Raw genomic sequence first — 70,487 nt, forward strand, 5'->3', positions numbered from 1 at the left:
CCACAATTTGCTAGTGCTTGTGTGGGTTCAATAATCTCATCAATATAATGTGTCTCCCACTTTTTGTAATTTTCTTATTCTTGTTTTGATATTGTTATTTATTTGGGTGAACATAGCACTCAATAATCTACTTACTGTACTCAAATGAATTATGACCATATGTCACACTCTCCAGCCCCCAAGAATTGGAGAAGATAAAATTATAATTATGTCGCTACTTTTAAAATGTCACTTCCACTAAAAAGAGTATAGCTACTATGTTTCCACTAATAATTGTAGCCAACAAAGGTGTAAATGTGACTTGTACCATATTTGAATTGATAAATTGAATTGTTTATTTTATGCTCTCTTAGCTTATGACTCATATCATCAGCTACTTAAACTAAGTTTAAAGTTCCAAAACATTTTTCTGCTTACTAAATTTGAGTTTGTGATATTGCATGCCTTCAACCAAAGCCTCTCTATAAATCGTTGTACTACTTCATTGTAGATTTTTGTGCACCAACACCAACAGTACTAGTTTTCTTTTTTTTTTTTCTTACTATTATTTATCTGTTCTAATGGCGATGTAATGCGATATATAGAAATTCTTTGACTAAGTTCACCAATAGAATAATTTGACTATTCAACTGATAATAATAGTTTCATAGATTTTCAAAAGTAACAAAAATATCATACTCCAAGTGTGTGACCAGAAATATTCAAATAATAGAGAACTTCTATTTCGTCCGTAGTACAAAAGAGATATTTTCAAGCACAGTTTGTTTTTTCCCCTAACCATTTAATATTTTAATTTGTTTACCTTTTTTTGGAAGGGGGCCTGGATGCAGTAGTTTTTGGTTTCTCTTGGGGTGTGCGAAGTTTTCAACTCTAATGGACTGGTCATCTTAGGCCCATTGGTTAGGAGGCCCATATTACATCCTGTCCAGTACCCAAACGAAGCCCAATGTAGATCCCAACAAAAAGACACCATGAGATATGAGGCCCATAAGTCACATCACTTATGGTCCAGTTTCCAAACAAACCCCAATCTGGGCCCCAACAAAAAGAAAGAAGAAATATCCAATAAAAAAAAGAAAATTACAAGAGAAGAATGTTATTGTCATATGCAGTTATGCACTACCTTTGTATACATCTTTCTTGTACACTTTTTAATTTTTATATTAAAAGTAATTAATGAAAATTGAGAGAAGATAATTTTGTTTTCATTTATACCATAAAATGAAAGAAATGTATACAAAAAAAGATGTACACAAAAAGTGGTGCAGACATTATTTTTCTATGGGAAAAACTTACTATTCCATAAGTATGGCACAAATACCTATCCCTAAGTTGCTGTTGATAACCAATTTTGACCACCAGTGATTTCATAACGTGTTTGGTTTCTTGTATTGAAATCTTAACATTATAGTTTGCAATGAAACGAAGTTAATAATAAGAACAAGAGAATAGTTTCTGCCAAAAATGCCGAAATCCAACCACCACCAATTAATGAGAGCCTACAGTTATGGACTAAGAGTCTATGTCACTTAAACCCTAGATATATCAACCTAATAAGACCTTAGGTTTATTAATTGGAGCCTTTACTTTAGTTGACATGAAAGTAGCCCTGCTGTATTTATTATAGTTTAATTTTGATTTATTTAAGATGTAAAAATTTTTATAGGATTAAATGACTTTTTAAGTAACAAATTTAAAAATTAGTTATTTTTATTAATATCACAATTATTTGTCTATATAAAAATATTTATATTGACAGTATAAAAAAATTAAAGGTGGAAATTCACGTACAATTGTATTTCAATTGTATTCAGGTGAAATGAACAATTAAAAACAGTTAGATCACAATTTAGTTAAATCTGTCAAATTGTCTAATAATTTTTAATTATCAACCTCACGTGAAAAAAAAATTTCACCGAAATTAAATTCTATTGAAGTATAAAAAAAAAATTAGAAAGCACAAAAATTATAACGGCAAGGACACTATGAAGTAGCCAATGAGCTATAACTCAAATGACATAATCTTTTCGTACTCACTTAGAGGTCGCGGTTTCGAGTCACACTCCTAACTTTGAAAAAAAAAAAAAAAGAAAGAGGACACTATGAACTATGAACATAGTTACATAGACTCATAGTCATGCATGTAGCATTATAGGACCATACCGTGCTTCCCTTACACGTAACTGTAATTATCTACTTTATGTATTATGTATGTAATGTGACTTATTACCATTACTAATTCTTTTCAACATGTTTCTATAACTTTCCGATAATCTCTCCTTAAATATATGACCCATGATTTCTACATTCCAACCATATATATGTATGGACTATGGAGTAATAGTTATGGCCTAATTTCCTTTCTATATATGCCACAACACAAAAACTTGAAGCCTCAGTAGCATCACACTTCAATGGCAATCATCAACATGTATGCAAAATGCACAAACTCCTATGTAATCTTCTCTCTTTCCTTTTGTTTTATTTTCTTCTTTCTTGCACACACTGTGATTTTGGTAATGCAGACTTTGATAATTGCTACCTACATTGTTCTGTATATATATAGACAAGTAGAACTAGTTTCTTCTTGTGTTTGTTGAAATAAACAAGTCACTAAATTGGAATCATAATGATGTTTGAGATAAACTCTTGTTTTGCACAGGTTGTTGGGTTTGTCTGCACAATTTTGTTGTTGAGATCAGTAGCAGAATGCAGAGAGGTCAATGGTGTATTGGAGAATCTTGAGTACCCTGCAATTAGTTGCAGAAAACACAGTGCAAGTTTGATTGATTTTGGTGGAGTTGGTGATGGCAAAACATCCAATACAAAGGCCTTTCAATATGCAATTGGGAACCTGAGCCATTATGGTTCTGATGGTGGAGCATTGCTTGTTGTGCCACCTGGGAAATGGTTAACAGGAAGCTTCAATCTCACTAGCCATTTCACTCTTTTTCTCCACCGTGACACTATCATCGTCGCGTCTCAGGTATTTAGCCCTGCGTAGTAAACACCCAATCCGATCCCTGGCCGAAAAGATTAAAAGAAGGCGAACAAAATAGTCAAAGATTTGAAACTAACAAGCCTAACCATTTATTTATTGAACAAATTTGTCTACAAGTTTTGTGTGGAATGACTAGTTTCAACCATGTTATGTTTATTGAAGACATTAGTTAGAAATTAGGATTAGTATGTAACAGTGTAACATTTGAATATATGGTTACCCTTTTGGTGTGGTAATTAGTATTAGTTATTGGTATAATTAGTTAAGGTGCAGGCAAAGCTCATTGACTAAACATTTGTACAATAAAGTAGAAATTTGGTTATCTGAATTTCTCTGTCCCTAACTTAGTAACATCTCACCTAGCTATGATTTCTTGGCATGTTAGTTTAACCTCTTTTTTTTTTTTTGTATCTTCTCCAAATATATAGACAATTTTATTGGTCATTGAGAAAAATATTGGCAGGATGAATCAGAATGGCCTGAACTTTCTGTGCTACCATCATATGGTAGAGGAAGAGATGCTCCTGATGGAAGATTTAGTAGTCTCATTTTTGGAACAAACCTCACTGATGTTGTAGTTACTGGTAAGTAACCAGTATCTACCAGAGTACTAGACCCATTATGGTTACTCCTGTTTAGATGTTGTTGAGATCATGTCTCATTGGAAGTAAGTTTTAATGTCACCAATTTTTGAATTTGTTCATAAGGTTATAATGGGACAATTGATGGACAAGGCTCTTATTGGTGGGATAAGTTTCATAAGGGTGAATTGAAATTTACTAGACCATATATGATTGAGATTATGTTCTCTGATCACATTCAGATATCAAATCTCACTTTGATCAACTCCCCATCTTGGTTTGTCCATCCAATTTACAGCAGGTTTGTGAATAATTTTAGAATGTTACTTTGATTCACTGTGTAAAACAGAGTGCATCCAATCACATAACGTCACGTAAATAAAAATAACTTTTTACATTGACTGCATGAATGATCATCTAAAATAATAGATGTAATTAGACGACTATGTAAAATATTTTACATTGTCAATACATCAAAATTAAACTCATAATTTTATCTTGAATAATTGAATCATTGTTATTTATTGGGTAATTTTGATGCACAATATGTTTTGTTGTTTCTTATCATACATGCACTATGTGTGTAGTGACATCATAATTCAAGGACTCACCATTGCTGCACCAACTGACTCTCCCAACACAGATGGAATAGACCCTGGTACTTTTTTTTTTTTTGAATTATTATATGTTTCTTTCCACAATCCTTAACTATGAGAGATTTCTCTATTTTAGATTTTCTACTTACATATTTGTTTTGAATAAGAAATAGTTGAGATGTTTGCTTCATATTATATATATGTGTTTTCAACTATTACTACACACTAACTATATTGGTTGAAAATTCAACCACCAATTATTCCTTCTCTTTCTCTTTAACAGATTCTTGTACCAATACAAGGATTGAAGACTGCAATATTGTCTCTGGTGATGATTGTATTGCAGTTAAGAGTGGTTGGGATGAGTATGGAATAAAATTTGGAATGCCAAGCCAACACATAGTAATTAGAAGGCTTACATGTGTATCCCCTGATAGTGCTATGATTGCATTAGGCAGTGAAATGTCTGGTGGAATCCAAGATGTTAGAGCCGAAAACCTCACTGCTATCGATACTGAATCGGCCGTTAGGATCAAAACTGCAGTTGGTAGAGGAGGATATGTTAAGGACATATTTGTTAAGGGAATGAACTTGAACAACATGAAATATGTGTTTTGGATAACAGGTTCTTATGGATCACACGCTGACAATGATTTTGATCCAAAAGCACTTCCTGATATTAGTGGCATAAACTATAGAGATGTCATAGCAGATTACTGCAATTATACAGCAAAACTTGAAGGGATTCCTAATGATCCTTTTACAGGAATCTGTATATCTAATGTGAGTACCACAAATAGTGACATGAAGAAATTGCAATGGAATTGCACTGATGTTGAAGGTGTTTCAAGCAATGTTAGTCCTGTCCCTTGTGAATTGCTATCACAGAAGGAAGAGAAGAAATTTGATTGTCCTTTTCCAGATGAAAAACTTCCCATTGAAAGTGTTATGTTGAAGACTTGTTCCTTTAAAAGTGTCTAATTCTTATAGTAATATGATTATGAATGTAGTTAAATTTTGAATCCAATATCCATTATAGTAAAAACAGTATTGTGATCTATGTATTTGGGAGATTTTAGTGAAATGAAGTTGTATTACTATTAAAATTTACAAATATATAGTGACTATTTTACAAAATTTATTTGCTATTCAGCTTTATGCTGTTTGACAACAAGGTTCAATGTCTTTAAGCATGTTTAAACTATGTTTTCCAACAAACATAATGCATAAGGAGCAAGAGATTTTATTTTTCTGCAATCTAGCCTCACACACCTTCAAATGATGATGATGTCCCTTCACTTTGAACTAAGATTAGAAAGAAAATATTATTCCCATCTTAGTCAAATCAAGATCTAAGCTCAAAATACATCTTTATCATGGACTTAAGCTGAAGTAAATTGAGAATTATTTGAAAACATTGAAAAAATACAGTGATTTTCATGCCATTTTCTACTAGTGGTTGCTGCTGCTTAGCCTTCTATTTCTCACTTGAATAAGTATCCTCAAATCTTGTGGCTTTATGGAGTGAAATTTTGCTCAAAAGAATCCATGGCAATGTGGTGTTCCTTCTGTCAAGGAGGAAGAGGGAGTCAAAAACAGGACAAAAGTTTGTAAATTTCTAAAATGGTAAAGACCGAAAAGTGGTTGTTCTTACATAGAAAATAAGTTGGTTGGACTCAAGCATTTGAACAACATCTTCCATTTTGAGTTTTGGATTCATGTCAAGATCTACACACCATAGAGCAAGCAAAATAATTCGCTTTAGAACTATGGAAGAAGGCTTTTTGGGCAATTTCGGATCAACCAAGTCCGAAATCTTGCCACTGGAAATCATTGACTTGAACCAGTCCACTATATAGGCCTGCAATTTTGATGTAGTCATGATAACAAATTAATTATCTCAACCATTCTAAGTAGTTATCAAAACCAATCGCTCATGAATCCAATATTGTTTACCTGTGGTTGACTGTGATGTGATGGAAATGGAATCCTTCCTGATATAGTCTCCATTATAAGTATTCCGAAATCATAAATGTCATTACTCTCAGTGAAGTTACTAGTGGACCACATTAATATAAGAAAAATGAATTTTAAAATAATTAGTAGTTAATGGGAAATTGAATACAATTTCAAATTAATTCATGAAGATTGAATAATCTCACCCCCAATGTTTACCTCATAGAGTGACTAGAGTTAGAACTTTGAAGCTTAAAAAGGCCAAAATCAGAGATCTTAGGATTCCATTGTTGGTCAAGTAATATATTCCTAGATTTTATGCTGCCATGGATAATCTTTGGTTCAACTTCCTCATGAAGGTATGCAATTCTGCAGAAGTAAATTTAAATTCTTCATATTATACACATTATTGTAAACATAAATTTCTTTAACAAAGTTGTTACATAACATGATTTCAGGGTCGGATTCGCACCCATGTGCAACAGCTTGTAGAATGTGCAATCTGATAGGCCATGTTAGAGGGCTCAGTGATCCTTGAAATTCATGAAGCCATTTATGCAGATTTCCATTATCTATATATTCAGATACTAACAGCCTGATACAAAAAACCTAGCCTGTTAATTAGTTAGTATATGAAATATGAATACTATATACTATAAGATAATATAAATAGACCTCTTCGGTTTAATCGTTTAAACCTGCAAGTTCTATTAGTAGAGTATCCTATCAATTTCACAAGCCTCTTGTGCTTGGCATTTGCAGTTAACTCCACTTGTGAAGCAAAAGAATCCTCAGGTTGGCAACTAAAACATGTAAACAAATCAAATAATAAAACAATCACACCATTATTAAGGAATGCAGAGAATAACATATAATCTTCACTAGCAAGGTTTATGTAATATACTCTCCCCCTTTCCAAAATAACATGAACTAAATGTATTGTGTCAAGTGACAGATATTTTGGAACAGATGGAGCAACAACTTTGTTTATACCTGTGACAAGGTAGCTTCTTCACAACCACCTTCATATTATTAGCTAACAGACCTCTATAAACTGTTCCATTGTCCCCACTTTCAATCACATTTCTTTCAGCAAATCCATTTGTAGCATCCTCTAACTCCTCTACCTGAAAGTGCTGACACATAACTCCTTTGAACTCTGGTGAGTCAGATTGGAGTAACTCAGCACCATCATGATCATCAAGATCATCTTCGCTTGATAAATACTCAAGAGTTCTTCTCAAGTTCTGAAAAGTTGCATGATGCTGATGAAAGCAACAATGATCTATATTTGTCAAGGGATGAAGATCTATGAAGAACACTACTGAGGCGCCTGCAGACATCTGATTTGGATAAAGAGAAACGTGCTTTGTAGGATTCCTCTCGACGAGGATGATAGTGTATGCAGCAGATGCATATGATTATACATACTGTAAGAATGAATGCTGCAATGGAAGATACAAGCAAAACCCATAATGGTATTCCAAAGAATATTGGTGTTGATAGCAATGATGAGAGATTCTGCAGTTTCATGATGAATGATAGAATAAGACAAAAGGTAAAGAAAGATAAAAGTGAGAGTTGCACTCAGCAACGTTTGAATTTCAGTTATATATATATGGAACAAAACCACATGGAAAATCGGAAATATTGATGCTAGTTAGTTACTGTCAAGTTGAGTTTGAATTGGAGACTGCTATAGTATGTGATTTATGAAGTGATCTAAGCTATTTGGTAATGTTTTTATTTTGAAAAAAAAAATAGTTAAATTCTTTCAAACATAGAAAGCCTTTTTTAATTGTATAACAAAAAAAAAATTAACCTCACTGTATGTCCGATATTATTCTTTTTTTAAGCTGTTATTCCGGCAGAAATTTAAACCAAAACAAAATTAATAATGGATATCATCATATCAATATATAAACTAGCAAAACATTAATCAAAATGTAATATAAGTTTAAGAAAATTGTTTTCAATATACAAGACTTTCTGCACTACAAATTATATATTAAACAACTAAAGTACGTTAACATATATGAATAACGTTAATTTTGTAACATAATAGATAGCATTTTCCACATGTTACTTACAACCTTATCCCAACCATATACAAAAGAATGGATATTATATTATATCCCCTCCCAAAGTATATTTGCAAATAAAGAAAAACCCCAACATCCAAAGAGGTAACATTATGTAAATTTGAATGGCTGACGCAAGCAAAGCTGCTCAATGATCCCTTCATCAATGGGTTTATTTATAGGAATAACCTTGATTTCATACAGCTTTGGCCACAATTTTCCAGTCACTGCAAGCAATACATGAGTTACATAAACTTGCTGAAAACGATAACGGAATCTAAAAGCCAAAAAAAGATATTGTTGGAACGAACAATAAATAAATAGAAATAGAAGGGCTTATATATAATCTTTGGAAGTTTGACCGCAATTCTTTTTGGAAAAATTATTGTAAAGGACCGTTAAGAAGATTTAATTATTAAAAAAGACCCTTAATACCAAAATTAGTAAGAAGGACCAAATCTTTTTATAATATTTAAGAAAAAGAATCAAATTTTTTATAAGGAAATAAATATATCCTTAATTATTTTTTATAATCTTTAATATATGCTGTTTGATTCTCAACGTTATATAAATATGTATGAATATTCACTTGAGATTAATTAATTAATTAATTAAAAAAATTACTCTAAAAGAACGTTAGAAAGATTTAATTATTAGAATATTAATTTTTAACTATTTATTTATTTATTTTTTATAATTTTTATATTAACAATTTCTTTTTCTAAAATTTTAATAATTTTTATTATTTATTTATTTTTTACTTTTATGATCTTTTGTCTTTTTTTCTCTTTAGCTAAAGATCACAAAAATAAAAAAATAAATAAGTAATTAATAAAAAATAATCAAATAATAAATGTCTACCTTTCAATTATTAGCAAGAGTATAAATGAATATTCAAATATCTTAATATTTTTTGAATTAATTTTGTCCGAAATTATTTCATGTATACGCTATTGTTGTGTAGTGCACCTATATATAAACATGTTTAATATGTGCAAGATTCACCTGAAACAAAAATTGGAGCACCATCCAATTTTTTTTCTCACCAGAGAGAATCCATTCCCTAAGATTATATTGTCTAAATGGCTCTTAGATGGCTTGTTCACTCAGCTTGCCATGTTTTGGGTACTACCTTATTGACAAAACTGCTGAAGAAGGATTGACCCAACAAGAGTATCCTACTACTTGTTCAAATTTCATATGAAATCATGGAGGAGTGGAAGATGGATTTGCTTCTTCAGCAGTATGGGTTAAGCTTCAAGGACACCTTTCATGACAAGAGAGCTTTTTATAAAAAGATTTAGTTCGTCTTCTTAAATATTATAAAAAGATTTGGTCCTTCTTACTAATTTTAGTATTAAAGGTCCTTTTTAATAATTAAATCTCTCTAACGGTCCTTCAGAATAATTTTCCCTTCTTTTTAAATGAACAAAAAATAAACCAAAACGTTGGAGCTTACCAAAAATTCTTTTCTGCTGACGATCCCATGCTATCCCATTCAAAACATCAATAGCCTAAAATGTAAATGCATAAGCAATGAGTCAAATCCAACAGTTACCTCTTGAAACAATTTGATCTAATAAAAACGGAACAGAGGATTATTAATTCAATCCCATTATTAAAATGTAGCTGCAACACAGGCATGCAAACATATGCATAGGATCCAAAAAAATCTTGTTTAGAGAGATCAAAAGGTTCAGGTTACTTACAGTATACCCGGCATCAATTAGTCCTTTCCTGTATATTGTAGACAAAATGTGAATGTAAGCAACAAATGACAAACATAATTGTTTGAGTTCTCCCCTATTTGGTCCTCATTCCTCAATAGATAATCAAGTTGGAACTTGAACGATCATTTTTAGCACATTGTTGCCATGTAATGATAAAATTGGTGTTTACTTTAATCATTATATCATTTATTTACTCATAAGCACTAAGTAGTTAGTCTGTATATAGACAAGAAAAAAGAAGTCATGCCTTAAATTTGGGAGGAGAATCCATCCAAGAACACGGCCATCATTCGGAGAGATTCTTACAATACAATCGGTCTGCATAGTAAAATATCAACCTCAAAGTCCAGCTTAACAAAGAATCTTGGGCCAAAAAAATGATGCATATAAGATCAATTTGCTTTAGCTTTAACTACAAAAATAGTTAAACATAAAATGACATACTGTAAAAACATTCGCCCAAACTTCACCATCTATATATTCCAATTCATTGAGATTATACACTTGCTGATCCTTATAGTAGATAGTATGCTTTGATAAAGCTACATAAAAGAGGGTGAGTTAAATTCAATGAAAGTACATGACAAGCAAAGGTAAACTAATTAAAGGTTGGGGAAGAGACCATGCATTTAAATGGAGAAAAGGAAAGGAATAAAATCTCATTAGAGGCAGACCTTTAAATGTTCGAGGGTCAAGTTGATACAATGTTGAACTGCCATCACTTCCAAAGAGGACCTTTCCATCAGTCGCCAGACCCCAACCATCTTTCATCTCATGATTGAATGTCCCTAACTACAATAATTGTAAAAGCAAGATTTCAGAAATCTAACTAGTTGGTTTAATAGTCATCTTGGGACATATGAAATAACAAAAGATTAAGAAAGAATAAGAACATGATCATGTAGCAAATGCAAACCAACCACAATCTGATCATGCTGTGATCTCCTTGCAGAGTCTTATTGAATCTAAAAAATGGAAGCTACTTAATTCATGACAAGAAACAAATGATTGTATGACTGAGAAGGTAAAGCACAAACTTCGCCTAAAGTTTTCTGGTCATATATGAAACCAACTTTCTGCAGCCAAGTTACTTGGAACAGCCTACAAAATATGTAACAGTAACTTATTAGAATCAGAATATCAAACCAACATGCAAGTGTTAAAGAAAACAACTAAAACTGCTTGGCATCAAATGTATAAGCTAATAACACATTAAGAGACCCTAGGTAAACATCCCCTACAACACTCCTTAACACATGGACATTCACCCTTTCCTTCTTTTACTACTGCCTAATCATCAACAGTAGATTTTTTTTTTAATTTATCTGCATATGCATAGTGCATCAAAATAAACCAAAAAAGAAAATGTCAATTTTCATCACATACCTTTTATCAAGTAGAGTTAAACCTTCTCCAAATAAAGAATCACCCATCCTCTGAAGCTCCTCCACCTTCATGCAATAAAAATATAGATGTTTACAAATTACAATAGCTTCCATATTGTGCAATATCCAATCAAGGGATGCACTAACAATATACATATCTATGCCCCAATTGAAATGTCTAATTACCAATTTCATACCTAAGCGGTGGTACATCTTTATCTTTGACATTCAGTTTAAGTTACTTTTTTCTCAAATTAGGTCCAGTAGTGTACTTGTCTAAAATTTCTCATAGTGTTCTAAAGTCTATAAAGAAAATTACTTCATATAAGAGAAATTATATCTATACCATTGCAACATACAAGTAGATGCATAAAAAAAGGGCATGTCTCTTGATTGGACCAATTTGCTTGTCACCAATTGTTATTCTTATGAATGAATAATAATTTGAAAACATATGGAACCGAGTATCTAAACAAGCATGCAAAATTGTTTAAGAACCAGGGTTCTATACCTTGCCTGTATGAAGAGCAACTCTTCGGACAGATGACTGAAACAACAAATAATTAAAACAATTAATAATTTTGTCCTATCACAATGCGTGAGTAAAAGGAAAACTAGGAAAGGGAAAGAAGCAACATACCCTGCCATATAAACCAGTAGATTCAAATAAGGTGTCATTTCCAGCATAAAGAAGGCCCTGAAAGCAGGAAAGCCATTTTTACCCGCAATTAGACCTTAAATAATAACTAAATTAACATATTGACATTCCATAAATTATATAATGCATGCTGAACAATTTTCCCAAATTCTTACAGAGTAACGTCTCCTTAATACAAAGCTTGTTGTTCACTATCATTAAGATGACTATGTGCTAATGAAGTTCTCAAGTTCATTGTTGAATTTATTCTTACTTTTTTTATCACACAAAAGTTTGATATGCCTTTTTTTTTTTATCTAATATGGACATAGAAGACAGACTAGAATCAAATTTTCAGGTTTTGGACAAGCCATTTAACAACCTTGAAGCACAAACACAGCATTATCCAAATTATTTGCAAACAAATAGATTAAATCATACCAATTCGCAAGTCGCAACCATATAATTCTAAACAGGGGAAAAGTGATCATACAAAATATTCGAAATCCATAACAAAAAAAAAATTGATTTGCCTGGGTGAAGGCTTCTGGGTCGTGAGGGAACTCGTTGACCACGTTGACCATCTCATAGGAAACATAATTTCCGAATGCGCGCCACTTGTTCGACGAAATGAACAAGAGAGCCGCGACGGAAACAAAGAGAACCCCCGAGAGAAGTACGGAGACAGTGGCGTAAGGACGACGAGCCTTATTGCGGCGTGGGGGAGAATTAGCAGCAGCCGCCATGGAAGAAGCTTGTGGCGCTGCGAGATGTTCACCGTGCCTCTTCTTCTTCAGCGATCTGGCTCCCATGGATGCGGTGGCTTTTCATTGAAGAGAGTAAGAGACAGAGAAGAGTGAAGTGAGGAAGGTTATTTGGCGGCGCACGATAGCACGGAAATCAGCAATGGTGCTAAAATGCGCCAGCTAATTTGTGTCTGAGTGTTTGGGGGTAGTTAGTACTTATTCGTTTTCCGTTTCCGAAATTTGGTATTAATAGCTCGTTGACTTTGTGACGGCTGAAAAGAAGGACGTGTCACGGAGTTGGATTAATCAGCTGCGGCCAACTCCACTATAAGCCTATGCCGTGTCACGGAGTTGGATTTATTAAACCACTTTTTTATTTTAATTCATGACAATAATAAAATCTTTTTACGGTTCATAATATTCATTCTAACAAAATATATAAATTTAATTATAATTTTAGTCTTTATCTTAATTTTTATTTTTATCTTATTATTTTTATTTTGCAAAGACATAAAAGATCTCAATATTCATCAATTAAAAATAATTAGATTTAATTTGAATAAATAATTTAAATATTTTTTAAAAAAATTAAAATATAAATTTTTTTATTAATAATAATTTATAAATAAATTATTTTATATTTAAATTTTTAGTTATAAATAAATGTTTAGTTTGTCTTTTTTTGTTTTGATATTCTTCTAATAATCAATACAACTATAGCTTACTTTAATAAATTTTTTACTTTTTTTAACAGCTTATGAAAATAATATTTTAAAGGATAATCTCTTAAAAACTCACAGCATCTATATTTAATAAAATCAAAATAAAAATAAATTTTAATAAATACAAGCATTACAATTATATTTATTTGATAAAATATCTTTTAAAAATAAAAAAATCATAATAAATATATTTATAATAAAAAAATATATTTTTTTTTAATTTTAAAATTTTATATAATATAAATATTAAAAAATTATTCTATAAATTCATGTAAGAATTGAAAGATTGAAAAAAAATAATTAATTTTTATGTCAAATTTACCTAAATACTATTATGTGTTATTAAATAATGGACTTTATAAAACATTATTATTATTTAATAATACTAATAAACATAAAACATTATTCTACTCTAGTAAGCCAACATTAAGATTAAACTTTAATTTTGAAAGAGAATTAGATCCTTATCCATTAGCTCAAATATAAAAAAGTAAGCATCTCTCTTTTTGTATTTAATTTCATTAGTATTTTTGCTTTTTAAAAAAAAAGAAGCACAAAAGAAATATAAATAGAAGAAGTTTAAACTAGTGTGTGTCTGTGTGATATGGGTGGAATTTGTGAAGGTTAAAGTGAGAAATTAAAAATACATAATGTGTGAAGTGCATGAAATTTGTGAAGATTAGGATAAAAAATTAGAAATATACCATAATTCTAAAAGTGACTGCGAATAAATAAACGAAATTTGGTGTTGATAATTAATAAAGATAATTTTAGATATTTATTATTATATAGGATTATATTAGACTTTTAAATTTTGTAAGTACAAACTAAATTTAAAAGATTTTTTTATAAACTTTCAAAAACACATCTAACTTTTAAATTTATTACAAACATAAAATAAGGTGTTTATACTTTTCTCTACAAATAATTTTACCAAACAAGTTATATACGGTTAATCTTTGAAGCCAATATTTATTATAGTAAAAAAAGTATTGTAATCTACATAAGTAGGAGATTTTAGTGAAATGAAACTATATGGAAGTTGTATTCCTATTATAATTTACAAATATATATAATGACTATTTTACAAAAATTTATTTGCTATTCAGCTCATCATGCTGTGTGACAAGAACTATGCTTTTCAACAAATGCATAAGGAGTAAGAGATATTTTTTTCCTGCAATCTAGCCTCACACACCTTCAAATGATGATTATGTCCCCTCACTTTGAACAGAGATTAGAAAGAAAATATTATTCCATCTTAGTCAAATCAAGACCTAAACTCAAAATATATCATTATCATGGACTTAAGATGAAGTAACTAGAGAATTATTTGAAAACATTGAAAATATACAGTGATTTTCCTGCCATTTTCTACTAGTGGTTGCTGCTGCTTAGCCTTCTATTTCTCATTTGAATAAGTATCCACTAATCTTGTTGGAGTATGGCTTTGTGGAGTGAAATTTTGCTCAAAAGAATCCATGGCAATGTAGTGTTCCTTCTGTCAAGCAATGGTGCTAAAATGCGTCAGTTAGTTTTTGTTTTTTTTGGTGACTTTTTTTTGTCAGTTAGTTTTTATTTGTCTTGACTCTTGAGTTATTATTAATTTTTTGACTAAATAGTTAAATTAGTTTTTCGAAAAATTACTTATTTTTCAAATTAGTCATGGAAAGATTTTTTTAATTAGATTCGTTCTTTAAAGATTTTAAATGAGTCATTTTAATTTTTTTGTCACTTTTATTATTAACGGTGTCAAAATTTATTGATGTGGCACATTAAGTGTCACTATAACACACATAATCATCTTAAGCCGTTAACATGATCATTTTAAAAGATTAGATCAAATCAATCCTAAATTGAGAAATTCAAATGTCTCAAGTTTTGTAAAATCACTTAATGTTTCACATCAACAAATTTTGATACGGTCAATAAAAAAATAAAACAAATAATATGAATAATTTAATATTTTTAAAAGACAAATTTAATTAAAAAAATTATTTTAAAAATTAATTTAAAAAACAAGTGAATTTTCATCTAAAATTTGACTATTTTCCTTAGTTTTTCATTTCTAAAATTTGAAGATATTACGGTAGCATGAAAGAAGGCACTAATTATTTTTGATATGCTAGTTGTGTAATACATATAAATGAAGTTTTAGGTGTGTAATGTCTAACTATGGGACTTATAATTGGTTTAAAAGAAATCGTTTGTGTCGATTTGTTTAAAATTGTTACCATCCATTTGAGTGAAGAGGAAGAATAATTAGAAAGCTTTGGATCAACAATCAATAGCTATAATTAACTTAAAAAATGAGAGTAACGATTTCATGGTTGTAGAAATTCTGGAAAAAAAAAATTTGTCTTAAAATCGTTAGTCTCATTTTCACAAATTTTTTGTCCTTTATTAAAATCGTAAGTCATGATTTCTTATGACATTGAAAACACCTATATCAATACATTACACTAAATTAGTGTAATATCAATGTATTACATTCTTCCGATTGTAATATTAAAAAAATTAGGCGAAAGAAAGACGTAACACAAAAATATTATTTAAATTAAAAAATTGTCGTGGCTAATTCTATTATAATTTTATTTTTAAATGTCATTCCATAGTAATGAATTGTTATTGATTAATGATTATTTAAATTATATTTTTAAAAAATTATAAAATAATTAATTATTAATTGCAGTTGTTAAAAGTTAATTGGTTAGGAGTTATTTACCTATATTCTTTTTAAGCAGTAAGACAATACCGGCCTGCCTTTATGGGCTTTGACCTCAATTGATGAGAAGTTTTTGGATTTAAGTTTTAATGATGATCTAACCCAAAAAAATATGAGGCTTTACATTTTACAAAATGAATGTTGGTGAGGCTTTTACAGAATGAATGTTGGTATGAATATGATTTTGCAGGATTAGTTTTGAATAAAATGAAATTGGTGTTAATGTACTTTGTATTTGTATATTTTTTTTGTTAGATATGATTATGAAAAAATGAATATGATTTGGATAATGTTATAATTAGTAAAAAAAGAATAATTTATATAAATTTTATATTAAATTTGTCACTTTACAATGAAATAAAATATATTTAAAAAAACATAAATATTATTTTATGAGTTAAAAATAAAAAATATATAGGTGTATAATTTTCAAAAGGCATATAATTAATATAAATATTGATTTTAAGTAAAATATATTAATTTTAAAATAATTTAGATTAAGATGAATAAATTTTAACAAATAAATTTAAATGTATACATACTATAAAAAATACAAGATAAATATGATATTTATGTGATATAAATTTAGTAAGTGTTCATACCCTGGCCCAATACAAAGGCCCAGGTCCAACTAAAAAGGCCTAACCTGAAGGGTTAAGCCTAGCTGGAGTACCGATCTTCATATAAGAAGTCGGTATCAACCACGACTTGGTCTGAAGAAGTCGGATGTGAGATTAGCTGGCAGAAAAACACTCATTCAAATGAGTAACCGCCCCTAAAATCTCTCTAACCGCTTCATAAAGCCATATCTTAACCTCCCCAAGATAATAGGGACGGTTAGCACCCTAAAGATACGGCACTACTCCAACGGTGGTTATTGGCTCACCACTATAAATAGACTGACACCCCTCAGGTATCCCCAAGTCCAATACTCTCTAGACCTGCTTACACTCTTGCTAACTTAGGCATCGGAGTGTCTTTGCAAGTACCACCCCCCATTCACTCGCGAGCACAAGTCGGACGGAGCCTCCCGAGTTGCAGATCCATCCGGAGTTCTCCTCCTTCACACACTTGGACCGTCAAACGCCATCCATCGTATTAATCTCTGGTTACCCACCGTAACATTGGCGCCGTTGCCGGGGACCCGAGAGATCATCCATCAATGGCGGATAGATCCCACGAAGAAGGCCATATGGAAACAGATTCTGAACAAGAGAATCTAGACATAGGTAATGACAACGAGGACATGGCCCAACAGCAAGATAACGACCAACACAGAGAGGGTACCTTCGGAATGAGAAATCCGAAGGTAAATTCCTCAGATGGACGTGAGTCGGAAAAGGGTGGACCATCCCACATAACTGAATTGATGGGATTAGTCCATAGCCGCCTGGAACAATTGGAACAGGAGCGGGAAAAACAGAAGGAAACTGAGAAATACCTCAAAGAGGAGATGGAACGGCGAAAAGAGTTAGAAAGAAAACTCTTACAGCTAGAATCCTCCCTCAAGAATTCCCGCGACGAACAAGAAGACCAACTCCCGGGCGGAGAAGATCCTTTCAGCGAGGACATAATGAGGGCAAAAGTTCCAAGGAACTTTAAGAGCCCCGACATGGACCTCTATGATGGAACCACGGATCCAAAGCATCATCTGAGCAACTTTAAAAGTCGGATGTATCTAGCTGATGCCTCCGACGCTACGAGATGCAAGGCTTTCCCGACCACTTTATCAAAAGCAGCGATGAAGTGGTTTGATAGCCTCCCCCCGAGATCCATCACCAGCTTTGAAGACCTCTCAAGGAAGTTCTTGATGAGGTTCTCAATCCAAAAGGACAAGGTAAAACATGCACCGAGCCTCCTGGGAATAAAACAGGAGGTCGGAGAGTCTTTACGAGCCTATATGGAAAGGTTCAATAAAGCATGTTTAGAGATCCAAGACCTGCCCACAGAGGCAGTCATAATGGGGTTAGTCAATGGGCTTAGAGAAGGTCCCTTCTCCCAGTCCATATCTAAAAGACACCCCGTTTCTCTAAGTGATGTACAGGAAAGGGCCGAAAAGTACATCAACATGGAAGAGAATGCAAAATTAAGAGACCTGAGTTGGCGACCCGGACCCGCTTCCTCATCTAAGGAAAGGGAAAGGGAAGGCAAGAAGAAGGAAGAACTCGGTCTCGAAAGGCCCAGAAAATATCACTCTTATACTCCTCTAAAAACCTCTATAGTGGACGTATACAGAGAGATTTGCCACACTGAAAGGCTGCCACCCCCTAGACCTATTAAAAATAAACAAGGGGGAAGCCGCGGCGATTATTGAGAGTACCATAAGATATATGGTCACTCCACTAACGACTGCTACGACCTTAAGAATGTGATAGAAAAGCTGGCTAGAGAAGGTCGGCTTGATAGATATCTCATGGAAAGGTCGGACGGTCACGGAAAAAGAAAGCGAGATGACATGGATAGAAGAGATCCACCACCACAGACCCCAGAGAGACATATCCATATGATCTCAGGAGGGTTTGCGGGAGGTGGAATCACCAAATCTTCTCGCAAAAGACATCTCAAGAGGGTTTATCAGGTCGAGGAAGAGACACCCGACCTCCCCACTATCTCATTCACAAAAGAAGATGGGCAAGGAGTAATCCCCGGGCACGATGACCCCGTGGTGATAACCATTATCCTAGCCAATGCCCATCTCCACAGAACCCTAGTAGACCAAGGAAGCTCGACGGACATTCTTTTCAAGCCCGCCTTCGACAAGCTAGGGTTAGATGAAAAGGAGTTGAGAGCCTACCCCGACACCCTATATGGGTTAGGGGATACGCCAATAAAACCACTGGGATTTTTACCCCTTCACACCACTTTTGGAAGAGGGGAAAAATCAAGGACTCTGAGTATAGACTTCATAGTCATCGATGAAGGGTCAGCCTACAATGCCTTAATCGGCAGAACTACCCTTAATCGCCTCGGAGCAGTGGTATCCACTCCCCACCTTTGCATGAAATTCCCGACTCCAGGAGGAATAACAACGGTGAGGGGAGATCAAAAATTGGCGAGAAAGTGCTATAACGAAAGCCTAAATCTGAGAAAAAAGGGCAAAGAAGTCCACACCATAGAGCTAGGCGGCACAAGAACCAGAGAAGAGTTGCGACCCCAACCGGGAGGAAAAACCGAGGAGATACAAGTCGGTGAGGAGGAAGGAAAAAATACTTACATAGGAACCCACCTAGGGGAAACCCTAAAACAAAGGTTGGGTGAACTCCTAAGAGCTAATTCCGACCTCTTTGCCTGGAAGGCTTCTGACATGCCCGGGATTGATCCCGAGCTCATGTCCCACAAACTCTCGGTTTACCCAGGGTCCCGACCTATATAGCAAAGAAGACGCAAGCTCGGACCAGAGCGAGCCTCAATAGTAGAAGAGCAAGTACAGGCGCTCCTGGAAGCCGGCTTTATCAGGGAGGTCAAATACCCGACGTGGCTAGCCAACGTAGTGCTAGTCAAGAAACAGAATGGTAAATGGAGAATGTGCGTCGACTATACCGACTTGAATAAGGCATGTCCTAAGGACCCTTATCCCCTACCGAGTATTGATACCCTGGCAGACTCCAGCTCGGGGTACCAATACTTATCATTCATGGACGCCTACTCGGGATACAACCAAATCCCGATGCACGAACCCGACCAAGAGAAAACATCGTTCATCACGCCAAAAGCCAACTATTGTTATGTGGTCATGCCATTCGGACTAAAGAATGCAGGAGCCACATATCAAATGCTGATGAACAAAGTGTTTTCCCCTCACCCAAGGAGCCTAATGGAGGTATACGTCGACGACATGTTAGTAAAAACCAAGCAAGAAGTCGACCTTCTAACCGACCTCTCACAAGTCTTCAACACTATAAGGTCGCATGGGATGAGACTAAATCCCGCAAAATGCGCCTTCGCAGTAGAAGCGGGAAAATTTCTAGGCTTCATGCTAACACAAAGAGGGATTGAGGCCAATCCCGACAAATGCATAGCCATCCTAGAAATGAAAAGCCCGACTTGTTTGAGAGAGGTTCAACAGCTCAATGGCCGACTTGCAGCCCTCTCCAGATTTTTAGCGGGATCGGCACTAAAATACCTTCCGCTATTTTCTCTATTAAGGAAGGGATGCCAATTTAAATGGACTTCGGAATGCGAGGAGGCGTTCCAAGAGTTCAAAAGATTCCTAAGTCAACCTCCTATATTAACCCGACCAGTACCGGGAAAAGACCTCGTCCTGTACCTATCCGTGGCAAACAGGGCTGTCTCATCAGCCCTGATAAGAGAAGACGAGGTCGGGCAGCACCCGGTCTACTTTATCAGTAAGGTCCTACAAGGCTCTGAGCTAAGGTACCACAAACTAGAGAAGTTTGCCTACTCCTTAGTGATAGCCTCACGAAGGCTACGACCTTACTTTCAGGCTCACACAATAAGAGTCCGTACGAACCAACCCATGAAGCAAATCCTCCAGAAGACGGATGTTGCAGGGAGAATGGTTCAATGGGCGATAGAGCTCTCCGAGTTTGATCTGAGATACGAAACTCGGACAGCAATTAAAGCCCAATGCCTCACCGACTTCATTGCAGAATATGCCGGTGAACAAGAGGAAAAGCCGACTACATGGGAACTCTATGTAGACGGGTCCTCCAACAAGACAGGGAGCGGCGCGGGCATAATATTGGTAGATGGAAAAGGAACCCAGATAGAGGTCTCCTTAAAATTCGAATTTCCGGCTTCAAATAATCAGGCAGAATATGAAGCCTTGATTGCCGGATTAAAATTAGCAGAAGAAGTTGGCGCTACAAAGGTGATGGTCTATAGCGACTCACAGGTGGTGACTTCCCAAATAAGTGGAGAGTATCAGGCAAAGGACCCCAATATGAAGAGATACTTGGAGAAAACCTTGGAGCACCTTGGGCGCTTTGCGGAAACCGAAGTTAAACACATAACTCGGGATCTAAATAGCAGAGCAGATGCCCTATCCAAGTTAGCAAGTACCAAACCAGGAGGAAACAATAGAAGCCTGATCCAAGAAACTCTCCAAGAGCCCTCGGTGTCAAAAACAGAAGATGAACAAGAGGTACTTGAAGTGGTCGGATTAAACCTCGGGTGGATGAATCCCTTAGTCGAATACCTGAAATTCGACATCCTCCCCAAGGAGGAGAAAGAAGCTAAAAGAATCCGAAGGGAAGCACAACATTATACTTTGGTGAGAAATGTCCTTTACAGAAGAGGAATATCAACACCATTGCTGAAGTGCGTACCGACCTCAAGAACCACCGAGGTGTTGGAAGAAGTACATAGTGGAATCTGCGGAAACCATCTCGGAGCAAGGTCGCTGGCCAGGAAAGTAATCCGAGCAGGATTCTATTGGCCGACCTTGCAGAAAGATGCCACAGACTTCGTGAAAAAATGTCAACCTTGCCAGATGCATGCAAATTTCCACGTAGCTCCACCAGAAGAGCTCATTAGTATAACTTCCCCCTGGCCTTTCGCAAAATGGGGAATGGATCTGTTAGGTCCTTTCCCCCAAGCACCAGGACAAGTCAGGTACTTGATCGTGGGAATAGATTACTTCACAAAGTGGATAGAAGCAGAACCATTAGCCACCATCACCGCTCAAAGAAGTCGCAGGTTCCTCTACAAAAACATCATCACAAGGTATGGAATACCTTATTCCATCACCACGGACAATGGAACCCAATTCACCGACGCCACCTTCAGAAGTTTGGTAGCCAGTATGAAAATCAAGCATCAGTTCACCTCGGTGGAACACCCACAAGCCAATGGGCAAGCCGAGGCAGCTAACAAAGTCATACTAGCAGGATTGAAGAAGAGACTACAAGAAGCAAAGGGAGCTTGGGCTGAAGAGCTCCCTCAAGTGCTGTGGGCTTATAGGACAACCCCCCAATCCGCCACAGGAGAAACACCCTTCCGACTAGTCTACGGCGTAGAAGCCATGATTCCAATAGAAATCAATGAGCAAAGCCCAAGGGTAATCCTCCATGACGAGGTCGGAAATTTACAGGGGCACAAAGAGGAGCTCGACTTGCTCCCCGAGGTCCGAGAAGGTGCCCAAATAAGAGAAGCGGCATTAAAGCAAAGAATGACTACCAGATACAACAAGAAAGTCATTCGAAGAACATTTGCCTTGGATGACTTGGTCCTAATCAGAAACGACATCGGAGTCAACAAATCAGGAGAAGGAAAGCTCGCCGCTAATTGGAAGGGGCCATACAAAATCAAGGAAGTGTTAGGGAAAGGTTATTATAAAGTAACCGACCTGAATGGCACTGAGCTACCGAGGTCGTGGCATGCTTGTAATATGAAAAGGTACTACAGTTAAAAGCGAACTCTACTCCCTGATGTACTCTTTTCCCAACTTCATGATTTTTTCCCAAAAAGGGTTTTTTCTGGAGAAGGGTTTTTAACGAGGCATCATAGTAGAGGCTAAGGGAAAATAGACCATCAAATAGGCTATCAAGACCCTTAGTAGCAGAAAGGTACCTTCCCCAATTAATAAAGATCTTTTTCATTTACAATATCTCTTTTAAATATCCTCCTTTATTTTTTATAAGTTTTTCTACGAAACGCGCCGACTTAAGCTCGACAAAACGTGAAAATCCCATGAACCGACCTAGATGGTCGTCAGGATAAAACGACGAGGTACAAGTCGGCGTAAAGAGGTTATATGAGTTGATCGTAAGAACTCAGGAATCATCCGACTCTTAAGTCGAAATGAAAATCCGAGTAAAGCAAACTCGAAAGAGCTCCGAGTAAAAGAAAACCGAGCTCAGAGTAAAGGAAAAACGCATCGCAAAAATAACCTAAGTCATGAAACTCATCAAAAAGCAAAGTTGAGTATAAAGGATACGAAAAGAGATTGAAAAACCTAGGATTGAAGGTTGCGTAAAAAGTCCTCAAGCTAAAGGGCTCGAAAAAGACAAGCCAAGAAAAAGGTTTTCAGGAAAAAGATCAAAAAGGGTTCTTCGAAATATCAAAAACAAAAAGCATGCACGCACAAGGTAACTTAAACCCTTATCCAAAAAGGGCATTCGCTTTGTCTAAAAAACCCTTATCCAAAAAAGGGCACAGATCAGAACATTTTGTTTACGGCCTTGAAAGGCCAAACAAGAAATTGTTCACAATCACCAACAAACAAATAAAGTTTAAAAAAGGGGGGACCCACAGGCCGGGCCCCCATATAGCCATAAAAAATAATAAGAGTCACTTCTTCGAAGGAGTGGAGGAATCACCACCAGACTCGGGAGGAGCGCCACCAGGACCAAGAGGAGGGGCCGTAGAGGAAGTCGGAAAAGCAGCTGAAGGACTCGGAGCATCTCGGGAACGAGGAGGAGACTCAACAATCCTCTGTCCCCGAGTCTTCAGGTCTGACTCGGAAACGACCTCGGGGACAGGAGGATCAACGATGGCGCCATCAATAACTACTTTGTCAGGATGTAGTGGAGAAAGATCCAAGTCGGGAGCAATGACTCTGACTTGTTCCAAGAAAATTCTCCAAGACTCCTCGGCGCCCTCGGCGATAGAGTCCTCCAACTCGGCGTATGCGTTCCGAGAATTTAGCAAGTCCTTCCTCACAACAACAATATCTTGGAATAAACTGTGGTAGCTCTCCTGCGCTGTTTTCCTCAAATTTGCCTCCAAAGTGCATTGAGCCCGCAGCTTACTCTCCTCCTCTTTAAGGTGATCCCTCTCCTTCCTCAGTCTATCTCTCTCCTCCTTCAATTCTTTCTCATGTTTTTCATAAATGAGAAGTCTCCCCTCCAACTCCTCAACCCTCGAGGATGCCCCCAAAGAGCTGAGGGGAGCCTTCTCAAAAATGTCCAAGAGTTTGTTACAAACACCCGCTGTCCTGAAACTCTCCTCGGCCATGGCGGTGAGGTGGTTTCGAACATAAACATCATCCATACTTATAAAAGGATAGATGTTCTTTCGGACGAATGCCAGAGCATCCGCCTTAACCCCACCATCAAAAGAAGAAGAGCCAGACTCTGAAGTCTTGCGCTTCTTCTTCTCTGGCTCAGAGAGAGTTTGGGCAGAAGGAGGTGGTCGAGACAAACTTGAGGAAGAAATTATAAGGGGTTGAGAGGGAGTGCCAGTATTCTTAGGAGGAGGAGGAGGAGGAGGAGGAGAGACGACTGCTTTAGCACCCCCGGACCTAGCCCGGGACTTCGCCTTAGCCTCCTGGACCCTTTGGTAGGCCTCCTGAGCATTCCTTTTTGCCATATCTACAAAAACAACTAACAAAAAGTTACAAGTCGGCAGAATGAAAGTCGGCAGAAACAACTCGGAAATAAAGAATGCATGCACTACCTAGTTGAGATTGAACAAAAGTCGGTGTTCCTTGGAGGATTTTCCTGGTATCCAAGTATGGGGCCCTCCCCCACGCTTCTCGGAAAAACCCCACAATAGCCGCCTCCACCTCGTCCAGGTCATCCGGACCATACTTTTCACAAGAGGAAGGCGGCGACCAATAAAGGGGAAAGCGGGGGGAGGAATGCTCATCCAGGAAAAAAGGGTGGTGACCCTCTACAGCTTGAATTTTGAAAAAGAAGTTTTTGAAGTCGTGAAAAGATTCGTCAAAAAGGGTAAAAATCCTCCGACCTTGTATGGCTCGGAAGGATACCCATTGCTGTTTGTTGTTGAGCCCACTAAAGGGCTTAGTCATATGAAAGAGAAAGAAAAAAATCCTCAGAGAAGTCGAGAAGTCCAGAGCATGGCTTATAAACTGATAGATCTTCAAAAAACCCCAAGAATTGGGGTGAAGTTGAGTAGGGGCAACTCTACAGTGATGCAAAACAGATATCTCGAAATCCGAGAAAGGAAGGAAAACACCCAAGCGGGTGATCATGCATTCATACATAAAGAAAAAATGAGGGGCCGCCTCATTTTCTCTCCCAAAACAGACCCGGTCTTCAGGACCCGGGATTATCAATTCATATTTAGGTTCGTCTTCCTCCGAGGTACAGAGCCGATGATGAGTACGAATGTGAGTAACAAACTCCGCATCCACCAACGGCTCTTCCCCCAGAACTGTAACATCAACCCAGTCTACGGAGGCCATTTTTTCTTTTCCTAAAGGTAAATGAAGAAAACCTACAAAAGGAAAAAAAAGGAAAAGAAAAATCAAGAAGGTCTCTAGAAAGGAGAAAAGAACCAATCTACAAAACTATTCCTCTACGAAACCAAGTCATGCAAAAGACGAAGAAAAGAAACTGACCTCTTTCTGAAAATGAGGAAGCAGAAGTCTCCAAAGCCCGAAAGTATAGCACGTACGAACAAAGAAACAGAAGTTTGAAAAGATTGCAGAAACGGAAAATGGAAAGAGAGGGAAAGTATTTATAAACATGCCAATGGGCATAATGGTAAAAACGGGGCAGTCATTAATGAGATTGCACCGTTACCAAAGCCCTCAATACTTCCCCAACGGACACGACGCTTGAATTGACGTAACTGTCAGAAACAAAAGGTCGCGAAAATCACGTCGGTTTCTAAGACCCGTGCTTCCTTCAAACAAGTCGACTACGAACCCGAGTTAATACTTGAACCCAAACTTTAAAGAAAAAATTTGGGCTCAAGTAGGGGCACTGTTCATACCCTGGCCCAATACAAAGGCCCAGGTCCAACTAAAAAGGCCTAACCTGAAGGGTTAAGCCTAGCTGGAGTACCGATCTTCATATAAGAAGTCGGTATCAACCACGACTTGGTCTGAAGAAGTCGGATGTGAGATTAGCTGGCAGAAAAACACTCATTCAAATGGGTAACCGCCCCTAAAATCTCTCTAACCGCTTCATAAAGCCATATCTTAACCTCCCCAAGATAATAGGGACGGTTAGCACCCTAAAGATACGGCACTACTCCAACGGTGGTTATTGGCTCACCACTATAAATACACTGACACCCCTCAGGTATCCCCAAGTCCAATACTCTCTAGACCTGCTTACACTCTTGCTAACTTAGGCATCGGAGTGTCTTTGCAGGTACCACCCCCCATTCACTCGCGAGCACAAGTCGGACGGAGCCTCCCGAGTTGCAGATCCATCCGGAGTTCTCCTCCTTCACACACTTGGGCCGTCAAACGCCATCCATCGTATTAATCTCCGGTTACCCACCGTAACAGTAAGGTAAGTAGGAAAGTAAATTTCTGAGTGTAATATTGTAGATTTGTAGTAGTTAGAAAATGTGTATAAAATGATTGTAGTGTGTATTGACAAAAAAATCATATAAAAATTGTTTTTTTTTTTTCAAGGAAAAGAAGCTTAACACTTGAAAACAAGGTGGAGCACATATACAGTGACGGATCTATAAAATTTTGTTAGTGGGGGCAATGCATATATAATATGATAATAATTTTTATAATTATATTTTATTATGGTAAAATATAATTAGTTTTTAAATTGTCTAACAAATAAATTTAAACACTAAAATAATAAGTTAAATAGGTTTTATATTTTTTTCAATTGTCAATACAATTAAATATTTTTCTTTTTATATATATATATTATTGAACAATCATTTAAAAATTCATCTCCCATATAATTACGAAATCGACTTTTTATAATATTTATAGTCGAAGAGGTTTTTTCAAATAATGTGATTACTGGCAAACCTAAAACTAATTTAGAAAAATACCAATAAAAATAATATTCTTTTGGGTCTATGTAATTTTTTTTTATTTTAGAAACTAAACTATTTAATTTCAGACAACATTTTTTTGTTTTATTTTCAATCTTTTTTTTAGTCTTTCATTGATTAGATTTTAAAATTTTGTTACAAATTTTGATATAGGCAATTTATAAAAAAATTCTTTAATAATATTTATTTACATAAATATACCAAAAATCTAAAATTATTTTTAAATATTCAAATAATTTAGATATTAACTTTTTATTAATATTAAGCAAACTAAATATATTTTTCATGGATAAATTTTTTATTTTTTATAATAAAAAATATTTAATGAAGTCAAATTTTGGTTCTTCATTATATTTATTTAATTTGTTAAGCACTAAATTAACAAATAAAAAATAATTTTATTTTAACATTGTTACAGTGTATTAACTTTTAATAATAATAAATTTATTTACTAAAATTGAATTGATGTGTTTTATTGGTGTTTTTATATATTTATTATTGATTAATATTTATATTTCATATTTTTTTCCATTTCTATATAATGAGAAGTGTGTGAACCAACCAAAAAAAATTAGTGGGGTCAAATTTATTTTTTAAGTGAAAACAAATAGATTTTTTATATATTCTACATGAAATTTTATAAAAAATTAATGGGAACACTTGCCCCCACATGGTTAAACCCTGTACATATATATTGTAAATCTACCATAAATTTCGTACAAAAATATGTAAGAGAAATTGTATTTAAATTAAATATTTTTTTTGATAAATTAGACCTCTTTTTTAGACACCAATACTAAATCATTTTACATAAATAGTATTATAATAGTCATCGTAACTACTTAAGGTAAATTATAATTTTTGGTGATATTATATTAATAAAATTGATTTAAAATAAAAATATGTTGAGATTTAGCTCTTACATTTAAAATTAGTAATTTATAATTTTGGATTTCATGCAAAAACATTTAAAAAATAAAAGAGAACTGGTATTTAAGTAAAATAATAGTTTGAAATCATTTTAAAAAATTACATGAGATCAATTTAAAGAAAATAAAAGAGTAAAATTAGAAATAATTAATTTTATATGATAAATTTGATTCCAAAGAAACTTAAAATAATTTAAATTAATTTCTTAAAAATATAAAAAAATTAATCCAATTTACTTCTTAGTCCTTTCTATCCACACAAGAGTAGAGATTTTATTTAGCGGTCTAGTCAACTTTGTGAAAACAAAGAACATTCGAGACTCGAGAGTAAGTTTATAGAAAGTTCGCGAACCCCATTCGCGCGAAATTTCCGATCCCCACTTTAACCAACGGCAACGGCATCCACGTCACAAACGACACCGTTTTTGTCCCCCGAAGAAACCAACCCGCGCTATTTGAAAGAAAACATTTAAAAAAAAAAAGTAAAAAACGAGGATCTCTCTCTCGTTCCGGAGAGAAGTAGAATAATCCAGAACCTCTCTGCTACTATAATAACCCCTTCCCTCTTCTTCCTTATTCGCCGAACACGCAAAACAACAACAAATCTTCTCTGCGCTTCGCTATTCTCATTCTCTCCACACTTCGCGCTCTATCTTTACCTGCAATTTGCCAATTTCATTCGAGTTCGTTAACAATGGCGGATGTACAGATGGCAGACGCTGAGACATTCGCATTCCAAGCGGAGATCAACCAGTTGCTGAGCCTCATCATCAACACTTTCTACTCCAACAAGGAGATCTTCCTTCGCGAACTCATCAGCAACGCTTCCGATGCATTGGATAAGATCCGATTCGAGAGCTTAACCGATAAGAGCAAGCTCGATGCTCAGCCGGAGCTCTTCATTCGTCTCGTCCCCGACAAGGCCAACAAGACTCTCTCAATCATCGATAGCGGAATTGGAATGACCAAAGCAGGTACCGTAAAATGAACTTCCAATTTTGTTCTGAATTCAGTCACGTGCTGTTTCTTTGAGTTTGATTACTGATTTGTGTGCGTGTGTGTGTAGATTTGGTGAATAATTTGGGAACAATAGCGAGGTCTGGGACGAAGGAGTTCATGGAGGCGCTGCAGGCGGGTGCTGACGTCAGCATGATTGGACAATTCGGTGTTGGGTTCTACTCTGCATACTTGGTTGCCGAGAAGGTGATTGTGACCACCAAGCATAACGATGATGAGCAATACATTTGGGAATCACAGGCTGGTGGCTCATTCACTGTGACCAGGGATACCAGTGGGGAGCAACTCGGAAGAGGAACCAAAATCACCCTCTTCCTTAAGGAGGATCAGGTAATACAGACACCTCAGCCCCATTTTGATTTCTATTTGCTCAGAAGTTTGATATTCTTGCTATCGTTTTCTTCTGTATTGGATATGGTTTTATTCTTTGATTGGTGTTTTTATCTATATGATATGGATATGTTTTGGGTTAATAGGTTATATGACGTGTTATATAATTCACCAATAGTAATATTTGTTATGAAGTTTTTGTTGCAATGAGTTCGAAGAACACAAAAAATAATAATGGATAATTATGAACACGTCGAAATTGGAATCTTAGGAGTGTAAGGAACAACATAATTATTTCTGTATGAATTTATTCAGAAACACATTGAGGTCTGCTCATCAATTTGATTCATTAAGTGCGTGCTTAGTTTTTAGACTTTAGGGGAACATTTAAAATGTTTCAGGAATTTTTAAATTGAAAGTTGCTTTAATTTGAGCTTGCAACCGGAGATGATGGCTGAGTGATTGACATTTTTTTTGGTTTTAACAGCTGGAATACTTGGAGGAGAGGAGGATTAAGGATCTTGTGAAGAAGCACTCGGAATTCATTAGTTATCCCATTTATCTATGGACTGAGAAGACGACCGAGAAAGAGATCAGTGACGATGAGGACGATGAACCCAAGAAGGAGGAGGAAGGCGATGTTGAGGAAGTTGATGAAGAGAAGGAAAAGGATTCCAAGAAGAAGAAAAAGATCAAGGAGGTTTCTCACGAATGGCAACTCATCAACAAGCAGAAACCAATCTGGTTGCGCAAGCCGGAAGAGATAACCAAGGAGGAATATGCATCCTTCTACAAGAGCCTCACCAATGATTGGGAAGACCACTTAGCAGTGAAGCATTTCTCAGTTGAAGGCCAGCTTGAATTTAAGGCCATTCTCTTTGTCCCCAAGAGAGCACCCTTTGATCTGTTTGACACAAGGAAGAAGCCAAACAACATCAAGCTATATGTCAGAAGGGTGTTCATCATGGACAACTGCGAGGAGATCATTCCAGAGTACCTTAGCTTTGTTAAGGGTGTTGTCGACTCCGATGACTTGCCACTCAACATCTCGCGTGAGACGTTGCAGCAGAACAAGATCTTGAAGGTGATCAGGAAGAACATTGTGAAGAAGTGCATTGAGATGTTCAATGAGATTGCTGAGAATAAGGATGATTACAACAAATTCTATGAGGCTTTCTCCAAGAATCTCAAGTTGGGTATCCACGAGGATAGTCAAAACAGAGCCAAATTGGCTGATTTGCTCAGATATCACTCTACAAAGAGTGGAGATGAGATGACAAGTTTGAAGGACTATGTTACTAGAATGAAGGAGGGCCAGAAGGACATTTACTACATCACTGGAGAAAGCAAGAAAGCAGTGGAGAACTCACCCTTCCTGGAGAAGCTCAAGAGAAAGGGATATGAGGTGTTGTTCATGGTGGATGCCATTGATGAATACGCTGTTGGACAATTGAAGGAGTATGAAGGCAAGAAACTGGTTTCAGCTACAAAGGAGGGATTGAAGTTGGATGATGAGACAGAGGAAGAGAAAAAGAAGAAGGAAGAAAAGAAGAAGTCATTTGAGGACCTCTGCAAAGTTATCAAGGATATATTGGGAGACAAAGTTGAGAAAGTTGTGGTGTCTGACAGGATTGTTGATTCACCTTGCTGTTTGGTCACTGGTGAGTATGGTTGGACTGCAAACATGGAGAGGATTATGAAGGCTCAGGCCTTGAGAGATAACAGCATGGCTGGCTACATGTCTAGCAAGAAGACTATGGAGATCAACCCTGACAATGGCATTATGGAAGAACTGAGGAAGAGGGCAGAAGCTGACAAGAATGACAAGTCAGTAAAGGATCTTGTGCTGCTTCTCTTTGAGACTGCTCTTTTGACTTCTGGTTTCAGCCTTGATGATCCAAACACCTTTGCTGCAAGAATCCACAGGATGTTGAAGCTGGGTTTGAGCATCGATGAGGATGAAACTGGTGGGGACGATGCTGACATCCCACCACTGGAAGAGGATGGTGCCGAGGAAAGTAAGATGGAGGAAGTCGATTGAGTGCCAAAGGGTCTGTGAATTAGGTTGATAATGGGTATTGGAGTCTTAGCCGGTCAAACTATGTTTTGTTCTAATGTTTGTTTTAGTGTTGTAATCTTGTGATGTGAAAATGTGTTCTCATGGAGTCTGCTATTTTGTCAAATTAATATGATATACATCAATGGAAAACAGAAAAAGCGGTTTTTCCTTCCGAATAAATATTATTGTACATCAGTATTTAGTTTGGTGAATGGTATGGTATTTAAAAGGAAAAGTATAGAAAGTAGTATCTACTTATTAAAAAAATTAAAAATTAATATTTAATTTAAAAAATAAAAAAAAAAATTTAAAAATAAAAATTTATTACAAAAATTAAATTAGATAAAATTTAGGTATTAATTTGTAAGCACAATAGAATTTGCCAATTAGTTTTCACTGCCTCTAATTTGGAAAGGCAAACTTTAAGAATGAGGGGTAAAGGGCCCTCATGTCATGCATTCGGAGGTAATAGAAGCTAAGTTGAAAAAACAAAAATAGGTCATATAAAAATTAAAATAATAATCTATTGAAAGTTTTTTTTTGTAAGTAAAAACGATTGAAGGTAGGATGTAATCACATCTTAACTCGATTAATTTTTATGGTGCACAAAAGTTTTACACAATTATTATATTGTATAAGAAGTCTCTGGTATGTAGAATTATCTATAAAATGTGAAGAATGAGTAAATATTTGAGAATTTTTTTTTATTTTCTTTTATATAGTTAATGGTAATTATTTTATTTTATCTGACTAAAATAATAAAAGTATTTGAATTTAAATATTTAATAATTATCTCATCTTTATTAAAATAAAAGAGCCATTTAAATTTAAATATTGATTAAAAATTATACAACCGATTTAAACCATTAAAAAGAGGCAAAATCCTGAATAATCGGATTGGAGGCCGTTCCAGTGTCAGATCCAAAAACCGGATCCGTAACACATCATTATCATTGTTTAGAAAAGTGGTTTTACATTCACTTATCTATAAACTTAAATTTTATATTATCTTCGGCCATTTTATGTTTTAACTTTTTTTACTGATGCCCTTAATAGACGAAATTCAAACTTTGCTTTTAGTAATAGATCAGATTCGATCTTTTTATATTCTCTTAAAATAAATATAAGATTTAGTTTTCATGTATAATTGATTAATAAAAAATATTTTGTACCTAATTGATTAAGTATTTTTAGATTATTAAAAATATTTTTCATCATGCAATGATTGTTTAAAATAGGAGATATAATTAAACGGGTAAAATATTTTATACAAAAATGAATATTATCAATTTTGTTATCCTGAAAAATAAATTAAAAAAATTTTGAACTAGATTCAATCTTATATTGCCTTAGAATGAGCATAAGTTTTAAGATCAATCACTCTAACAGTATTTTATATATATTTTATTGCATATTTTGATGTTAATAAAAATAATTATCATTTTAAATTTATTATATAAATAAAATTTTTGTTAACATGTGTCTTTAAGGTTACTATTAATAGAAGCTTTTGATTTTTTTAATAAATACAAAATAAATATATTTAAAATTTAATTTTTTTTGTATTTTTAATAAAAGAAATTTTAATTTATAATCTTAACATATATTTTTTGAATATAAGATAAATAAATCCTATAAATAATAATCATCTAAACTAGCGAATATTATTTAATGAATATATTAAATATGAATATTATTTAATAAATATATTAAATATTTATATAGTCGATATATTAAAAATAATTACTATCTTTGTTATCTAAAACATTAACTAATTTGAACAACAAATAATTAATGATGTAAATCCCAATATTATCATGTGAGGTATTCATTATTGATTATAGATTAGATAGAATCCAAACTCATTTCAATATCGTCTCTAAGAAAAACTAGTTTTCCTCTTCAATTTATTTTATTTTCAATAAATTTTAAAATTTAAAGACAAATAAAACAGGATAGAATATACCCAAAATAAAAAGAAATAGAGATATGTAAAAAATACAACAAAATAAAAATAAAAAATCAAAGGGAGATTAATAAAATTATGAAAAAATAAGAAAAAAAAAAAGAAAGAAGAAATTTTATTATTATGTTATTGTACGGATTGGAGAACAATGTTACTTATTTATATTAATTACTAAACTGATTTTAAATTTTAAAATAAATTAAAATATAAAATAACCAGAATCTCTAGATAATTCTATTATAAAAAGATATGTATAACTAATTTAGAAAAATATAAGCATAACAAACTTTTTGTTAGAAAAAAAAAAAAGATAACAAATAAAAATAACACAAAAATTTAATAGAGATAGCTAATATGTGTATTTATTTAGGTACTATTAAGTTAATAAAAAATAACGTATTTAATAAATTTTTAATAATAAAAATAAAATTACTAAAAAAATAAAAAATATTTTTTTAAAAAAGTTATAATTTAATTTATTTTAAAAATCTATTTTCTTAAAAAAATTTACATAATAAATAAATAAATAAATATTTTTATATTATTATATTCAAATATAATTAATAAATAAAAAAATATAAAATATAAAAATATAAAATTATTTTTATTTTTTTATAACTTTAAAAAAAACTAAAAAAAATTCACCCAAACACACCCCTTTTTTTTCTCTCTCTCTCTCTCTCTCTATATATATATATATATATATAAAGGTTACGCATCTAAATGTTTTTTACCAATCAAGTTCTAAGCTCGCTTCTGCAGTTTGCGTCTCTTTTAAAGTTATTAATTTATTATGTAAATGATCATTCAAACTAATGAATATAACTAAATAAATATATAAAATATTTTATACAAAATACAATCACTGAAATAAAATTAACTACAATTCATTTTGTTACCTAAAAGTTAAATAAAAATTCTGAACAATAAATAATGATACAGATTCCAAATTTTCAATATGACCATGTGAGGTAGCACTGTATAAGATAGATAGATTCCAAAGTCAATTAGTCATATTTGGCTTTATAGTGTTCTCAAGAAAGACTAGTTACCTTCCTCAATTAAAAAAAAAGAAACACTAATTATCTTCCTCAATTTAATTTTAAATTTGAAATTTAAAGGCAAATAAAACGGACAGAATCTACCCAAAAAAAAAAAAAAAAAGAAACAGATATGTGGATATGTATCAAAATCAGAACAAAATAAAAATAAAAAAGCAAACGAGGAGATAGACTTTCTCTATATATAATGTTAAGCCGTGCAAGTTTTTTTTATCAATCCAAGTCATTAAGCTTCTGTGCAGTTTGCGTCTCTCTTGATATCTGAGAATAACATAACTTGAGTCTGAGATATGGGTGACATTGATGGATGGGCAAACATTCACCATGACATCTTGAAGGAAATTGCGAAGCACTTGTATTCATACGATGATTTCATCCAACTACGTTTAGTTTGCAAGCAATGGAGCTTGAAACTTCCAGAGATCTCCAGCAAGATTTTGTGGCTGTTGGTACCTGAATCTTTCAGTAATTATTTTTCTGAGGACGACGAGGGAGGCTACCATCTCATGCAACGAATTGCTGATGAAGTACGACTTGATATTCAGTCTCTTGATGAGGCCAAGATCCACCATCTCAACCTACCAGAGATGCAGAACAAATTGATCCGTGGTTCTTTTGGTGAATGGTTGATCGTCCTAGATATATATCAAGGTTCGATGTGTATGTTAAATGCATTTACAAAGGTCCGTTTAGATCTTCCTCCAATATCAACTTTTCCGGATATAATTGACTACAATCCTAACAATTATGGCTTGGAATATACTGTTCGGGATTTGGGTGATGACGATATGGATGATTACCACGAACCGAGCAGTTACATAAATTGTATCCATGTTTGGAAGGTTATTATAAATTCATGTCCTATCAATGACAATGAAGATTTTATGGCAGTGGCTATACACGGACTTCGTCGTACATTAGCCTTTTACAAACCAAATGATAAGAGATGGTTAGATCTTTCAACTAGAAAACAGGCGTTTGATGATGTCATATTTTTTGGAGAGAAGATATATGCAGTAGAAGAAGGTGGCCAGCTATACGAATTTGATACAAAGACAAAGTCAGGGCCTGTAGGTGGTATTCATGAAGTCAAACCTCCCTCTGATGCTGCGGTGGGTCTTTACCAACTTAAATATTTGGTTGGGTGCGCCAATGGAAGTTTATTGATGCTGGTGAGACATTTTACTATTCGTGAATCTCGTACTTACAAATTTGATATCTATGAATTGAAGAAGAATGCAAAAGAATGGTCCAGACTAGATAGTTTGAAAAATTACATAGTGATGATTGGATTCAACTCTTCTGTTCAAATACTGCCTGCAAGTATTCAAACCAAAGGAAATCAAATCTACTTTACAGATAACCTACTAAATTTGCAATCATGGGACTATGCCGAACATCAAGATATTGGCATCTTCGACTTGGACGATGGAAGTTATCAAAGAGTATTATCCGATGTAAAGTTCATGTGTCCTCCTGTCTGGTGTTATTCTAGCTCATTACTTTAGTTTGTTTTTGTTTTTTTTAAAGATTATTTGCAAAGTGTTTGTTCGTGTTTATCTCCATTTTGTTATTATTCAGTACTGCTATTTGGATGAATATTATTCAAACTTATTTATAGATGAATATTCAAATTTATTTATAATAAAATATTAATTTTTTTTGGTCAGATATCAAATGCATATTTCTCTCCGTGACGGGTTATAGATAATTATTTTGGTGTATACGTAATATAGATCATACTATTTTATTAGTGAAGTCTATGATAAAATTTGGGAATTGAAATCACTAATAATAACACAATAGATTCACATATAAATTAATCAAACTATTGAAAAAATTCAAGAAATTACTACTATATATACAAATAATATATTATAAATAGCAATGTTAAAAACTTTATTTATTAACAAAAATTAAAAATTAAGGAATATGAGCACACAAAATTTTAAATAGGATCTTGCATGATGTAGTAGACAATTTTTTAAAAGAAATAATACGATTGAATAAATATGTAATGGAGTTCGAGATAGATTATTATAAATTATAAATAGATGGATAGTGGATAGATAGTTGTTTCTCGTCAATTTAATTTTAATTTTTTTATCAAAAATTAAAATTAAAAATAAAATAAAACGTAAAGTAATTAATCTACCCATAAGATAAAATAAAACATAAGATAATTTTAAATAGATTAGATTTTTGATATTTTTAATAAATTAATTTGAAGTATTTTAAGTTTTTTGGAATCAAATTTATCGTATAAAATTAACTATGTCTGATATTAGTCTTTTATTATCTTTTAATTGATCTAATGTAATTTAAAATGATTCTAAACTATTATTTTACTTAAATACCAATTCTCTAGCTACTATTTTTAAATGTAACAGCTAAAATCTCAACATATTTTTATTTTAAATGAATTTTATCAACATAATATCACCAAAAAAAATGGTAATTTACCTTGGGTAGTTAACCATGACAATGATAATGCTACTCATGTGAAGTGGTTTAGTTGTTGTTGTAACATATAGGTTTGATACAATAATCTAATTCAGGTGAGACTTGTTATGTTACATGCTTGACTTAATCTATCAATTAGCTAGTTATACTCTGTTGTTGGAAATTTGGTAGTTAGTTTCCTTTTTCTTTCCTTCTCTTCATTACATGTATATATATCTAGCTGTACTTGATAGATGATGAATGAGAATTAATTTTCGCCTCTTCTCTTTAATCTAATAAGAGTTTGCTTAACTCCAGTAAAATATACTTTGATAATGGAGGTAATTTTTCAAGAATTTTGTATAATAATATTAATGTTTAAAAATTACACAAGCCAGTAAAATAAAATAAAAAGTTTTATTTTTTATTAATGATCATTATAAAAATGTCTAAGATATCCACCATGTTGACATTACATGTTGTTTTATCTTCTATCATTTCATCATTTAATTTTATCTGCAACTATATATTCTTCTTCCTTTCTCTTATTTTCAATTTTTAATAATAATGCTTTATAATTAGGTCTAAGGTGTTCCACCAGAACACCCTAGCTCAAGTTTTTCTTTTCAACAGACAAAGAAAAATAGTGTTGTTGTTATTTGTAACTGAACACTACATTAAATGTTTCAAAATTTAGTTGAAAAAAAACAAAAGAAAAACTTTAATAAAAATTAAAAAAAAGTTGAAAAAGTTTTGCTGATTGAAAAAAAGGGAAGAAAAAAAATATATAAGAATAATAATTACCTCCAATTCATGAATAGTAAGTTCCTTTGTATTATAAATCCTGTAACACTCTACAGTCTAACGCACATAGTCTTACGCTTAAGTCGTAAATCAAATCAAAAGTGACAAAGTATTACGACCTCTAAAAAAAGAATATGTACATAAATATAGTTGAACGAAATCATATCTAGGAGTCTTGAAGAATAAGCTAAACAAAAACGACAGAAAATTGTGTCATTCGCATAGTTATTGGTGAAACGGATAGTTAATAAGATCAAAATATGACCGTCCAAAAGGTAGTTCTTCGCTTGTAAGGAGGGTCTTTATACGCTCAACGAAGTGCCTCTCGACCTGCATCTTCGTACGGAATTAAAATATTCGAAACTCGGGAGAAACTCTCTTACCGAGCTATCGAAGAAAAAAACGTCCAAAAAAATTTCTGTTGGCCAAACTCAAGGAGTAGAAGAATTACGTTATCGTCAACTTCCACTGATCAAAAGTAGTGCTAACGTGTAGAGAAGGAGGATACGAATACTTTTACCAAATTAAATTTTTTACTAGAATTACAGATTACAATGAATCAAAACCAGAAATCCAGAGAAATTACGTTCTCACGCTTCTCGCTCTCGGTTACGCTCTTCTTTCTTCACCATTTTCTTTCTTCGTAAGTTATACATGTATATATATAAACAAGACTTATGGTAGAAGAAAGAATAAATTATAATAACATAATATTATATTACTAAACTTTTATATATATATATATATATATATAAAAGTGACCGAATACTCTTTCTTTCTTTCTTTATATATATTAACGTAACAGATACAAATCAAAATTTGCAAATAAACTATATTTTACTTTCAGTTTATAATTTATTATTTTATTAAATTTAAATCAATCTAATTCAATATATTTTTTTGTACTCCTTCTGAGTACTAATTCAAATGATTTATTTTTAAAAAAAATAATATATTTATTTAAAATAAATAATTTTAAATTACTAGTTTTTTATTAAAATTAAAATTAATATTATTGTATAAAATTAAATTATATTAGAGAGATTGTTTATAAAAATATTTAATTTTCAAAAATTAAATTAATTTAATAATAAAAATTAAGTTAAAATTATTTTATAATAATACACCTATATCATTTATAAAAATGATAAATTATCTCTATTCATGTACGGGGCGGTGGCGTAGCATAATCTTCGACGGGGAGCGCATTTCTTGCATGGTACTATGGTGCCGTTCATGTAGGGGTGGCAAAACGGGTCGAGTATGCCGGTCGATTCGCTAAACCCGCTAAAAAAGGCGAGTCGAGTTGGAATTTGGAGCCCGCCAAATTATAAAAACCCGCCAAATCCGCACTGCCAAATTGGCGGATTTTGGCGGGACGGGACGGGCCGGTCCGCCGGGCCGAAACTTTTTATTTTTCTTTTTTTTTATTAAATAAAAGTGTAGTTACTATTATAAAATTAATAATTATAGAATTTTTAAACACTTTTTTTTCATTTTTTTATTCTTCTTTTAGTTATTAACTTTATTTATTTTATTTTACAGTTTCGTATATATGCTCAAATTATGTGACTTATTTTTTAAAATAAAGATGATTTTATTGACAAATATTATTTTGAACAATTTTATTGAAGTTAAAAATTAAAAAAAAATAGTAAAAAAATTATATTATAATTTGACTATTATTTATTTTTTAATTATTATTTTTTAGTTAATTTTAATAAATTTTATTTTTCAAAAAAAAAGAGTCAAGCGGGCTAACCCGCCAACCCGCCAATCCACCATAAAACGGGGCGGGCTAGTATTTTGAACCCATTTTAGTTGGCGGGGCGGGCCGATCCGCCCGTTTATGAGGCGGGCCTAGGTGGGGCGGGACGGATTGGGACGGGCCGGCCCATTTTGCCACTTACGTTCATGCACGGTAAAAAACCTAAAAATGTAAATATGGATGTGATCAACGACTTTTATTTCTAACAGACCAATTAACTAAATTATGGTATTCACATATAACAAAATTGAAAGAGTACATAAAAAGTACATAAAAATAAAAAATATTTTGTTATATATTTTTTGATTAATTGAATTATAAAAGTAAAATTAAATATATACAAAATATTATTTGTAAAAAATAAAAATAAAGATAAGATAATTGAATTTATATATTTTATTAAAATAAAATTATAAATCATGAAACTATTTTTATTATTATCATGAGTTAAGATAAAAGAATAATTTAATAACACATGTATCGAACATAACCTATACCATAACCTAGACCACCATGTGTTATGTGGCACAAAAGTTATCATCAAAATCAAAAAGCAAAAACAAGGCTCTTGAGAGAATATTTTGTACTCCCTGAGAGTAGTACCGAGATATTTTACATGCGCTTGAAGTGAATAAAAATTGTTAATGCAGGGATAAAAATAAAAAATTTAACTATAAATTAATTAGACGTGTTTAAAATGTTTATATGCAAATGAATAATTAAGACTTTAGATTATATAATTATTATTTAAAAAATATTATGCGCACACCAAAATACAATCACTAAATTAGCAATTATATATTTTTATGTATATTAATTCACACATTTTTTTTCAATTAAATAATGTCACTAGAATAATCAAACTTAACCTAGTAAAATAATCAAAGTTATAATATTAATAGATAAATATTCAAACTTATTTATAATAGTATATTAAATTTTTTTATCAGATATCAAATACATATTTCTATATATGATAGCTGATAAATAATTATTTTTGTATAAACATAACATAATTAATATTATTGTATTAGTGAAGTCTATGAAAGAAGTTGGAAAATCAATTTTATTTGAATTTTCAAACAATTAATTTTATATATAAGTATTAATTAAAGAATCTTGTTTGGGTGAGCTTTTAAAAAAAAGATCTTTTTTCGAGTTATCTTTTTTTAAAAGATCTTATAGAGAAGTAAAAGTAATTTTATGTTTGGATATCTCATGTAAAAAGGTCTTTTTATCTATCAATTATGTTTGGGTGTAACAATATAAAAGTACTTTTTTGTTTATTTATTATATGAAAAACATCTTTTTTTAAGGAAAAAATATCTTTTAAAAAAAATGTAAATTACAGCTTCTCAAAAAAGATCTTTTTTTTTTATTTTACTAGTGCTTTTACTTTTACTACTAGAAATTTGCTAAACATGTTAAAAAATAAAAAAAAGATCTTTTTTCATTGAAAAAAAGATCTTTTTTTAACAAAATAATGGCGCCCAAACATGCACTAAGGATCTATATATAGAGGGATCAAACTCATGAGTCATGCCATAAAGTTATGCGAAAGGATGATAGAAGGGAGGCTAATACAAGAGACACAAATAACAGAGAACCAATTTGATTTTATGCCAGACAGATCCACTACTGAAGCTATATACCTGTTAAGAAAGATGATAGAAAAGTAGCATAGTAATAAAAGAGATCTACCTATAGTGTTTATTGATTTAAAAAAAAACTTACGATAAGATGCTAAGGGAGGACTTATGGAAGGTTTTGGGAAGGAAGAGAGTAAGGATCGCATATATTTGTACAATGAAAAACATGTATGCTTGGGCTACAACTAGTGTAAAAACTCAAGTTGGTGTGGCAGAAGATTTTCTTATTGGTATAGGATTACACCAAAGATCATCCTTAAATTCATACTTTTTCACATTAGTCTTGGAAGTATTCACATAGCATATCCAAGAGCCTGTGCCATGGTGCATATTTTTTGCTGATGATATCGTCCTTATGAGAGCGTAAAGGGAATACCTAAATAAGAAGTTGGATTTATGGAGAGAAGCTCTAAAAGTGTATGGTTTGCACATAAGCCGTAGCAATATGGAATATACTGAATGTAAGTTCGGCCGTCGAAAGAAAAACCCTAATACAGAGGTGAAGATTGGAGAAAATATCTTAATTAAGTGCATCATACACGATAATGGAGAGATTGAACATGATATAAATCATAGGATCCAAGCAGGTTAGTCAAAATGGCGGAGTGCGTCTGGTTTTATATGTCACAAAAAAGTGTCTTTAAAACTTAAAGGTAAATTCTAATGCACTGCTATCAGACCGACTATGCTTTATGATGCAGAGTGTTAGGCGGCCAAAGGGGAGCACGAGTATAAGTTAAGTATGACAGAGATGAAGATGATGAGATGAATGAGTGGTCATACACGATTAAATAGAATAAGAAACAAATATATGAGAGAGAGAGTTGGAGTAGTATCTATTGTGCAAAAGATTGTATAATCGCGTCTCAAATGATTTAGACATATGAAAAAAAGACCCACAGAGCACCCAGTCAAGAGAGTGGATGAGATGGAAGATGGACAAGGGGTGAAAGGAAAAGGAAGATCTAAGAAGATCATACATGAGGTTGTCAAACGAGATCTACATGTAAATGGTCTCTCTATAGGCATGATACTTGATAGAGCTCAATGGCGTCGTTTGACCCATAGATGTCAGAATCGAACCGGTGATCGAACTGATCAAGCTACTGGTTTATTGGTTCAACCGATAAATCATTAGTTGAACCGATAAACCCGATATCACGTAAATAAAAAATATAAAATAATAAAAAAACTTAAAATTAAAATTTGAAATACATATCTTCACTAACATTTTATGAAAAATTAAATCTTAAATTCTAAAAATAACTAATAAAAAATATAAAATTTGTCAGTACTATTACAATAATATCTTAATTTAACACAATAAAAGTAACAATTAATTCACAAAGTCAATCATCTAATTATAATATCAGTAGATTTTAACACTAGCATCAAAACAAATAACCTTAATCTCAATAATAGCATTGAAATCGATCCAAGAAAATTAATAAATTTTTAGTGAAATTTATATTTATATTAATAATGGCACATAATTAAAATATAATTAATTCAAAAAATAGAAAATACAAAATTAAATTAAATTAGATATCTATAAAATTATGTAATTGAATGTATACTATATTGTTCCGGGGCTTACCTAGAACCGGACGGTGGTTGGACTTGTTTGAGGCCCAAGCGCTGGAGGAGTGTGGTCTCCGACTTGGTTTACGTCTGGGAGCTGCCTCCGAGTTGTGTGTTCCAAGAGATGGGGGGTGGTACCTGCAAAGACACTCCGATGCCTAAGTCAACATGGGGTTAAGCAGGTTTAGAATGTATTGGAACTTGGTTATACCTGAGGAGTGTCAGGGTATTTATAGTGGTGATCCAATAACCACCGTTGGAGTAGTGCCACCTTTTTAGGTGGATAACCATCCCTTTATCTAGGGATTGTTGGGATATGGCTTCTAGAAGTGGTTAGAGAGATTTTAGGGGCAATTACTTATTTGAATAAGTGTTATCTGCCAGCTATTTCTTGAGCCCGACTTCTTTGGAAAGAAGTCTGTGTTGAGTCCGACCTCTTTTGAAGAGGTCGGTGAATAACGAAGGCCAATCTTTGGATTGGGCCTTTTGGTGTATTTGGACCTGGGCCATACCGTTGGGTCAGGGTAGGAACAGTGCCCCTACTCGAGTCCAATCTCTTTTGCTTATGAGTTGGATTCGAGTATTGAACTTGGTCTGTAGCTGACGTGACTTTTAAAACTGGCGTGATTTTAAATTTCTTAACCGCCAAGTCTAATCAAACGTCGCGTCTGTTGGGGTTTTCGCATTTACACGTGGGAGCAGTTACATTGGTAACAGCGCGTTTCTTTAATGATCGCGTCAATTTACCCTTATGCCCCTGGCGTGCTATAAATACTTTTTCCTCTTTAAACGACTTGTTTTTGGCCAAGTCTTTTTTCTAAGACTGATTGGTACAACTCGTTCTTTCTGAGTTATTTAAGGCTTGTAGGCTTTGTATGACTGGTTTTAGCACATCGTGCTTAACCAGAAAACATTTCTTATCCTAATTTTGTACAACTCGTTCAGTTCGAGCTGTTTTGAGGATGCATGACTTGTTTCAATACAAATCACCTTTCTGAAACTTATTCTGATTTCTTACGACTTGTTTTGATACAAATCGTTTATTTCAAAACTCGTAATTTTTTTTTTTAGTATAACCTCATCTAGCTCGTTCAATGCGAGTAGTTTTAAGGTCTTACGATTTGTTCCATTTCAAATCGTTTAATTAAAACGTGGCTATTTCTTGATCTAATTTCATATAACTCATTTAAATTCGAGCTGTTTTTTAGGACTTCACAACTTGTTTCAAGTACAAATTGTTTATTTTGAGTCCTTTTAAACTATCAGATCATCTTTATAACCATCGAACTTCGTTGCTTTATCCATTATGCCCCTGCTCGAGGTCGAGCTTTATGAAGTCGGACTCGAGCTATCAAGCAAAAAGGATTTTCGAATGAAGCCTTTTTTTGTTGAACTCATTCATTCTGAGTTTTCTAGATGACTTGTTTTTTATACAAGTAACTTTTTTGAAGCACAACTCGTTATATATCAAGTTGTTTTGCGCAATTTAAATTACTTAGATCATATGGTTATTTTTTACTTGATTTTGTTCAACTCATAGGCTTGAGTTGTTTTAAATCATCAAGCCGTATTATAACCATTGGACACCAATTTATACCTCGTCGCTTTATCCGAGCAATTATTGAAAAGGCCAGCTCGTGATTTTTGCGCTTTGTCGAGCATAAATTGGCGCCTTAGGTGAAGGGATTATATGCTTATTCCCTCCCCTTTCTAGTTTTTACAAGGTTGTCGTCCTTGTGTATGATACAACTTGTTTTATCCAAGTTGTTTTGGAGGATAGTTTTTACGTTTCGATTTTGTTCAAAAACGTTTACAATCCTTCCTTTTTAACTCGTTTCTATACGAGTCGTTTGGTTGAAGTGATTCATTTTCATACAAATCACTTTTAAAGCTTTGCTTTTAGATAGACACGACTTGTGTTTAACACAATTTCGTTGAAAATATGGTTGACTGGCATAACTCGTTTAATCCAAGTTATCCTTATGTTGTTGTGAATGCTAGAACGAGTTTTCTTGGAACAACTTGTTTTTGTGAAAGTGTTCCATTTTATACGACTAGGTCGTTTATTTTTAGAACTTGTAGAGATGAGATTGTGGGCTTGAGATTTTGTACGATCCATTTGTTATTCGTGTGGATCGAGTTGTTAGATCGTATTTATGCCTCAAGGGGCATATTTAGTCAAGTTACTTTTGCGACTTGTTCTAAACACAACTTTTTCAACCCGTTTGGCCCGAGCTGTTTCGAGGTGTTTTCTTTCCAATTCGCATATGTAACTTCTTTCCATCAATTGGTTCCTCGTCGCTTCATCCAGGCGATTTCTATATGATCGGCCCGTGATTTTCGTGGTTTATCGAGCTTCAATTGGTGTGTGTTAATTGTAGAAAATCAATTTTCATAAGGAATTGTTTTATCTCCTTATGTTGGAGGTGTGTTGTGACCTGGGTAGTTTTTCACCCTCGAAGTTAGACACTTTGTAGTAGCCCTTTTCTAAGATTTCAGTAATCTTAGAAAAAACCTTTTTGATCTTTGTTTTGAAAAACCTTTTTCTTGGCTGATTGTCCCTTTCTTTAAGTTAAGTTTTCCTTAACAACTCGGGACAGCCTTTTGCCTTAGTGCTTTCAATAGGTTTCCTGATCTCTTTTTGATATTCCTTATACTCAATTTTTGATTTATTGAGCTCTTATGATTTAGGTTATTTTTGCGATGCGTTTTCTTTTTTCTCGGTTTTTCCGACTTGTAAGTCAGATAATTTCCGAGTTTATTACGATCGACTTTTATAACCTCTTTACACCGACTTGTACCTCGTCGTTTTATCCTGACGACCATCTAGGTCGGTTCATGGGATTTTCACGCTTTGTCGAGCTTAAGTCGGTGCGTTTCGTAGAAAGAAAGAAAAACGAGAAGGAATTTATAAGAGATAAAAGATCTTTATTTATTTGTGAAGGTACTTTTATTGCTACTAAGGGTTTTTCACTATCTATGATCCCTTAGTCTCTACTACGATGCCTCGTTAAAAACACTTCTTCAGAAAAAATCCTTTAATTTTTGGGAAAAAATCATGAAGTTGGAAAAAGAGTACATCAGGGAGTAGAGTTCGTTTTTAGTACCTTTTCATGTTACAAGCATGCCACGACCTTGGTAGCTCGGTGTTGTTTAAGTCAGTCACCTTGTAATAACCTTTTCCTAAGATCTCAGTAATCTTGTAGGGTCCTATCCTTTTTGTTGTCAGCTTTCATTCGCCCAAACTCAGTAGCCTGATATTTTTTCTTATCAAGATGAGGTCTTTTGCGGCGAATCTCGTAGCCATCCTTTGTCTCAAGAGCTCTTTCCTTATCTGAGTTTGCTCTCAGGTTTCTGGAAGGGGGTCACGTTCTTCTTTCGTGCTCTAGCATCACTGTAGAATGTTGTCTTTAGTTTTTAATAATTTTGGACTTAGCTTTCATGATAAGCCAGTGCCCCTACTCGAGGTCGAGCTTCATAAAGTCGGACTCGAGTATTCAGTCATGCCATTCTTGAATCTTACTATTTGTTGCTATGTGACTTTTACAAGTTATTTTGGACTCTCTTTTTGGGAGGTCGGATAACTTGTTTTATACTTGTTGTGTCAACTTAGTAAGGTTGGATACTTATCTCTTGGCTTGAGGAGGCATTCTTATAAATCGCCGTCCTTTCTCAATTTGTTTTAAACAAATTGTTGTGACGTCGGGTTTACATCCTCTTCGTGTTGATGTTTGATTATGATCACGTTGTCCTTAAGTTATTTGTGCAATTCGTTTTAGGCTTTGCCCCTTGCCAGTTTGATTTAGTACAAGTGGCTTAATGAGGTCGGACCACGATTTGCATTTATAACTTCTTGCGCCACTTTGGATCTCATCACTTCAAGTCAGAAAAAGTGTGCATTAAGGAGTAAGGTGCGCTTTCTAGCTGTAGTATCCCTTTTGTTGTAAACATGGCACAATCTAGGTAGATTGTTTTCGAGTAAGTTGAGTATGTTGTAGTAGTTCTTTTTCAAGTCTTAAGTGACTTTGTTAGATCTTTTCATTTTGGTGTTGGCTTTTCTTCGTCCCCTTTTGGCCCGATGTCATTTTGGATCAAGACGAGGTTGTCAGTTGAGAAATTTCTTCGTATGACCTTCTCATGGCCATTTATGCTTGGGATCTGGTTCTCGAAGTTGTACCTCAAGAAAGAAGTCGGACTTTTCTTTGTAAGCTCTTAAAGGAAGTCGGATTTTTATTTGTAGACTTGAATCCTCAGAGGAGGTCAAATTATCTTCATAAGCTTGGATCTTTAGAAGAGATCGGATTTTTCTTTCTAAGCTTGGAAAGAGGTCGGAATTTCTTTCTAAGCTTGGAGGTTTTCGACCTCATTGTAGACCCTGATCTTTAAAAGAAGTCGGAATCTCTTTCTGATATTCTTCGAGGTTTTTGACCTCATTGTAGAGTTGATCGTGAAAGAGGTCGGATTTTTTACAGACTCCAAAATGAGGTCGGATTTTTTCCTTGTCGGATCTAAAGAGGTCGGATTCTTCTGAGCAATGAGGTTTTAGACCTCATTGTAGAGTCTAACCTTTAAAAGAGGTCGGACTTTCTTCGTGGGATCTAAAAGAGGTCGGATTTTTTATTTTTTTTTGAGCTCCAGCTCATCCGACCTTGTTGTAAAGTCTGACCTTTAAAAGAGGTCGAACTTTTCTTCTTGAGCTCTCTAAAAGAGGTCGGATTTTCTTTGGTGAGCTCCCAACTCATCCGACCTTGTTGTAAAGTCTGGCCTTTAAAAAGAGGTCGGACTTTTCTTCATGAGCTCTCTAAAAGAGGTCGGATTTTCTTTGGTGAGCTCCCAACTCATCCGACTTTATTGTAAAGTCTGACCTTTAAAAGAGGTCGGACTTTTATTTGTGAGCTCTCTAAAAGAGGTCGGATTTTCTTTGTGAGCTCCCGGCTCATCTGACCTTTGAAAAAAAGTCTGACCATCATTTCCTCCAATGAAGACTGGGCCTTTGTCACTCCGACTTTCTTTTTTCTTTGGATCGGATTCCAGTTTTCTTCCTGGAAGACATCCATCTTTATTGGTGTGCAAACAACATCAAATTCTACCGCAGGAATATTTCTTTCCATATTCATTGGCAGTGATGTAATTTGTGAGCAACCAACGAAAGATGTACCATGTGAATTTTTCGTGTTATTCACTGCTCTGTTGTAATTGATATGTGAATCCAATGAAGAGAAAACTGGATTCATCACTTCATTGTCAGATTGGGTTGCATTCAAATGGATTGATGCTGCACTTTTTGGCATAAGTTGAAAAGAGAGGTTTCATTGTTTTTATCAACAACGTTTTCCCTTCTTTCTTCAATTACCGACTAATATGGGATATTTTATTTATTTATAAAACCTGTGAATCTGGAACATGCAACTGCTCCATTCCATGAGTGGGTATCATGGACTTTTCCGAGATTGTAAGTCGGCACAGATGTCATTGTCCATCCTATTTCACGAAGAGGTTGGGATTAGTGACGTTCCCTTTTTTCCCCTTCTTTTTTTTATACGTAACTTCTTTTGCCAATTAAATTTTCTGAATTGAAAATTCTTTTATTCAATTGGCTTTTGAGTTTGTCTTTTTTTTTTCACGTAACTTCTTTCGCCAATTGAATTTTCTGAATTGAAAATTCTTTTATTCAATTGGCTTGAGTTCGTCCCTTTTTTTTTTCACGTAACTTCTTTTGCCAGTTGAATTTTTTGAATTGAAAATTCTTTTATTCAATTGGCTTTTGAGTTCATCTTTTTTTCAAGTAACTTCTTTTGCCAATTGAATTTTCTGAATTGAAAATTCTTTTATTCAATTGGCTTTCGAGTTCATCTTGGTTTGCGTTCTACAATGGCCTTGGGACGGTGCTTTCTTCTCTTTTAATCCAATTTAACTGTAGAAGTAGAATCATCATCCCTATTTGATATCCTCTGCCCATTGGGAGAAGTTTTTACGGGATTTCTGGTATCCATAGAAACTGTATTCCAACTTCTTTTTAACATGCTTGCATCTTATTCATGTCGAGTGGTTGTCTGACTATGTTATTGATCATCCGCCATTATCAAGAGTTGAGCTCCAGGTCCCCGGCAACGGCGCCAATGTTCCGGGGCTTACCTAGAACCGGACGGTGGTTGGACTTGTTTGAGGCCCAAGCGCTGGAGGAGTGTGGTCTCCGACTTGGTTTACGTCTGGGAGCTGCCTCCGAGTTGTGTGTTCCAAGAGATGGGGGGTGGTACCTGCAAAGACACTCCGATGCCTAAGTCAGCATGGGGTTAAGCAGGTTTAGAATGTATTGGAACTTGGTTATACCTGAGGAGTGTCAGGGTATTTATAGTGGTGATCCAATAACCACCGTTGGAGTAGTGCCACCTTTTTAGGTGGATAACCGTCCCTTTATCTAGGGATTGTTGGGATATGGCTTCTAGAAGTGGTTAGAGAGATTTTAGGGGCAGTTACTTATTTGAATAAGTGTTATCTGCCAGCTATTTCTTGAGCCCGACTTCTTTGGAAAGAAGTCTGTGTTGAGTCCGACCTCTTTTGAAGAGGTCGGTGAATAACGAAGGCCAATCTTTGGATTGGGCCTTTTGGTGTATTTGGACCTGGGCCATACCGTTGGGTCAGGGTAGGAACATATATAATTACTATTTGTCTTATATAATAACAAGAAGCAGGATGGTTGAGTGGCAAAGGGAGGATGCTGATTCGAACCTTGGCTTTGACATTTTGGAAAATTTTTAAAACAGACCAGTTCAGTTAGACGGGTTTACATTAGTTCTCACGGATTTTGATCGATTTTCTCCGATTCATATCAGTTCACACCGGTTCTCTTCTTTAAATGGTCTAAAAAGTAAACGAAACCGGCTTAAGATATGATTTACCGGTTTTTTGGTCAAATCGACTGGTCCAATTTAATTTTTATAACTATGGTTTGATCCATATAACCGATCCCACCTAGTGGAACAAGACTTTATTGTTGTTGTTTTTTTATATTATCAAGTCTTGCTAACAAATGTTTTAAAAATACTAGTTAATGATATTATATTAAAAAATTTGTAGAAAATACACAGTAAATTATTAGAACACTCTTTAACTAAATACAAGTATTATAAATAAGAGGAAGAAGTGATTCGTCAGTGGATATGGTGCCAGACTGACAAAAATGGTTCAGTAGGATGAAACCCTTTTGAGATTCAAAGGGTCTTATGGTGTGCAAACTGCAAACATATCACTTATGTGGTTCTACAGTTTAGTGATGACAATCAAATGGATAAAGAAAGTAATCGAGGAAACAAAATACATCAAATTAAACCTTGCAAGTAGATATTTGATGTTTGGTTAATCATAATATAATACATACATACATCTTAAGTACTGTACAAGTGTACAGACCCTACACAAAACTAGGAAAACTATACACTCATTATTATTTCCCTTTTACAACATTGTAATGGTAATTGATATATACAAAGAACACCAGAATGAATGAAGGAAACTAAGGCTTTGCTTAGCCAAGATGCTGTGCAGATAGCAATTACAAATCACAGTAGGACATTATACTAGGCTGTGACTTGTGCCTTTCAGCTTGTTTCCTTTCCAAGGAATCTTGCATAATCATGCAAAATTGTGAACCTCCGATGAGGTGTTTTCCCTTTCCAACACCAATCTAGGTAGCAGCACTCTTCAACTGATCATCCTGAAGTATATCTGCATTGATGTAGTCATCTGTATCAAGTTCAACCTCGTATGTTGAAAGAACCTTCCTCTGCATGAATTACAACAACATGCGCAGTTGTAAGGAAGCTGACCAACAAACATGTTAAACTATTTTCAATTATTAATAACTATTTCTCAATTCAACTAATTTCATCTAGACTTTTCTTTTCTCCAACTATATCTCATTTCATTTGATGACATATATCCTCATTACAGGTCCAGTAAAGACATGTAATCATCATTTTATTTTTCAAAGATATGGCAAGCCAGAGATTCAGTAGCATGAATACTTACATGGTCCTCAAAATCTGGGCTAGTTAAATTGACAGAGAGATTTCTCATCAACAACAGGACCTAAATAGAGCCAAGGTCATAGAAAGAATAGATTTGTCAGAACTGTTAAATCATAAATTCATTTATACAGTTGCTGAGCAGAATAGGATAGATTAGACTGAGAGAAGTAGAGAACATAAACATACCGTCTCAACATCTATACGGTCCATGTTTTTCAGTTTGTGCAAATGATCAGTTGTATTTGGATCAAATACACTGCCAATGAAGCTGTATACTTGAGTGAAATCGGGAAGCACTGCATTAGAAGAGTGCGGAAATTCATTATAATGGCAGTTAATCTATGTAGAACGTAGACAGCATAAAATAAATGAGTAACGATACAACAAAAGACAAACTTCAATGAGAGAGAGAGAGAGAGAGAGAGAGAGAGAGAGAGAGAGAGAGAGAGAGAGAGAGAGAGAGAATTAATCAAGGAACAAGAGCACATAAATTTTCAAATAGGATCTTGCATGTTGAGCAAAGTGGAACTTACATATACGCTTAAACATAACATTATCTGCCTCCATCAATACAAACTATATTTTTAAAGCCTTGATAATTGTAAACGAAAACCAAAAAACATTACCTCTTAGTGGAAAGCTACTATTCCCCTGTCCATTGGATTCATCACCTGGCTGCACTCTGGGGGTACTCTCACTGCTACCGGAAGGGTCGTTCACTTTTGGTACTGCAAAACAAGTTTGATAGGGGAAAACAAAATATTGTTACTGTCTCTCTTTTTTTTCCCCCTGATAATGAGTAATTGAGTATCATAGTTTATAAACAAAATTTTCAGAAAATTTTGTCAAAGAATATATAAACAAAAATTTATATAAAAAAACCTGTAGTATTTAATACCATGCAGTAAATTAGTGGTTTGCAAGGTGGAGTTTGACCATGAAGGCACCACAGTGTTCATAATAGGAGTTTTAAGCATTGTGGAGGGGTCATGTTTCAGGACATATCCGGACTCAAGTAAAGCAGATGAAGATTGAAAAGATTCTGATAGCTGTGAGAGTAAAGGAGCTGCATTAAACAATTACAGATTATTAAATATAATATAGCATTAAATTATGAGTTTACAGCACAAACACAGCATACACACAAACAAACATATAGTGAATGATGATGACCATTTTTGGAAGCCTTTTGAGGATAAGGATGGGCAGCTTTTCTTTTCGGCCTGGGTGGAGGAAGATGCTCACTTGTCCCACTCTTCTGAACTTTTATGAAGTATTTCTGTGCATGACTACGAATCTACAAAGTCAACAGATATTACGTTTTGAATTAAATTATCCATATAACAATGAACAAGCCTCAACAACTCATAAACATCTACAGTACATGCATACAAATGTTTCCCACTGGTTAAGCTGTTGACACTCAACCAGCAAATGGCATGAAATACGTTCAAATATATTCCCCAGAAAAGATGTTTCTTACTAAGTTATATAAAAAAAAAAGTTTTCTTCCGCCAATGTATTGATGTTTCTGTAACCAACTAACCACATTCCAAGATATTATGAGAAGTTTCTTCCAATATACATTTTTCATGTAACGAGTTACTCATTTGAATGCAAAACCTAGACTCGAAACATGAAATATTTAAGACAAACATTTCTGAAGAAGACACGTTTTTGTTTTCCTTTAGTTTGGAATAACCTGTATAACTGTCTTTGATCCAACAAATGCTCCAATCTTTTTCCAGTCACGATCAAACCTGGATGCAGAAAGAAAAGATCAAAATATCAGGACGCTGCAAGACAATGACACCAAGCTTGAGAAAGCAAACGAAGAAACTCACTATGATTTAACTTGAAACACAATATTTTTCATGTAAGGCAAGCAATTAATGAAGCTTTCTACTTCTACCAATACATTGCAAGCAATATAAAATTTCAAATATCAAAATATATAACAATTGGAGAAGAATGTCCATATTTTTAAGGTTATGTGGTGTCACTAAACTTGCCACTGGAAAGAATTAGCTACTTCTCTTTAGTGCCTTGCTAATAGATGTTTCTACGAAAGTCCAATAACTGCTATGCAAAGAGACTATGCATCTGCTTAGCAATTTTTTGGCAACTTTGTAACTTAGTATACTCATTCCTTTGTTTCCCATCTCTTTTCTTAATGGGAAATTCTTATCCTACTCCTAGTAGTTTTTTTCTTACACTTCAAAACAGTAATACTTCCCTTAATACAACCACGTAAAATGAAAGGCATCATAGAATTGAACACCAAAAAGAAGTAACCAAGTCAACAACCCAAAATGCTTAAGTGTAGCTAGTGGAAAAGCTTAAGCACAGCTCAAAAGAACAGAGGCACAAATTTGATGAACCCAATATCTTAACTCAGCTCAAAAATCAAACTTCACCCTACTCCATTTGTTCATTTTCCAACATTTTCAGTTCACCCACTAATCAAACCAACCCTAAAATTTCCCCCAACCTAAAAACCCTAAAGTCTACACCTTAGCAAACAAAATATTCACATGAACTTTACACACCACACTAGAACTAACCAATGTCTCATACTCTCACCTAAAAACAGTCAAATTCATCGATTACATTTTTCCAGAATCAAAATCAAGAGAACAAAATAAAGCTAAAAATAGCAACAAAAAACAAAGGGGAAAAAAAAGGAAACTTTACTTACAGTTGAAGAGCTTCGAGGAACTTGTCGTGTTCGGGTTCAGTCCAATTCTCCCTGGACTTAGTGATAGTGTATGGCTTTCGGATTTTCTTTGCGGCGTCCTCCACGGAGTTAGGGGCGGATACAGCGGTGGCGGCGGCAGTGACGGAGGCGAAGGGGGCGAGGCCGGGAAGAGCGGCACCGGTGGGGTCCAAATAGAAGCCCTCCGGCGGGTTCGGGTTTTTGGATACCATCGAATTGGAATTGGAATTGGATTTCACGAATCACAATATTTTTGGGGAGAAATTCGCGGTTCTAAATTCTAATTTCTAATAGCTGCGGCGAATTACAACTTGTCTTATTAGGTTAAAGGTTGTGTGGCTTGTTTTTGAAAAATTAAAAATTAAAAAAACTAAATTGTGGATAAATCGATTTTTTATTTTTCCTGGTCATTTCAAATTTAAGACACAACATACAAGGATATTAAAAATAAAAAAAATGTATTACTATAAAACTTTTGTTATTATCAAATTTCAATTCAGAACACGGTTGTAAGTTGTAATATTTTATTGGATGACACTTTATCGTATATTTTACTAATAAGAATCTTCTATATAGACTATAAGTTGTTTAAGTACCAAGGGAACAAAATTTTGAGAAAAATATTACTACAAAATTAACTATGATGATGGGACATGGGAGAATTTAAGATTTTATAAAACTATTTTTTGAGTGTTGATTTTTCAACATAAAACTTTTTTTATGTATTAGTCCTTTGAAACTCATAATAATCAATTGGGTAAAATCCTATTTGTTTGTGTTATTAAGAATTTTCTTTATTTATTTTTTTGGGTCCATGGAGAGGTTATGGGCTTGTGGCTATGTGACTATGTGAGCAATGAGAGCATTGCTAAAAAAAAAAAGTATAGGTAGACAATGAAAATATTAAATAATGTGAATAATAGATATATTGGATATTCATTTAACTAGGTGTAAGGATAATTATTTTAATATTAAGATTTAGAAGGTTAATTTAAAAATGTAGTGTATTTTTATTCGATTAGTGGTTATTTATGTTATTCAAGATGATCATTGTTTACTTAACACTTTTCTTGTCAAAATTAGTTAACTTATCTTATTTGACTTTAATTTTATTCCTATATTTTTTCATATTTTTATGGTTGTATTTGCCTGAATAATTAGAAGCCTTAACTAATTTGAGTTTCATTGACTAACTATACAATAAAATTATCTCTTCGTATTTATGTTTCTCTTGTACAATATTTTTCCTTTTCTTAAGAGTTTTGGTATTGGTAGAATTTTAAGCTGAATAAGTGACTAACAAAGACTTTGATACCTGCAAATGTCTGCTAAATCGTAGCATTCACCTCACATTCATATTTAAGAGTAAATGACGAGTTAATTGAGTTGATCAAAGATTTAACCTTGATTAAATCACATTATTTTTCCAATTAATAAAGAAAACAATAATTGTTTTTAGCCACAAAATCTATATATATATACACGGTAGTCCCTTAATAATGAACTAACTTTCATATGTCAGATACTAGATTTGGAATGATGATGGTCCACTTGAATGGAGATTCCTTGTTGGTGATGTAGAAATCGAAAATGGAAGGGACAGTTACATTGCTTGGAAACAAGAGGGTGTTACCTAGTGGACCATGATGTGAGTGAGTGCAATGCAAGCAACAACTTGGATTTACTCAAATACAATGAAAATTTTAAAAAAGTGAGTGATTTAGGATTTGTCTCATTTGTTCCAACATATTGGTTATCAAGTTTGTTAAACTTAACATAATAACACCTAAAAAAATCAAGTTAGGTTGATCTAGTTGTTAGTTTATTAGTCTGCTTAAATAAGTGTTGGAGATTCAAATTTTATCTTACACATATAACAACTCATTAATCAACGATAAATTTTTAAATGAAATTCCGATTTGCGACCTATTGAATGTACTTTTATCTTCAAATAAGTGATATTTACTTGCAACAAGAGGAGCATGAAAACAAATTCCTATTTATTTTGTCTCCAATGTTAAAAATTAATTCGTTATAAATTTAAACCACGCTTAAAAATTTTGAATTAATTAATAAATTGCAGTATATATAAAATGAGATTTGAATTTGCAATATTTATTCAAGTAAACAAACGAGTTAAAGTAACAACTCAATTAACAAATAATTTTTTTAGTTTACCAAATATGAGTACAAACACAAACACTTCCCAAGAAAAGCTCAAAAAGGCTTTATTAAGCAGGCCATAATCCCTTCACTAGATGTTTGTACACTCTTCTTTTCTTTCTTTTTTTTGTCAGATAATTTTTATTTTGTACGTGTAGATATGTTTTGATTTTGGGGTCTAAACTCTGAAGTCGTAATCATCTCTAGAAATCTTAGGCCCCAAATAAAAAATTGAGCTTGAAACCATTCTATCCATGATGTGGGCTCTGTGTTTCCTTGACTTGCGCTAGTCTTTGTTTCAAACTTTCAACTTTCTTTTATTTTCATTTTTCAAGAACAACAAGGTCTTAATAAATAAAATAAAATAACATATTGTAATTAATAATTGTCATGAAACCACTCATTCTAAAAGTTTAATTAATTGTTATATTTCCCTCAAGTAGAAGGTAATATTAATGGTTATATCTCTAACATTCTCCCTCAAACAAGAGCCTCTCTTTTGGGTTTGCTTGATTTTCTATTCTTTTTCACTTTTTTTGGATTTTCTAAGGATCGAACTCTTGACCTTTCAAACATAGAGTTCTGATACTATGTCATGAAACTACTCATCCCAAAAACTTAAGCTGGTAAGAGAAGGTAACATTAATGATTATATCTCTAACAATAATGTTAATGAATCTATGATAGTATGATTGACTGATTAATGTGGACAAAAATAAATTAAATGGTACTTTCACTGCTCAACGAATTCAACAAATTTAGCTCCATAATAGAATGAGAACAAAAGGTAATTGTCAATTAATGGGACAAATGTACCTTCAAAACATATGCGATTTTAATTAATGCATTTCCATCCTGTGCTGTTTTGTAAATATAGTTGTAATTTTATTAGAAGAGTATTAAGGCCAATAAATTTTGTAATTTATAGTCATCAATTAATTATTATTAATATTTTTAATAATATAAAATTATATTTAATAATATAAAATTATTCATTTTTTTTATAATAAAATACCAGTCAAATTTTAATAAAAGTATTTGTCCCTAAATTTTTTTTTTTAATTATAATGTGTTGACAAAAGTAAACGTGTATGCTTGCTTAGTCATATTCTTTATAATTATAGTCCATGTCCGTATCCATGTATGCCTTTGGGCTTTGAATATGGACCGAGTCAGCTAGCTTTCAATGGATCAAAGATGCATGATGCATGCGATAAATCATGAATTGTTGTGGTAAAGCTTTCATGATCATTTTCTTTTTGCCAAACTAGGCAAATAATTAAGAGAAGTCCAATCCAGGTACTTAGTATTGAGGGTTGTCCAATCTACTGACTAAAAAAAATAAAAAAAATAAAATTAAGAGGAGTCCTACACATACAAGTTATTTGGTGTACAAGTTATATAAGTTGGGAGAAATTTAACAAAAAGTATGCTGACCCATATACGATTTTCATAGCGTGCCTTGCGTTCTTCCTTCTCCTCCTCCTCTTTCTTCTTCTTCTCTTACTCTTCTTTTTCTTCCTCTATGAAAATGAGTTTCTTGCCGCGTTTTTTCTTTGCCTTTTCATTCGTTGTTTTATTTGCGTTTACTAGTATTCTTGCTTTGTTTTTTTTTGTCGATTTTCATGGTTTTTGAAATCAAGTTTTGAAATCGTTTTGAAGATAATGAAACTTCAGAAATATACCCAAACAATTACAGAAATACACCCAAACGGTTATAGAAATACACCCAAACGGTTACAGAAATTCACTCAAACGATTATAGAAATACACCAAAAGGATTATAGAAGTACACCCAAAGAATTACAAAAATACACCCAAAATTCGTTGAAGTACACCTTATGCATAATTCATAACTCTTCCTCTTTCTCCTCCTCATCTTCTGCTGCTTCTTCTTCGAAAAAGGAGAAGAAAAAGAGGAGGCATGAAAAAAAAGAAAAAAAAAAAAGAAGAAAAAGAGGTAAGAAAAAAATCGTAAAAAACGCATGAATATAAATGACTTGTATGATTTGTATGGAAAAACACTTGTATATAGAGACAATAATTAAATGCTTTATCACTGAGAGTATTATTAAGTATTATTAATCTCAAGGTTTTTGTTAGTTTTTTTTCGCTTATAATATCCTCTAATGTTTAATCAGTTGCAAATCTGATATTCATTCAAGAATTTGTTGTTGGCCAATAAATTAATGCATACACAATACGAGATCTCAAAATTTTTGTTAGTTAAATATATAATAATTACATCTAAGTTTTGATTGGACCACACAACCAATTAAATTTATTAAGAAATTTGGTTAACATGTATCTTAAAATTATTAAAATGATCCATTAAAAAATGATAAAAAAATTTAAAATTTAAAATTTTAATACATTGCTGTCTATTTATTAAAATAACAAATTTAAATATTTTACTAATAGTAATATTAATATATCGCTTTAAAAAAAAATACTAACTAAACTCTCTATTGTTAAATTACCTATACCTACTTAATTGGTAATTACACTCTTGCCAATAGTGATGAAAAGCAACAAAGTCATTAAGATATTAGATAAGTATTTTAAAAATATTGATATTTTAGTAATTTTAATTATTAATTTTTATTATAATATAGATATAAGTAAAATTATCTACAAATATCACTTAAATATTTCTGAATAACTTATAATTTTCCCAAGGTATATTACTAGTGTGGTAGCTAGCTAGAAAGTTCCCAACTGATGAAAGGATCCATCCACGAAGAAATAGTAGTATAAAGAGTAATAAAGAGGCTACAATAATATCAATTTATTATTGTTTGTCTCTTGACTTGGGGGTTGACTTGACTTCTTCATCATTGGCTTCTCATCACTTTCCTAATAATCCTACCTAGCTATAGTACCTATAGTATAGGGCAATTCACACTATTTAAGAGGTTCGTTCTTCACCACCCTTCAACTAAATTAACACACCATATCTCATCTAATATACACTAGTACGACCGTTACTTCATCAAGTTCCCCAAGCTCATCTTATTTTAATTAGCCTATAGCTTCCTTTCACCCTTTGAAACTTCATTTCAATAATCTTGCTTTAAACTCTTACAAATCATCAAACTCATCACAAGATAGTAATGAAGGTTTGTTAGAATTATATTATGCATCATCAATCTTTAACCAATATAATCTAGCATGTTATGTCTCCCATTTTTCATCACCTAATCAGTGCATCTATTTGAGTTTTAATTAGGATCTTTTTGTACAAGTATTTTAAGAATATGAGTTAAGAATACTAAAAAAAATTGAATGAAAAAATAATTTTTTTTAACCAATAATCTAAGTGTACTCTTTAACTGAATTAATTAATTAATTTGCTTTGTTTCCATACATCATAACTTTTTTTTTTCTTTTGTATATGCTAATAACATGCTTAGATTTATTTTTGGCTTATAGAAAGCTTCAAACTAAGAGCTATATTATTAATTTGATTTGTTCTATTAATTAACAGAAAGCAGTGTTCAAGTTAGACATAAACGGTGACAAAGCCAAGCAAAAAGCTATGAAGGCAGTCTCTGGCATCCAAGGTATTCAATAATTATTTCAACTTATTATTGATTAATTAATATATTTAATTTTAATACACTATGCAAGCAAAAATAATTTTTTACATTAACCGCATAAATAATTATCCAAATGAACAAATATAATTAAATAACTTTGTAAACTATTTTACATTATCAATACATCAAAATTAAACTCTTAATTAATATCATGTGTATATTTCATTTATGGACATGCATACATAAATTAGCTAGCTAGCTTCAAGAACAAATTGATTTTTACTTTATTTCAATTATTTTAACTTATTAAGTTGTTATTATTACAATTTGTAGGAGTTGCTTCAGTGTCAATGGATATGGCAGAGAAGAAATTAACCTTAACAGGGGACATTGATCCAGTACATGTAGCAGGGAAATTACGAAAATGTTGTCACACACAGTTTCTGTTGGACCAGCCAAAGAGGAAGAAAAGAAGGCATCATCAGAAGAAACTGCTATCAAAGTTTTTGAAACCTATCCTCTTCATTATTATCAAGCCAGAGCACCTTATTATGTTACAAGTATGGAGGAGAATCCTAATTCATGTGTCATTTGCTAAGTTCTGTAATATCATAGACAAATGGATCAAATAAAATACGAGACACTAAGAGTACGTTTTGATTCGTATTTTTATTTTTATTTTTAATATTTTCTTTAGAATTTTGTGAATAAATAAATAGAAGTTGAAAATAGAAAAATATAATTTTATTATTTTACCTTTTTTTTTATAAAATTCTAAAAAAAAATCATAAACCAAACACATCATAGTGTGTGTCAACAATGGAGTGAAAGGTAATTTCCTTGATTGCAATGTTATTATTAACTCAATGGGAAAACAGTTATATAGATGGTCTTATATTGCTGTTACTATATAGTTTGGAATCAATACTAAAATATTTGTCAGTGACTATTGCAACCGACATTCACGAATAATGATTCAGAGTTCTATTTAATTTTCTTAATATTTAAAATTTTAAATAAATAAAATTATATATTTTTTAAAATTTTTTAAAAATACAAATTTAATTTTTATTTAAAAATTAAGAAAATGATTATAAAAGTAAATTAAGACTCTTAATAATGTTTCTTGTATAATTATTTCAGAGGAATTGAACAGTGGTTGATAGAGGTTTTTTTTTTAATTTTATTTCTTTCAAATTGCTGCAATTGCAAATACAGTTACCACCATCTACTTCTATTAATAATATTAGGAAGAAAAAGGGAAATTATCTGTTAATAGTACCCTTGAAACTTGATAGAATAAGTGATATATAGGTTCAGTTAGTTATATAGATAGTTAGTTTAGCTTTCTATTTATAGTAAGTTTTGTTAGTAATATAACTGTTTTTAGTTAGTGATCTGTTCAGAGTCTAATATTTTATCATTGTGTAAGGCGCTCTGCTTCCTCCTATATAACGCAGCAGTCTCATTTATCAAAGGTAATTAATTCAATACACACATTATCATTCAGTAGAATTCACAAATATGAAATATCTCAGCTTTCTCTAAAATTTGTATATCATTATTAGTTATTTAAATTTTTTTTCAATGTTTCATTTATTGGAATCTGTATATTCTTTCCTCTCAAATCACACATTAAAATATTAAATTGTTCAAATAATAGTGTATATCTCCAAATTAAAATTTTTGAAAAGGAAAACAGAATTAAAAAAAAAAAAACAGAACATTATATATTTATTTTTAGATACTGAAATTTGAATGATGAGACTGTGATTTAGTATTGTATTTAGTAATGATTTTATTCTCAAAATATAAAATTTTAGTTTTTTATTTTTTTTCAATACTTTTAGAAAGTGAAAATACAAGAGATTGAGTGAGAATAAAAATTAAAATTTTAATAATATTTTTAAAATAAATAAGAGTATTTTAGTAAATATTTTTATTTTATTTTTATATTTATCTTAAATCAAATAAAATATCAAGACATAATTTAATTGTATATTTTATTATACTAAACATATTTTACAGACTTAATTTAGTCTTAATTTTTTAATTTTTATTTTTTAGTCTTTATTTTTCAGTCTCAATTTTATTGACAAATATAATTTTTAATCCATAAAAAATAATAGTTTAACCAATTCTATAATATCTAAATTTCGTTTAATGTATCTTTTATACTAAATTATAAATTTTTAAAAATTATTTACTTTTATAATTTTTAAATTAAATATTATTTTTTAATATTTTTTTAGAAAAATAAATACTATTTTTTAGACACTATAACCATCATAGTTTTTTTACTTTTTAGCTTTCAGTCTTTTACCAATCAATAGACCTGCCAAGTGCCAGCTATGAATGAATGAATGAATACCAACCAAGCAAGCATCTAAGAAAGTTCCCTATGACTATCCTCATCATTATTGAGTTCTTGGGATCCATCCACGAAACCAATTTCCTACTACTTTTCCCCTTGACTCAGTTGACCCCTCTTCTCTCTCTACCCTCTTCTTCTTCCTATATAATCTCCCTCACACTTTGCTTTAATTCACCACCTTCACTTCAATTCTAATACACATATATTCCTTTGCAACTCCAATCTTTCTTAGTAGCCTCTCTACTTAATTAGAGATCACAAGTTTCATTACCATTTCTCAATCAACAATGAAGGTAAGTTAGAAGCTTATACTACATTAAATAAAGTATATAATATGAGTATTTAGTTTATTATTAATTATTTCGTTTCATGTATATATGATATGTTAATATTAGTCCTAATAAAATCTTTTATTGATTTGTGTTGTTCAACAGAAAGTTGTGTTGAAGTTGGATTTACACGATGACAAAACCAAGCAAAAAGCTATGAAAACTGTCTCTGGCATTTCAGGTACTTGAAATAATTCTACCATCTCTTATCTTATTTAGCACACTAATAAATAGAGAACATTAAATTGCATCTATATAATTTAATTTCTAATATTTATTTATTTATTTTTGCAGGGGTTGAATCAGTATCTGTGGACATGAAGGACAAGAAAATGAGTTTAATTGGTGAAATTGATCCGGTACATGTAGTAGGGAAATTACGAAAATGGTGTCACACAGAAATATTATCAGTTGGGCCAGCAAAAGAAGAGAAGAAGAAGGAAGAAGCTAAGAAGCCAGAAGAGAATAAGAAACAAGAAGCTGCAAAAATATATGAAGCTTATCCACTTTATTACCAAATGAGACCAGCAACTACACAATATCATCATTATCAACCATACCAATATGCTACAAGTTGTGGAGAAGAAGAATATAATAATGGCTGTGTGATCTGCTAGATTAAATACTATTATTATGGAATGATTATGATGAAGTAAATGTAATGTGTGCTGGATAAGTATATATGTTGGTACTTCAATTCATGGATGTAAAATTTTATGCCAAGTTTTGATTTGTTATATGTTATTCGTTATTAGTAATAACTAATGAAGTTTTGAGAGATTTTTGTTCAGTTCTATGGCGCACAAGTTTTTTTTCTGATATGCTCTGTTAAAGTAGTCTTATTGGTTCGGCTTTTTAGTTTCTTTATCATTGATTATAATTAATTATACACGTTTTATTAACCTTTGTGTTGAAAAGGTTAAAGGCAAAGATTAGTACACAATGTTGAACCAACACAAGTTAACACAAATGAATAAAGGTACGAATTTCTCAATTATTTTTCTTGAGTTTCCTTAAAAGATATAGATAAAGTTTGTTTATTTAAAATGGTCACCTGCTTTATATAGTTTTACAATATTCGAAGAATTAACTATTAGATTTTTTATCTGATAGATATCTTGGTGTAAAACTCCGCCTATGTTATATTTGTGTTATATAGCCGGTCCCAAGTCCGAATAAAGGAGGAGGGTTGTGTTAGGTCTTCGGCAACTAACATAAAAATATAGCCGACATGAATCAAAGACATTATTGCGCTAAAGCTAGGTCGTTGCCTAGAAGCAACGCGCCGTATTGCTCGAGTACGGTGTCAAAGCAAGAGCCGCTGCATCGGTGCTCGGATGTAGTGTTAAATGAGCAAGGATTCTCGCGTTTTCGTGAACGGACGAGGGTAAATAAGCTAGTTCACAAAGTAAAAGGTAAAGGTCGAAGCGACAGAAGGTTGAGATTTGGGACATGGAACATAGGCACTCTAATAGGAAAGTCCATGGAGGTGGTGGATACCATGACAAGGAGGAAGATTAATATTATGTGCCTACAAGAAACGAAATGGGTTGGTGCAAAGGCTAGAGAATTGGATACTTCTTATTTCAAACTTTGGTATACAGGAAAGGTGAAGAATAGAAATGGGGTTGGAATAATTGTGGATAAGCAGTGGAAGAAGGACGTAGTGGATGTCAAGAGGGTGGGAGATCGGATCATCTCTATCAAACTTGTGGTGGAGGGAGGTGCTTTCCATGTGATTAACGCCTATGCACCGCAAGTGGGTTCGGACGAACAACACAAGATAAAGTTTTGGGAGGATCTACAGAGTTTGGTTCAAGACATACCTTTAGAAGATAAGATTTTCTTAGGAGGAGATTTAAATGGCCATGTTGGGAGAGAAGTGACTGGATATGGGAGTATTCACGGAGTCCATGGTTTTGGGGTGATCAATGTCGATGGTAAAACTATTTTGGACTTTTCCTCAACCTTTGATCTTCTCATTGCAAATACATGTTTTAAAAAGAGAGACGAACATCTTATAACCTATAAGAGTAGCATGACAAGCTCTCAAATCGACTTCTTCTTGTTGAGGAGAGTCGACCGAAAATTTTGCATTAACTGTAAAATTATCCCAGGAGAGAGTTTGACAACACAACATAAGGTGCTCGTCATGGATTTTTGCGTTGAGCAAAAGTTGAGGAAAAGACATCATACGAAGAACCCAAGGACGAGGTGGTGGCGGATGAAAGGTGAGGAACAAAGAAGCTTCTTAAGACGGGTAGGAGAAGAGGCAAAGTGGGATGGGAATGGAAGCGCGGAAGAGATATGGAGGGAGATGGCAGAAGTTATCAGAAGAACAGCAAAAGAAAGTTTTGGTGAATCTAAAGGAATAGGACCAAGAGACAAGGAGTCCTGGTGGTGGAATGCGAGTATACAAGAAAAGATAAAGATAAAAAGGGAATGCTTTAAAGAGTGGTCTTTATGCCGCAATGCAGATAACTGAGAAAAATATAAGGCGGCTAAGAAAGAGACAAAAGTGGCTGTAAGTGAAGCAAGAACAAGAGCATATGAGGGTCTCTACCAGTCTTTGGGCACGAAAGAATGAGAAAAATGTATATATAGAATCGCAAAGAGTCGGGAAAGAAGAACGAGAGATTTTGGATCAGGTTAAGTGCATAAAGGATAAGGATGGAGAGGTGTTGGCTCAAGAGGAGAAGATTAATGAAAGGTGGAAGAACTACTTCTACGAGTTATTTAATGAGGGACAGAAGACTCTTCCGAGCCTTGGTCGATTATGCACAAGGGAAGAAGATCAAAACTTTGACTACTATAAAAGGATTCGAGACTTCGAGGTAAAAGAGGCTCTAAAGCAGATGAAAAATGGCAGGGCAGTAGGACCTGATAATATCTCGATTGAGATTTGGAAGGGTCTTAGAGAAAAAGGCATCAATTGGTTAACCAAGCTTTTTAATGAGATTTTAAGGTCAAAGAAGGTGCTTGATGAGTGGAGAAAGAGCACATTGGTACCTATCTACAAGAATAAGGGGGATATACAAAGTTGCGAAAACTATAGAAGGATTAAGCTTGTGAGTCATACTATGAAGTTATGGGAAAGGGTGATAGAACGGAGGTTGAGAAAAGAGACACAAGTAACAGAGAACCAATTTGGATTTATGCCAGGAAGATCTACCACTGAAGCGATATATCTATTAAGAAGGATGATGAAGAGGTATCATAGTAATAAAAGGGATCTACATATGGTGTTTATTGATTTGGAAAAAGCATATGATAGGGTACCAAGGGAGGTCTTATGGAAGGTTTTAGAAAAGAGGAGAGTAAGGATCGCATATATTCGGGCAATTAAAGACATGTATGATGGGGCCACAACTAGTGTGAAGACTCAAGGTGGTGTGACAGAGGAATTCTCTATTGGTATAGGATTACACCAGGGATCATCATTAAGTCCATACTTTTTTTACATTAGTCTTGGAAGTACTCACAGAGCACATCCAAGACCCTGTGCCATGGTGCATGCTTTTTGCCGATGATATCGTCCTTATGGGAGAGTCAAGGAAAGACCTAAATAAGAAGTTGGAGTTATGGAGAGAAGCTTTAGAAGTGTATGGTCTGCGCATAAGCCGTAGCAAGAAGAAGGGAAAACCCCAATATAGAAGTGAAGATTGGAGAAAATATCCTACGAAAAGTTAAAAGTTTTAAGTATCTTGGGTGCATCATACAGGATAATGGAGAGATTGAACAAGATGTAAATCATAGGATCCAAGCAGGTTGGTCAAAATGGCGGAGTGCATCTGGTTTTATATGCGACAAAAAAGTGCCTTTAAAACTTAAAGGTAAATTCTATCGCACCGCTATAAGACCGGCTATGCTGTATGGTACGAAGTATTGGGCGGCTAAAGGGGAGCACGAACATAAGTTGAGTGTGGCAGAGATGAAGTTGTTGAGATGGATGAATGGTCATACGCGATTGGATAAAATAAGGAATGAAAATATAAGGGAGAGAGTTGGAGTAGCACCCATTGTGGAAAAGATGGTTGAATCGTGTCTTAGGTGGTTTGGACATGTGAGAAGAAGACCGATAGAACATCCAGTCAAGAGGGTGGATGAGATGAAAGATGGACAAAAGGCGAAAGGCAGAAGAAGACCTAAGAAAACCATCCAGGAGGTGGTCAAACAAGATCTACATGTAAACGGTCTCTCTGTAGACATGATATATGACAGAGCACAATGACGTCGTTTGATTCATGTAGCCGACCCCACTTAGTGGGACAAGGCTTTGTTGTTGTTGTTGTAGATATTTTGGTGTAAACAAAAAAAGTACATAATGTTAAAAAAGATTAATTTTTTTAATAACATCTTTTATTAATATATTTTTTGAGTTATGCTATATGTAAATCAAAATTAGCTATCAAAGTCAGTTATCAGTGTAAAATACATGCTAACATATAAATATATATTAAAAGTAAATTAAATTATATATTTATTTATACACAAATATATTAATAACTGATTTTGATATACAAATAACATTTTTATCTTTTATATATGTTTAATATACTCCTCTGTCATCTCATCTTTCTTTTTACATGTAACTTCAACCTTTTCTTTTTCACGATATATGTCATTCTCACTTTTCTATCCAACTTTTATTATTAAATTACTAATTATATATATACTCTTAATCAGTAGAAGTGTTGAAATTTAAAAATGATTCTATATATATTGTTAGCTCTCTTCATTGCTTAACTATTATATTGTTTATAGCATTTTTTCTATGATATGAATTATGAAGTTTAATGATATTACTTTTAGATTAGTCTTAGCTTAATTTTAAAATTCTCAACGATTGTATATTTATGTCTGCTGTTCTATATATTAAAGTAATAGATATTATGCAAACTTTTGACACAAGAGCACATAAGACTCACTAAAACACCATACATAGGTCCCACGTGCTCTTCTGATGAGATGAACTTAAACAGAGAATTCACAGAAACATTTTTTTAATTTATTAATATATTTTATTCGTTTATTTTAACCATATTATATGATACCTATAAATTAAGAAAAGATAATTAATTACGCTATTTTTTAATAAAAATATCATTATAAGTCAAAATTATTCCAGTATTTTTGAAGAAAAATTACAATTTTTTTATATATTATCAGATAATAAACTTAATTATACATGTATGTAATACATAAAATAAATCTTTCTACATATTTTATTGAAATATAAAGTATCTATGTTTGAATTAAACTTGCAAATAATTAACTTATTACATCATTATATTTTTTTCTCGTTGAGCTATAAATTAAAACTTGAAAAAATCTTGTATAATTATTTATTATATTTAAGTGCACCTTAAGCTTGTATTATTTGATGTGTGTTGCAAAATGTATCCAAACTTTAACGATATGGTGCATTAATAAATGTATATTTATTTTATATATTAAAAATATATAAAACAGACATATTATTTATATAATAATATTATTTAAATCATCTAACTGTTTTTAATTAACGACTTCACATTAAGATAACTATAGGTGAGTCTGTATCATAAAATAATTGTCATAAATTTTTAAAAATAATAGACTACTGTTATTTGAAAAATAAGGAGAAAAAGCAGTATATCTAAACAGTATAGAAACCAAGTTGGGTTGGTCTAGTGGTTAGCTCACTAGTCTGTTTAAACAAGTGTCGGGAGTTCGAATCTCGCCTTGTGCATGCAGCAACCCATTGGCCAGCTCAGTACCGCGACGGTATAGAGAAATTGCAAAGAACTTTACTAGAAGTGATTCTTCGCCGCAAAATTGGATTTGAAGCCATTACTCTCCAGGGCCAAGATGACTTTCTAGCTAGTTTCTGTTGATCCGAAATTACACGGTGGATTCCCATTGACAAAACATCACTTTTGATGGAGTGATGAGAAAAGATTAAAGGAGAAAAAGACAAAAACATTGCTACACCTTTTTCCTGAAATATATGATTGATTAACTTTAATTTCATGAAAGGAGAAATAAAGCTAATTAGGATTTGATAAGGGTGCATGCAACAACAATGAACGAGTCCACAAAAGCGTTGCGCGTTGAAGGTTGATACAAACATTATACACATTATTGAAAAAGTATTTTTATGCGACTTGGTCTTTCTATTAATGTTTGAATCATCACTCTTCATCAGATCAAAGTTTCCCTTGTTTTTTTGGTAAACATAAATTTCTAATATGTTGAATGAATTGCAACTATTAAGAGATGAATGTATTATATATATAGTTCCTACCTAACAATTTATGATTGGTGTGTGTTTATGCAAAACATATTAGTTTATATATACAATATTTAAATATATGTGTGTAAGTGTAACATCTTGGTAAACATAAGTTTTAAAAATATAATATCGTTTATGCATTAGTCCACCCTGTATCAGTATTGTTGGAATACTATTTAAATATGAGTAATGCTAAGAACCAAAAGGGTATCAGCCAAAAACTAGCCAAATATCTCTGGGTGAATTTAAAATTTGTACGAGTTAATATATATGGATGTTCCTTCTGCTAAGTATTAGAATGTTTTTTTTTTCATGCTAAATGGATATTTTTTTATATATTTTTCGAATTTTTTTGTATTACAAATGTAAATGTCTCTATTTCTTTAAAAATTTTATAATTTTTTTAAATTTTATAAATATTTAATTATTTTTGCTAAAATATAACTGAATATTTCTTTTGTTAAGTGTTAGGATGTTTTTTTTTTATATTAAATGAATGTTTTTTTTAATAACACCCGTAATGGACCTATTTCATACTCCCTAAAAACACAACCTTCAGAATCTACACTCTCCCTTCAACTATGACCAAACTGATCCAATATTCCAACCGGCTTTATCGGCTTCCTATGCACCAATTCCCTGTACCGTTGATGACACCCTCACCAAACCATGCACCATAGGGTTGAATTTTGAAACGAAGGTGATGAGGAGTTCCGTGATTCCAGGAGAAATTTTTGGTTTTTTTCCACATATTAATCAAGGAGTGATTTGGTTGAACACGGCAATTAATAACAAAATTTGAAAATTAAATAAAATTAAATTAATTAAGCAAAATGTGATTTTGTTTATTTTTTGGCCGATTCCCTCTTGATTTCACATACTTTTCTTTTAAATATTAGTTAAAATAGTATTCGAATATTTAAATTTATATTTGATTTTAAATTAGAGTATTATATTTTTATTGTTTATTTATTTAATTCTTGTAAAAAAAAATTTTCGATACTTAAATTAAAACATTCGACTATAAAAAGAAAATTTAAGTACTCAACGATACAAATCAAGTCGATCCAATAAAATAACATCAACTTTACAAAAGACATCAAGGGTAACAAATGCCCCAAATAATAAAGCAAAAGCAAAATAACTCTAACCAAACAAAATTTCACCCAAACGTTCTATGAATTTGTGTCCTTTTTTTTTTGTTAAATCCATTTTTAATTAGACCCTTTCCCTTCAACAACTCGTCTTTTTTATTATTTTTTTTGTTGGTCTTGTTAATTGATTTTTTTTTTTATATCACACTTGTTCATACTTCTCAACTTTATTTGTCTTTTTTTTTATAGACTAAGTTATGCTCAATTTTTTCTAATAACATCTTTAAAATTCGTAGAAATAAAAGATTAAAGCAGAAGTGGTGAAAAATCCAAATAAATTATTCTTTAGTTGCCTATACTTTAAAATAATTGTTTAGGGTTTAACTAATTTTTTGTTTTCAATTTCTATTCCATAGATGCCAACAAATATTAAACATTTTCGTAGATTGAAAAATGACATTGTAACTTCTTTGCATAGTTAGATGATTATGTTACTTCATGTGGTAAGGATGATAATAAGACTGTCTCAGTTGAAGCATCAAAGTAGAAGCAGAATTGATTGGAAGGCTATGGTTATGTGGTGGATAACAAAGTTAATGAGTTGGAGAAAAGATTAATTGGTTTGGAAGATCACTTAGATAAGTGTAGATTGAAAATGGGTGAAAGTAGATGTATTAGGTATGGGTTTAATTTGTTAGCATTTCTTGGTGGGACTGTAATTACAAACTTGTTCAGAGCAATTGTGTAGGATTTTGATAACTGAATTTTGTTATTTTCTAAAGTTGAGTTGTGAACAAAACTTTTGATAACGAATGAAATACGAATTATTGTGGTGAATTTGTAAAGTTTTGGTTTCTAAAGTGAGACAGATCGACCCTGTCCATTTCCTAATGAAACATGGATTGAAACCCAAAAATGACGTAGTTTTGGTTTTTAAAGCGGGACAGATCGACCCCTATCCATTCTCTAATGGAACATGGATTAAAACCCAATAGCAATGTAGTTTTAGGTTTCTAAAGCGGGACAGATTGACCCCTGTCCATTTTCTAATGGAACATGGATTGAAACCCAAAAACGGCGTAGTTTTAGGTTTCTAAAGCGGGACAGATCGACCCCTATCCATTTTTTAATGGCCAACATGGAATTTAATAGAGTGTTAACATCCACGTCAGCAAGGTTAACTGACACGTAGGCAATTTTCGTCTTTTTTAATCAGGGAAGATGACAGAAAGACCGCAACGTCTCATGAAAATATGGGACAGAGACCAATTTGTCTCTTTTTTTTTGACAAAGATCACGATGTCCATAAAAAAAAAGATAGAGATCAGGTTGGGTGTTCACTCAAATATATTATAAAGATTATATCAAATGGCATATATATATATATATATATATATGGTTTTCACTAATCTGTCCTCTACCGTGTAACTAACTAGTTGTAGCTATTGTAACAATTCTTAGCTTTTTAAAAGGGAAAAAGATAAGAGGGGAAAAGGCTTCAATAATAAGTATTTGTGTATTACAC

The 70,487-nt window shown here is 33.0% G+C and overlaps 8 protein-coding genes across 9 annotated transcripts; 5 read left to right on the plus strand and 3 right to left on the minus strand.

Moving 5' to 3' along the window:
• Positions 1–2,346: 2,346 nt before the first annotated feature.
• Positions 2,347–5,216, plus strand: LOC112802914 (probable polygalacturonase). Its single transcript, XM_025846338.3, has 6 exons — positions 2,347–2,456; positions 2,663–2,986; positions 3,465–3,585; positions 3,709–3,883; positions 4,170–4,240; positions 4,462–5,216. The coding sequence occupies exons 1-6, from the start codon at positions 2,415–2,417 to the stop codon at positions 5,157–5,159; spliced, it is 1,431 nt and encodes a 476-aa protein (XP_025702123.1). The 5' UTR covers positions 2,347–2,414; the 3' UTR covers positions 5,160–5,216.
• Positions 5,217–6,098: 882 nt separating this feature from the next.
• On the minus strand, positions 6,099–7,477 carry LOC112802915 (probable serine/threonine-protein kinase At1g01540). Its single transcript, XM_025846339.3, has 5 exons — positions 7,128–7,477; positions 6,833–6,937; positions 6,607–6,729; positions 6,354–6,503; positions 6,099–6,234 (listed from the first exon to the last, which is right to left on the minus strand). Exons 1-5 carry the CDS (start codon positions 7,475–7,477, stop codon positions 6,099–6,101), a joined length of 864 nt encoding a protein of 287 aa, XP_025702124.2.
• Positions 7,478–8,069: 592 nt separating this feature from the next.
• LOC112802916 (glutaminyl-peptide cyclotransferase) lies at positions 8,070–12,961 on the minus strand. 2 transcript variants are annotated; one of them, XM_025846340.3, is made up of 11 exons: positions 12,501–12,961; positions 11,971–12,027; positions 11,842–11,877; positions 11,332–11,396; positions 10,983–11,046; positions 10,620–10,737; positions 10,390–10,487; positions 10,193–10,263; positions 9,925–9,952; positions 9,675–9,729; positions 8,070–8,442 (listed from the first exon to the last, which is right to left on the minus strand). In XM_025846340.3, the coding sequence occupies exons 1-11, from the start codon at positions 12,777–12,779 to the stop codon at positions 8,327–8,329; spliced, it is 987 nt and encodes a 328-aa protein (XP_025702125.1). In that variant the 5' UTR covers positions 12,780–12,961; the 3' UTR covers positions 8,070–8,326. The 2 variants fall into 2 exon arrangements, with proteins under 2 accessions (XP_025702125.1, XP_072093983.1); XM_072237882.1 differs by having other exon boundaries at positions 10,620–10,733; positions 10,979–11,046.
• A 15,115-nt stretch (positions 12,962–28,076) lies between these two features.
• Positions 28,077–31,355, plus strand: LOC112802917 (heat shock protein 83). Its single transcript, XM_025846341.3, has 3 exons — positions 28,077–28,743; positions 28,836–29,116; positions 29,604–31,355. Exons 1-3 carry the CDS (start codon positions 28,464–28,466, stop codon positions 31,155–31,157), a joined length of 2,115 nt encoding a protein of 704 aa, XP_025702126.1. The 5' UTR covers positions 28,077–28,463; the 3' UTR covers positions 31,158–31,355.
• A 3,137-nt stretch (positions 31,356–34,492) lies between these two features.
• On the plus strand, positions 34,493–35,710 carry LOC112804035 (F-box protein SKIP23-like). The gene has a single exon (XM_025847470.1). The coding sequence runs from the start codon at positions 34,493–34,495 to the stop codon at positions 35,708–35,710; it is 1,218 nt and encodes a 405-aa protein (XP_025703255.1).
• A 14,055-nt stretch (positions 35,711–49,765) lies between these two features.
• LOC112802918 (protein REVEILLE 6) lies at positions 49,766–53,834 on the minus strand. Its single transcript, XM_025846342.3, has 8 exons — positions 53,172–53,834; positions 52,176–52,233; positions 51,647–51,770; positions 51,372–51,539; positions 51,100–51,201; positions 50,660–50,769; positions 50,475–50,534; positions 49,766–50,229 (listed from the first exon to the last, which is right to left on the minus strand). The coding sequence occupies exons 1-8, from the start codon at positions 53,399–53,401 to the stop codon at positions 50,131–50,133; spliced, it is 951 nt and encodes a 316-aa protein (XP_025702127.1). The 5' UTR covers positions 53,402–53,834; the 3' UTR covers positions 49,766–50,130.
• A 4,448-nt stretch (positions 53,835–58,282) lies between these two features.
• LOC112802919 (uncharacterized) lies at positions 58,283–61,380 on the plus strand. The gene is made up of 5 exons (XM_025846343.2): positions 58,283–58,471; positions 58,840–58,915; positions 59,225–59,451; positions 60,324–60,369; positions 61,200–61,380. Exons 1-5 carry the CDS (start codon positions 58,466–58,468, stop codon positions 61,244–61,246), a joined length of 402 nt encoding a protein of 133 aa, XP_025702128.2. The 5' UTR covers positions 58,283–58,465; the 3' UTR covers positions 61,247–61,380.
• Positions 61,381–61,389: 9 nt separating this feature from the next.
• LOC112802920 (heavy metal-associated isoprenylated plant protein 39) lies at positions 61,390–62,384 on the plus strand. Its single transcript, XM_025846344.3, has 3 exons — positions 61,390–61,558; positions 61,700–61,775; positions 61,889–62,384. Exons 1-3 carry the CDS (start codon positions 61,553–61,555, stop codon positions 62,209–62,211), a joined length of 405 nt encoding a protein of 134 aa, XP_025702129.1. The 5' UTR covers positions 61,390–61,552; the 3' UTR covers positions 62,212–62,384.
• The last annotated feature ends 8,103 nt before the right edge of the window (positions 62,385–70,487 follow it).

Source organism: Arachis hypogaea, chromosome 5 (assembly GCF_003086295.3).
Source record: "Arachis hypogaea cultivar Tifrunner chromosome 5, arahy.Tifrunner.gnm2.J5K5, whole genome shotgun sequence".
Classification (NCBI taxonomy): Eukaryota; Viridiplantae; Streptophyta; class Magnoliopsida; order Fabales; family Fabaceae; genus Arachis; species Arachis hypogaea.

What these genes read in the sequence shown, in the direction of transcription:
- LOC112802914 (XM_025846338.3), top strand. Translation starts at nt 2,415, where the DNA reads ATGGCAATCATCAACATGTATGCAAAATGCACAAACTCCTAT. An exon ending in GTCCATCCAATTTACAGCAG is followed by an intron (nt 3,884 to 4,169) that starts GTTTGTGAATAA and finishes CTATGTGTGTAG; the next exon opens with TGACATCATAATTCAAGGAC. An exon ending in CACAGATGGAATAGACCCTG is followed by an intron (nt 4,241 to 4,461) that starts GTACTTTTTTTT and finishes TCTCTTTAACAG; the next exon opens with ATTCTTGTACCAATACAAGG.
- LOC112802915 (XM_025846339.3), bottom strand. Translation starts at nt 7,477, where the DNA reads ATGTCTGCAGGCGCCTCAGTAGTGTTCTTCATAGATCTTCATCCCTTG. An exon ending in TCTACTAATAGAACTTGCAG is followed by an intron (nt 6,730 to 6,832) that starts GTTTAAACGATT and finishes TTTTTGTATCAG; the next exon opens with GCTGTTAGTATCTGAATATA. An exon ending in AACTCTAGTCACTCTATGAG is followed by an intron (nt 6,235 to 6,353) that starts GTAAACATTGGG and finishes GTGGTCCACTAG; the next exon opens with TAACTTCACTGAGAGTAATG.
- LOC112802916 (XM_025846340.3), bottom strand. Translation starts at nt 12,779, where the DNA reads ATGGGAGCCAGATCGCTGAAGAAGAAGAGGCACGGTGAACATCTCGCA. An exon ending in TTGCTCTTCATACAGGCAAG is followed by an intron (nt 11,397 to 11,841) that starts GTATAGAACCCT and finishes TATTGCATGAAG; the next exon opens with GTGGAGGAGCTTCAGAGGAT. An exon ending in TTTGGGCGAATGTTTTTACA is followed by an intron (nt 10,264 to 10,389) that starts GTATGTCATTTT and finishes TTTACTATGCAG; the next exon opens with ACCGATTGTATTGTAAGAAT.
- LOC112802917 (XM_025846341.3), top strand. Translation starts at nt 28,464, where the DNA reads ATGGCGGATGTACAGATGGCAGACGCTGAGACATTCGCATTCCAAGCG. An exon ending in AATTGGAATGACCAAAGCAG is followed by an intron (nt 28,744 to 28,835) that starts GTACCGTAAAAT and finishes GTGTGTGTGTAG; the next exon opens with ATTTGGTGAATAATTTGGGA. An exon ending in TCTTCCTTAAGGAGGATCAG is followed by an intron (nt 29,117 to 29,603) that starts GTAATACAGACA and finishes TGGTTTTAACAG; the next exon opens with CTGGAATACTTGGAGGAGAG.
- LOC112804035 (XM_025847470.1), top strand. Translation starts at nt 34,493, where the DNA reads ATGGGTGACATTGATGGATGGGCAAACATTCACCATGACATCTTGAAG.
- LOC112802918 (XM_025846342.3), bottom strand. Translation starts at nt 53,401, where the DNA reads ATGGTATCCAAAAACCCGAACCCGCCGGAGGGCTTCTATTTGGACCCC. An exon ending in AACCACTAATTTACTGCATG is followed by an intron (nt 51,202 to 51,371) that starts GTATTAAATACT and finishes CTTGTTTTGCAG; the next exon opens with TACCAAAAGTGAACGACCCT. An exon ending in GCCCAGATTTTGAGGACCAT is followed by an intron (nt 50,230 to 50,474) that starts GTAAGTATTCAT and finishes TAATTCATGCAG; the next exon opens with AGGAAGGTTCTTTCAACATA.
- LOC112802919 (XM_025846343.2), top strand. An exon ending in GGCAGTCTCTGGCATCCAAG is followed by an intron (nt 58,916 to 59,224) that starts GTATTCAATAAT and finishes TACAATTTGTAG; the next exon opens with GAGTTGCTTCAGTGTCAATG. An exon ending in AGCACCTTATTATGTTACAA is followed by an intron (nt 59,452 to 60,323) that starts GTATGGAGGAGA and finishes TCATTGTGTAAG; the next exon opens with GCGCTCTGCTTCCTCCTATA.
- LOC112802920 (XM_025846344.3), top strand. An exon ending in AACTGTCTCTGGCATTTCAG is followed by an intron (nt 61,776 to 61,888) that starts GTACTTGAAATA and finishes TTATTTTTGCAG; the next exon opens with GGGTTGAATCAGTATCTGTG.